Genomic DNA, 72,089 nt, shown 5'->3' on the forward strand with positions numbered 1-72,089 from the left:
CCGTTTTTATTCTGTAGTTAGTCCCCACTTCGGTTTTATCATGTATATCTATTATATAGTCATTTTATAAAATTTACTGTTTGCAAAATTATAAATTATTCTAAATAATAAGGATGTTCTTGTCCCAGGCCGAAAACCCTGGCCGTGTTAGGCGCAACGTTTTGGAAGTTTTGGTCCACGGTGCTCTTCGGCTTTGTACTTGTTTTGGCTTTCAAGCTTTTTTCATCTGAGCGTCACTGGATGGTCTTGTGTGGACGAGACGCACGTCTGGTGTATTGAATTTTAAGCCTAGTACCTTTTGTTAGCTATTATTCGTGTGTTTCTTTGTCCTATATGTTCTCCCATTTATTTGTATTGTGGTCCTGTCATGTGATGTTGTCGTTTTGGTGTTGTGTTTGACGTTGCCATTAAAGCGGGAGGTTTGGCATGCCACAAAACCAGGTTCAACCCACCATTTTTTTCTTAAAATGTCCTGTACCAAGTCAGGAAAATGGCCATTGTTATATTATAGTTCGTTTCTGTGTGTGTTACATTTTTAATGGTGTGTTTTTGTTGTGTCGTTGTTCTCCTCTTATATTTGATGCGTTTCCCTCAGTTTTAGTTTGTAACCCGGATTTGTTTTTATCTCTATCGATTTATGAGTTTCAAACAGCGGTATACTACTGTTGCCTTTATTTACTAATACTTGAGTAACTAGGTATTAGACTATTTGTTGCCTTGTGTAACCAAACATTTTAAAGACTGAAAGTTGAAAAAGTTGTGTTTGCTTTAGTACCAGATTTTACCATTATTTAAAAATATACGTTATAAATTTTCTGTTCCAAAACGCGGAGTTTTAGGTGTTTATCCTGCTCACTTTATGAAGCAAATGTCAGTTTACACTATTACATTTTAAAACATAACTACTATGCTTCCATACCTGACTTTGCATACGTGCAGATTAATATATCTGAATCTCTAGATTTGACATTCATTATATCTTCAATAACGTTCTTCGCTCCTTTTTTCCTAAACGGAATAAACGATGGATACGGAACTCCTTCAAACTCTGACTGAGGAACCTGTTCAAGTGTGGCCCACATTTTCTTCTTCTCCATTTGTTTCAAGTCCATTTTGGTTTACTGCCTGTGTAATCTAAATTGTCAAAGAAAAGAAAGTACGTTGACATAAGACAACTAAATGCTCATAGGAACCTGAATCACTCACATGGCACACATATGCAACATAAAACCTTTATCAATAGCGTCAGCTTTCTATCGGCACTAAGTATAATTTTGACCAGGTTTGATACAGATTCAATCGGAGAACAATTTGAAATAAACAGCAGCACCTGGAACGCATGATGACGACCGGCCTACGCAAATTGGAATTATTGCAAGACTAAAACGGAACTGCTAAAGTCCCACAGCACTGGAATTCCAAATCTGAAAATTTTAAAAATCAAAGGGGAGCTAACTAATTCTAACAAGAGGGTAACGTTTGAAGTAAATTTACCAATGTATAATCGAGCTATTATGCGACATGTAAAAAATTAAAGTCCGAGCATACTCGAGTTAATGCAAGACATGTGAAAAATTGACTTTAATATGACGGTTAAAATCCAATAACCCTTAAATCAAAAATCAAACAAAAATTAAAAGGTAGCCCACTTTTACCGATCCCAACAGTGTGAAAAATTTCAATAAAATTGATTGATGCAAATTCGAGTTAGTGCGCATTTTGTTGGAAATGCGTTAAAATGACGACTGAACATTTCTTAATTGGTAAAATTATAAGTTCATTGACTAATGAGTTTGAAACCCATAACTCTGGAATGAAAAACAAATCATTTTCAAAATAGACAGGAAGCCTCCTTCTTACACTTTAAATATTACAAACAAGTTTCATGAGATTGGAACAAAGTATTCTTTATTTTGGAATATATTTTCGGAATTTTGGGTCCTCAATGCTCTTCAACTTCGTACTTTATTTGACCTTTCTAGCTCACCTGGCATAAAAGGGCTAAGTGAACTTTTCTCATCACCTGGCTTCCGTGTCCGATGACCCCACCTGCCAACCAAGATGGTCGATATGGCTAAAAATAGAACATAGGGGTAAAACACAAGTTTTGTTTAATATCTTGAAAACCACTATAAATAGAGAACATCTGACGGGGCGGAAATGTTCAGAATGATGAGATCAACCTATTGTCTAGGAGTTATTGCGCTTAAATGACGAATTTTACCATTTCTTTTCCAGTTTTGCCCATTATCTTGAAAATTATAATAGATAGAGAGACTTGAGATAGCAAAAATGACCAGCAAGATGAGATATACAAATAAGTCATCTTTGTTAAAATCGTCTGACGACCCCTTATTGGAGTTATTGCCCCTTAATGACAATTTTTCCAATGTTTTGCGTTTTTGCCTTAAATCTGAAAAACTATAATAGATAGATAGAAACTCAAATAAACATAAATTAACAGCAATACAAGATCTACAATTAAGTCAAATGATTAACATCGTCCAACGACCCCTTAATGGAGTGATTGCCCTTTAATGACGATTTTTTTTTTGGCCTAATATCTGAAAAACTATAATAGATAGATAAAAATTTGAAACAACAAAAATGATAAGCAAGACAAGATCTACAGATAAGTCAAACATGGCTGAAATCGTCTGACGACCCCTTATTAGAGTTGCTCTCTTTAATGAAGATTTTTACCATTTTTTTGCGTTTTTGCCTACTATCTGAAAAACTATGATAGATAGATAGAAACTTAAATAAGCAAAAATGATGAGCAAGACAAGATCTTCAAAAAAGTTACATATCTGAAATCGTCTGATGACCCCTTATTGGAGTTGTTCTTTTTAATGACAGTTTTTCAAATTTTTGGCGTTTTTGTCTAATATCTGAAAAATTATAATAGATAGATAGAAACCTAAATTAGCATAAATGATCAGCAAGACAAGATCTACAAATAATCAATATGATAAAATTGTCTGACAACCCCTTATTGGAGTTATTGCCCTTTAATGACGATTTTTTTTTCTATTGTTTTGCGTTTTTGCCTAATATCTGAAAAACTATAATATATAGATAGAAACTTAAATAAGCAAACATGATAAGCAAATCAAGATCTAAAAATAAGTCAACATGGCTGAAATCGCATGACGACCCCTAATTGGAGTTGTTCTCTTTAATGACGATTTTTACCATTTATTTGCGTTTTTGCCTACTATCTGAAAAACTATATTAGATAGATAGAAACTTAAATATGCAAAATTGATCAGCAAGACTAGATCAACAAAGAAGAGATTTTTGTCATCAATTCTATTCTTGTCCAGAAAGATGGAGAGTGTCCATTGTTGAAGATGAACATAGACCTAGGTGAGCGACACAAGATCTTATGAGCCTCTAGTAAATTTTATTGATTCGATCGTCACTGATGAGTCTTTTGTAGACAAAACGCGCGTCTGTCGTACAAAATTTTAATTCTGGTAGATCTATGATGAGTTTATTTCAAAGGACATTTGGACGGACGCGTGGGAAAACTATTTGTTGATAGATTAAATCATATTTTGCCATTTGATAAGGGACTTTCAGTTTTGAATTTTCCTTGGAGTATTGTTGTTATTTGACTTTTTCCCGCAAGACCTAATTTACAGTCATTTTAGAGTTAGTGTGACAAGTCTTTCTAGTAGTCTTATAGAAAGAATACAAACATAACCACTGGATTAATTAAAAACCAATTGTTCAGAGAACAGAAGGTCTTTCCACCCAAAATAGACATATCTAGACAGGAAAATATTCAATTTTGGTTTTAAAATGTCAATTCTGGTGTAATAATAGCTTAATTTATGCTGATTCCAAAAATATATGGTTTTTATATACTTTTGCTAAATTCCGGTTTACAAAATGCTGCTTCCGGTTACATTTGAACCTGACTTCACACTGATTTCAAAAATATAATGTTCTAGTAAAATGTACATGAAAATAAAAGCAAAACTGGCTACTTCCGGTTATACAAAAAAATCACTTCCTGTTGACCTCCTTCAAGGAAACCCAATGTAAAAGACCTTTTGACTTTATCTTGAAGGAATCAGAAGTTAGAGCAAAGGTGAAAATCTAGAACGTCAAATCAAACTTTGACCTTGACCCCAATTTCAAGGTCAGAAAACAAGGACCGCATTCAAAAGACCCTAGGTCTCTACTCTATATCGTTTATTAGTTATATCACCATACAGCTAATTTTGAATAAAAGAGGGGAGAAAACTCCAACTTAAATGTCTACGTACCCTTTCAACCAAAATTTATGTGTAACGAAATGTCGCAACTAACAATTCTGTAAAATATTTGGTCGATATCTTATACGATATCTAAATAAGTGATAACAATCCAAAATCAATACCAGTTTCATCAAAAATAGATTTCACATAATTAATCCACTTAAAAGAATTATTTCCATTTTCAAATAAATTAAACATAAGCTTGTAGAGTTTTCCAGACAGTTTATCAACATTTGTTACAACACGATTACCCTACTAAACACGGATGTACCAAACATATATAACATAACCGAACATCAACACTATCCTAAACATTTTACTTATTTATTTATTAATACAATCTACAGCAAATCCTACTAGTAAAAATCAAATTTGTAGATTTCAATCTTCAAGTTGGAGATGAGACTCAGATGAAGATAGTGTCACTGAAACTAATGAGATGTTGCATGATTGCTAACTAGACAACCAAAGACCAAAACACAACGATGTAAACAATGTTAGTTACATACAAGTCACCGTACGGCTTTCAACAATGATTACAACCCATACAATAAAGAAAGATATAAAACGCCCCGAGTCGCTCACTGTTACGTTCATTTTATACATGAAAACATAGGAAAACACCGCGCATGCGTTTTTCTTGGGTTATAAATATTTATACTTAGTAAGATAATTCAGAGGCAACAAAAAAAAATGAAAAACGGAGATATTCAAATCAGTTATTTTTTATTAATATTAATTTACACGGGAATCTTTATCACAGGACTGGAGGGGGCACTTCGATCTTTTCATGGTAGGGGTGAGCAGCTGAGACATCCAATACCCCACCCTTTTCATATATTTTAAATAACAAAAGAACATACCCTAGCTACATATATGTTTTTACAATAAATACATGTATGCCTATACATATAGCAATAAATGTTACGCTATTTCATGGGGAGATTAATAGCTTTGCCAAATTTCTTTAGCATTTACGACAGTGCTTTTAATTGCATCTGTAAAAAAAATATCGACATCTGATAAGTTTCCGATTCAATCATCAACCTTGTCTTATATTTATCCTAAATTTCTCGATCTCATCAAATATCATGAAGCTTAAAATAGTGGCTCATCCCTTCCATTCATTACATAATAAATGACCCCCCCCCCCCCCCCCCCCACACCAAAATATTTTAGGAAATGGGTTCGGGATTGGTTGGAAGTTGTCTAGCTCTCCCTAGCTCTTCCTATCAAGAAAGCAGACGTTGAAAAATAGAAGACAAAAAAAAATCCAACGAGGGAATATAAGAAGATAAGAAGAATAAAAAGTACTCTCAGACGATAAAAGCAATTATACATGTATGCTTACATATTTTAAGCAATGCTTTACTGCCATGAATGATTTTAAAGGAGATGTGAAGTATACACAATTAATTTTCACAGACATAAGATGACGTATAAACACGTGTCCCTTACCTATCATAAGATCGATTTGAGTTCATGGTTTTGATTATGACACGTATTTATTAATATACTTAAAAGATGAACGCTCCATTATTCTATATTTTAAATGCTTATTTTTTTGTTATCCGATGTTCTTTCTTCTTTCTTTATCTGATTATTTATATTTTTGTGGGGAAAAGATGTTTTAGAAGGACATTTCACTGAAATGTCGAAATCATTGATTTTCAGAATTTTTCTCTTCATAAAAGTTGAAAATTTAGATAGAACAATTCTGTGGTGGAAAGTTATCTTTCCAACTGACAGTTTGATCTTGAAGGATTGTGTGCCTACAGACAGGTTTAACCATGTCACATTCTTTATGTGCCTGTCCCAAGTCAGGAGCCTGTAATTCAGTGGTTGATTTTTGCATGTCGTATTTGTTTTATGTTAAATATTTTCGCGTAAACCAGACAGTTTTTTTTTTGCTTGAATTGTTTTACATTTAGTCATTTGGAGGCCTTTTATGGTTTAGTATGCGGTATGAGTTTTGCTAAACAATTAAAGGTCATGAGGTGACCTATAGTTGCTTACAGCTACGTAGTTTGGTCTGTGGTAGATAGTTATCTTTTTGGAAATAATAAAACCTCTTCAAATTTTTATATCAATCTTGAGCAACACCACCAACCTCTCCATAATCCGAGGGTAATCTCAGGTGATCCGAAAGAATTTTCAGTTACTGCTCCACTAGTGCATTTGTCGTGTAGTTCATGACAAGTAAATGTCCAGTGATGGGCGTATTCGGTAATTTCAAAAACAAGGAACGGATGATTAAGCCTACGAAAAATGAAACATATTCGTTGTAATCTGTGATACAGATATTCTATAACGGTCAATCAAATCATGATATCGCCCAGAACGTCCAAGAAATGAATGCAACTTTGATAAGGGACCTTTGAAATTAAACAACAACACTGACCAAATCAATATTTTAAGCACAGGTCAGTCAATTGCAAAAATACAGTTTCTTTCGATGATAATAAGAGGTGACAAATTTGTAAGTTTTTTTTATGAAATAGGTCAGAGGACCAACGGCAAGTATTTGAATTAAAATACAATAATTAATAGTCAGCGCATCAAACGATAGGAACTCATACAACAACCTACTTGTGATGAGAAAGAAAAAAAAATTTAATTAAAAGCTGTATAGGTAGTGTTCTTCTAGGCACACCTACCTGTTGTCATTATAAATAAAAGAAAAGCCTAGGGGTATATGTTAATGAGAAAGCAAATAAACGACAAAAAAAAGACATCATACTAGAGCGCACAATACAGTTCAATAACAGTCAGGTGTCTACATAGTAGGGTGCCCAATGTCTAAAAAGTCCTCTAGTTAACGAGTTTAAGTTAACGGATAACACACGGCTAATTTTTTGGCAAAGTATAGGAAAATCATTATATTTTACAATCATGATTGTGGTCGTAAGTTCCCATGGTCACGAATTTCTAAATTTCGTGTTTTTCCGGGGTACCCGCAGATACCGTATTGTACGGGAAATCTTTAACATGAAAAATAAAATTATTGCGCTCTTTGTTGGTGGTTAAAATAATACATATGATATAGTTTATACATTAAATATATCATATAACAAAAACGGAAAGTATTTAAGTTATTTTAGTATAATTATTTCAGCATTTTAGTAGGACTAAAATTTTACCCTAAATTTACCACATTTTCATCGAAAGCAAAGTTATTACGTGTATCATCACGATAATTTTAACTCTGATTAAAGCAATAAGACAGGGTTCATTTGTGTGCCAAATTTCATGTGTAAAATAAAAGTAGTTTTGAAGAAATAAGCAATTAAAAACACAAATTAAGTCAACATTCTGGCATTGATTAAACACGGATTATCCCGTGACATAAACATTTTGTTGCTTACACTATTAGGTCATTAACAAGGACAGTGGTCACTCATTACAATTCACATTTGTGCTTGTTGTGTGGTTGATTTATTTGTTTTGAATAGCCAGCTAACTTTGTAAATTATAATTTTCTTCGGAGGAATATGTTTATTGTCTGCTTTTCAATACGTTAAACTTTTTGTTGAATAGATATTTTTGTTATAATTGTAGTATAAGAATAAATTCGGTCGGTTTCGTTTCACATCCGGAATATGGCACGTCAAGACTATGGGATGTTATTGTCTTGTTATGTTTTCGACCTAAATCCCCCTTGGTGTGACAAACAACAAAAAATTATCACCGTTCCTGCTATGAATTATACACCAGCAGAAACAACTGCAATAATTTGAAAGCTGAATTGGCAATAGGTTAGTTCGAGCAAACCACCGAAGCCAAGCTAGCAGCAGATAAAATTTTCCGGTTATAGTTATGGTACAGCATATTTTACTAACTGACTGAATTTTTTATGTCGAAATTCTTAGAGAAAAGGATTGTATACATTCTCGCCGCGTTATATATCAGTGTTGTGCTGATGCAGCGTAAAGCAAGCAATCAATCAACCAATCAATCAACCAACCAATCAATCAATCAATCAATCAATCAATCAATCAATCAATTAATTAATACATTCTGTATATGCCTGTTCCAAGTCTGGATCGAGTCGGTATTTGATGTGGTTGTCGTTGTTCAAGTCTGTCATTTTTGTTGGTATATTGTTTTTTATAAACTAGGCCGTTAGTTTTCTTAAATGAATTGTTTCATTTTTTTATCCCGGCCTTTTAAAGCCGACCATACGGTATGGGTTTTTCTCATTGTTGAAGACCGTGCGGTTGCCTATTACTGTTTACTTCCGCATCTCCTTATTTTTATATTATACAAATATTACATAAAATATGATTATGAATGTTACATACAAACGCCGTAAGGTCAGATGAACTCGGCCACAAAGACATGTACACTTTGCTCCCATCCCATACACCAAATATATTTGACTCACAACTTATAGGACCTGAGATAAGGACTTGACCACTAAAACTTAACATTGTTCACTGATCCATTCTAGGATTCATTAAATGAGGTCTAGGTCAAGTGAACCATGTATCACCGACATGTAGATCTTGTTAGGATACCATATATTAGTAACCAAATATAGTTATCCTAGAACTCATGATAAAAGAGATGCGAAGGATACCAAAGGGAAGTCCCATTCAAACGCACAAGTAAGACATTCACATGGAGAAAAAAATGCTATACAGGTTTTTTGCATTCACTAAACCATGAAAATGAGGTCAAGGAAAATAATTATATGACAGACGGGAACTTCGTAACACAATGGATCTATATATACAAAGTATAATAATCCGATTCCTCTACTCTCTGATATATGAAGATATACAAATAGTTAACGGTGTTGCGGCCTCCACAATCAGATTGTATGCTGTATGCCTCGCATTCTGCGACTTCCTTCGAATCCGATTTATAAAAAAAACAACTGAAATTAGCTCTCTAACCTAAACCTGGTCGGCTGGCTTTCGACTTAACAGAAGACAATGAAACGTGATAGCTACTGTTAGCTTAAGCAATTTTTCCATGTTGTTTCAATCTGATTAAAATCCTTATCTATATTAACTGGCGTGCTCGTATATATAAGCTCATATGAGGATAACGAAATCAGAGATCTATATTTCAATTAGATTGATGTTGTTACAACCCTCTCTTTGTAGATAAACTTTATGTCAGTTGTAATCCAATTTATGCTCAATAAGGCATATAAGTGTATAAGATGGAGTGATTAACCTGTTTTTAATTGTCATTTTGTTTTCATAACTTTGACGGACAACCCTCCCCCTTTTTCACCGTTTACAGTCTTTTGTATTTCTATAAAGCAAAGTTGTACTCAGACCTGCTAATTCAATCCATTATACGTTAATATTTCACCGATTTTGGAACTAAGTACAATTGCATGTGCTTCCATACTCAACAAAAGAAAACTGGATATTTTTCCCAGAAAAACTTTACGAACACCTTTTATCAAAAGACGGAAAAATAACATTTTGGAAGGGACAACTTATAAATGTTAATATCTGAAAAATAATCTCTAGAGATCAATTGTATCGAATCTTACGAAAAAAATCCGAATTTGGAAATTTTAATAGGTCAAGGTCACTGTTGTTTAACAGGTGAATGAAAATTGTATAAGTACAAATGTCAATCTCGAACCATATTTGGCAATATAGATATCAAATTAATCCTTAATATAGAAACTATAGTTATAATTCTTTGAATTAATTGAATTTATTTTTGATATAAACGCATATATGAAGGGGCTACCAGCTGTCTAAACGTGACTCTGCGTTATCCTTGAAATTTGAGCTTTGACCTTTGAATTAAATTTAAGAAAATCGTGACCACTGTGGACAACGACGATATCAATATTTGGATGAGGCTTGTTCTCCCCTTTCCAATGATATCAAATACAGCCATGTGTTATTCCGTTAACCCAAATCGATAAAATTCGTTGACTGGGCACCCTACTAACACAATATGTCGAGCTCTTAATCGTCTCAAAAGTCCATACAAGTTATGAATGCATTTAATTGAAATAATCAACACTCTTTCTCCAATTAACGAAAAACTTTAAGATATGACACTCAACAAGTACTGAAGATGTTCCCCACTTTGAAAAATTGTGGTAGGTTTAAAATCTCAAACCTACTTTTTAATCAGTAGCCTAACATAACATAAATGAAGAAAATACAATAAAAAGCAGATAAATTATACCATAGTAGAATGCTCTCACACTTACTGATAGCAAGCTGCTGATAAGGTAGCCGTCCTACACTTAACATCGCGTGCTGCACTCCAAAGTAGATTTCATACACCAAAGTCATAAACAATACAGGAAGATATAATATTGAACAATGACACCCCCCTCCCCCTCAAAAAAAAAAATTAAAATTCAATGAATTGATATATATTTTCCCCCAAAATGCTAGACGTAATGATTGAATAACTACAGTGTAACCATGACATCTTTGTCGCTATTGATATAGCGAAAGTCTCGGATATACGCCTTACGAAAATTATACAAGAACTTTGCTGTTAAAAAACACCAAAAATCTTTTGTTTTGGAAAACTACTATTATTTCGTTTGTCTGACATATTATCTTTGTTGTGTGTTGATAGTTGTAGGGACAATTGACTTCTAGCCCGTTGTGGTTATACATTTGTTTTGTTTGTTTGTTTTTTTTAACGAAAATGTTCAATACAGGAGTATTATAGATCCACTCTTATGTATCCTATATATTCTTGTTCCTCTATGTTGTTGACAAAAATGTTTGTTTTCGACTAAAATTGAAATAAGTGTGGTTTTTTTCCACAAGAAAAAAAATATCTTGCCAAAAAAAGATGAATGGTCTTTGCAGTTTGTTGCTAAGTCAGATTGGTCGGATTTATAGAGTTTACTGAAGTCGTACCTTGGTTTTCACTAATTGACGAGTTCTAAGTGAAAAAAAACATTAAGTTTCAAGTTTTCGCTTGCCAAACAGCATGACAGGCTGTATCGAGTGCCTTTATGAGAATAACCCACAGCTGTAGGCACATTCAGCTACGATCATACAAACAGGTATAATGTCGGTTCCACATTTCAATTAATCTAGCTGTAAACAACAACAAAAATAGAAAAAAAAATAGTGTTCATTTATCGAATCTTGATGAAATGTGTACCACATAATATAATAAGCGTCATTTGTCTTTTATAAAGACTACCTATATTCACTACCGAAGATTGTGTTGTTTTCTTGCACTTCTGTTTAGTATAATCTATGTATAAGAAGAAGAATTGGTGGATGTGTCTCCGACCGAAGGAATATTTCCGTGTCTAAAATCTACAAGATACCAATCAAACAAACCATAGTGGCCATGATTGTCTCCTTAAAACATTCGAAGAGACGACTATCATGGAAATCTGGACATAAAACAAGTGTTTTAAAATATTGTATTACCATGGAGGTTTATACTCCATACCGAGGTGCTGCTGGAGTGTACAAAAATGAGACTTCCGCATTTAAAAATGGAAGCCATGATCTCTTTTGTCGTAAACTGTGGTTCTCAACCGTCCCTCCATATCGATTTCTACTTTTAAAAAGAATTGAATGCTTCATTTTATAAATTTTTTTGGGATGTAATAGCGTTGACCGAAACACATTTTGTATGAAGCGCTTCCAAAATGTGCGCACGATCAAACCTTTTACAACTATATAGATTATTTTAAAAAGAAGCATTTAATTCTTATACTACAAATTAGTAGTAATTACATCTTTATGCTACAACCATGAAATTAAGAATAATATCAAACTGTCGTTTGTATTTTTTATAGATTATGTTAACACTGTCACGGATAGCACGTGCAGCCATAGCTGTTGTACTTTATACGGAATTAGATATTGGAGTTCCTCGCGATTGTTTTCAGTAATCAACATTACAGAATTCTAATAGAACATACATGTTTTATACATGGAATGAAATTATTAGTAATTAAACCAAGGCATGAAGTGGACATACCTGTATTTATTGTGCCCAATAATATTGAACTTATTGTATCCTTTATTTCAAATTCAATTTGATACTGGATCCAATCAACATAGTATAGCGGAACGTTTAATACGATATTAAAGGGACATTAGCTACGAGATATGTGTTTGTTCAATCATTAATTAATAGAAGTGCGATAATGAAATAATAATTCGCTTTTAGCAGCCAATTTTGTTCAATTTTGTCAAAATAAGCAAAGAAACATCGCTGATGAATTATTCATTTGCAAATGAATAATTCGACCTCATTGAATCCGTATTTATGTGACCTTCAATTTAACCCATTAGCTAGAGATTGGTTATGCATGTATTAGTCGTGTTCAGCCATTAAAAGGAAAAGAGTGTCAACATTGAAAGTGAAACAAAGGTGAATCATTTCATTGACTGATTCGATCCACAAAAAATCATTCTTATACAGGTAAAAACGATGATTAACTTATTTTTTTAACCAATAACATGAAATCAAACAGACCTAGAAAAGTCCAATTGTACGAGGTCGCTATCTATTTATATTGTTGTTTATGTTTATATCGGGTTATGTGACCGTCGGCAGTCTTCGGAGGTCATCTCGATGGTAAACTAGATGGCGTCTAGACTAAAAAACACACGAAAAGCTGATATATATTATCGAGTACATGCATTGTTAACTGTTTATTTCAGACTTATTGTAATTTGGATATACGTTTTAGTATGTTATAAATCAAATATGAGAATTTGAGTCAAATCGGTGAACATGAATTTGACAGTAATGCCCCTTTAAAGAATAATTTGGCTAGAAATAGAGAAAATGTTTAAATTGATAATAACAGATAAATAACGTTGGATGTATGTTTAAGATGTTTTGGGCATCATGTCTTCATGATGTATCTGTATGAAATTATTCAACTGGTTTTAGTAAAAGGAAGCATTCGTTATCATGATAATGTGTTATTTATTTTGATTTTCTGTTAACTTCTATATAATTGTTGTACAGTTAAGTGCTTTTTTCAGTATGCCCGTCCGCCCATCCGTCTGGGGAAAAAGTATGGGTAAGACGCAGATGAAATTTTGTAAAGTTGTTGTGAATAGTCTTCACATGCTTTATATAATTAGATGGTTATCGGTCAGCTTATGTATAGTTTGAAGCAAAAAGCAATAGGATTTTTTGCAAAAACCGTTTGAATCCACAGATATTTTTTACATATCCCTCAATTGTTTCGGTTCTTATACATCCTTGTCAACTATTCGGCATTGGTCGTTCCTGATGAATGTAAATCAAGAAAAGCACTTCGGACGCATGACATTTATAAAGTGTTGTTTTTATTTTTTTTCTCAAGTATTGTCTTTGTGTCTTTATGGAGTTTAGCCATAAACTGTGATTCGTAACAATTAAGATTATCTGTAAAAGATGTCTATAGTTAGTACCTATTGGAATGCAAATCACTTGGCGTGAGGATTTTCAAATGAACAGAAATATTATCTAGGAAACTTATTTGATTATTGCATGTCCAATAAGTATATTTTTTGTTAGTTCTTTTACGTAAATAGCTATTATGAAGGTAATTTTTGAATTTTCGAGTGAGTCAGTATTTATATTAAAAATAAGCAATGCTTCCTTTTAACTGTAAATGAAAAAAATAGTAATTTCGAAAAGATTGAAAAAAATGTCTGTTAGAAGTTATCGGCATTCGCTATATGGTGATTTCGGCAAAGCCTAGATTTAAAATTGACACACAGCAAATTCATAAAAAAATGATAGTCACAAAGTAAAGAATACCGATCGAACCTGATGGTTGGTCTTGCAGTTGCAGGAAGGAAAGAGTTTAAAAAATGATCTCTATGTTGAGGATTTCACTGGGACTGTGAGATGAAGAACAACAAGAAGGGTGTTGTTCCTTTGCCTGTGTTTGTATCATGCACCTGTAGTGATATTGTGACATGAATTGATACACCATAATTTTTTTTTCCATTACATGTTTATGCTGCGTTCACACGTAATTCGAATTCGATTCGCATTGACTAATTCGAATTAGTTTAATTCGCATTCGAAACGTTTTACGTCCAAACGTAAATTCTTATTCGAATTGCACTGCGCGTCAAATTCGCTTTACTGTCCGAGCGACGTTAACTTTTAATTCGTATTATCAAAAACGCATTTCTAATTCGAATTAAAAAAGAAGAGTGTGTGAACGCGATTAGCGAATTCGATTCGCATTCGATTCGAATTCAATTCGAATTAAATGTACGTGTGAACGAGGCATTGTTTTAGTCTTTTTTAATGTCCACATATGTTCCATTTCTAAAATATTACATATCGAAGAGGACGTATGTGTTTTATCGTTAAAGATAAACTACTATTTGAATATTATTAATTCATTGTAATTAATTTTGTTTATAGAAATGTCTCCTTTTATTCACTTGAATTTATTCTGATAGCTAAAGCCATTTCTTATGCCTCAGAAATCCATTAAATAATATGTAGTTAAACTAGCTTTTGACTTATTTTTTAAGAAGTAAGCGTAAACACTAGTGGCTTTGATCAATATTGAGTAAACAAATCTATACTACATGACGTGATTAAAAATTTTGAGAACAAACTCTTGTTTATAAGAAAAAACATCAACCTCGTTAGAACACGTGATTTGAATTCGTTAACAGTTAAATATCATTTGTTGTTTATCTTATTTTCATAGAGAGGAAGTACATATGTATATAGTTCGTTGGACAGATTTATTTTTTCAAGCTGTTATTATGATAACCTTCAAAATTGTCAAACATTTGCAATGCATAAATTGCCTTTCTTAACCACTGCGCAGTTAATTTAAGAGAAACCTTGTAATGGATCGGAAGTTTAGTTGGTCTTACATGGGTTTTTGCTGTATTTTGTCGATTGTCGGAGTATTACCGTCCCTAGGTTCTGAATGCAAAGGTGAAAGTTGTGGAGATGTGATTTCAATGCCGTTGTTGGATGATATGAAAGCTACATTAAAGGCTAATTTAGATGTTACAAATATGAACAATCATTTGAAAGCATACATCGAACAACAGATACAGAAGGGTGTTGAAACAGCTATGAAAGATGTTATGAGACAGTTGATTGATAACAAACTAGAAAAGGTCAATGCTACAATAGAAGCAACAATCCTCGCAGAACTTGAACGTATGTATTTTTATATTACTTCTTTTCTATTTTCATTTTTTGAAGACATGTAGATAGTATTTCGTTTATTAAAATAATATATGTACGTGGGAAATCTTTTGTGTAATTCGTGTAAGATAAAGTAAGAAAATCACTAATGAAAGTTTTTATTATTGCGAACCTGAAACTGTTGCATATTTCTCATTGATAAAAACATCGCTAAAATTTCTGAATTTACAGTATTTGTTTTTTTAAATTTTTGGATCCATTGTATAATGTCGGTGTCGGTGTATCTGAAGTAACTGATAGTAAAGTGATAACGGAAAACAATCATTTAATAATAACTGCTGCTACAGTCAATTATATATTATAGTGACCATATTCGAATGCCAATAATAAGGTATTGAATTTGTATTTCTTTTCTCACATACCTTAGATTTTATCTAATCTGGCGAGACATAGAGATTGTTTTTTTTTTCGGTCAATATATCTGGTACCTCCTGTCATTTTGCAAGTTGGTTCTTATTGAAATCGTCCGTCTTTTTATTGGATATCGAAATTACATAGGTGACCTTACAAATAACGCGCAATTGCTTAGTCTGTCAAATGCCCAACAAAACATTTTTCCAAACTTCTAACTTCTATTTTAGCAGCAATCAAAAAGGACATCAAAGTAACTGGGAAAATATCTAACATTTGGGTGGTATGAATCAGATGAAAAAGAAAGAAAAACAAATATTGTTTTTTAAAGGAAAAATTTTTAGTTTGTAATACAATACAGAATTTTTTTTTTAATATCTCTAAAATCCTAATAATCAGAGTCTTGATTATTGTATTGACAATGTATATGCTACAACTGATCTAGTTGTTATTGAATAGACAGCCGACATTCCTATGGGAAACAACTAAGATCATATTCCTGTCCATTTGCAGATTTCAAGCTGTCAGGAAAAATAAAAAGAAGCTAGAATTATCTTTATATAAAATATATACAGATGATATTCTTTAACTGAATAATTCAAATCTTGGTGACTATGTTGACAACTTCTATTCGCGTGTACTTGATATAAAGGATACCACAGACACGTTGAAGTCTGCATATATCTTGATTTACATCTCTAGAAATTAAAAAGAAAGGTTGGTTGGAATCTTTTAACTTTACGACAAAGAAGATGATTCCGATTTTCACATTGTGCACTTTCCATTTATATACAACATTCCAGCAGCGTCTTTATATTGCGTACGATGTACATATCAAACAGTTGATACGATTTGCCAAGGCTTCCCTTTCATAACACGAGTTCTTTAATATATAGTTGGGTTGTTGCCGACAGAAATCCTCTTAAACCATGGGTTTCTAAAGCTAAAAGTCGTTACTCCGAAAGATTTACTGATAACTCAATATTTAATTGGTTGACAAATAAGGAATAATTATGTCACAGATCTGAAAACACGAATATGTTCATCTTGTCGTAGCTACAATCTCGTCCTCTTTTCTGTATTGGCTTTGAGTATACATTAATTGTAATTAATTATACTACGTATATTTATATTTATGATAATTGTGTTTAATAATTTAACAGGATATGGTATTACCTATGTCAGATGGGGAAGAAAAAATTGTTCTGATGGTGCTGAACTTGTTTATACAGGTAAAGTGTTTATTAAATTCACGGAGTATCCTTAACATTTCTTTAGTTATACTGTTGATTTTTTTCAGCAGACAGCTGTAATCATTGACTTAAAACGTCAATGTACAACGCAATCTTATTATTGTGGTCATCATCATCCACGCAGTTACTTTGTACAAAAAAGTATATACTATGAAACCTTGTGAAAAGAAATTCAAACAATTTGATGATGATGATGATGATGATGATGATGATGATGATGATGTTGTTGTGGGAAAATTTACATAAAACACTACTATCTTTTACAAACATCTGTGAAACAAATTGTCAACCAAAATAACTTATCAATTAGACCACTTGAGTTGGAATATGTGCTTAACTGGATATTCAATGAAGAGGTATATACTATGAAATTAAGAGCTCGGGGTAAGCCCCTCATTCTAAATTTCATAGTATATCTTTTCATAGACTAACTGTTACCTTTACCGACTAGCGGAAGATCTTATGTAAGCAGGATCTCATAGTTCAACGTATGCTCATTCAGAATCATTGCATTTTAATTGCTTTGAACAATACTTTGTTAATTTGAAATGTATGACCAATAATTTCAAAGCTTGTATTTTTTTTTATAAGAGGTGCTCAACTCATTAGATATTTTAGTGAAACATCTTTTTGCATCAGGATTAATGCATTCCTGTATATAAGCTATGATCATTTACGGCTAGAGTGTAACCTTTTCGGATTTGAATATGAAGTTAAAACGAACGGCAAAATGAAGAAATAAATGTGCATTCATTTATATATATAACTGTATAATTGCAAATCAACGTTTCCATTATAAAAAAAAATCACAGCATGAACACTGCTCATATAGACACCCATCTGCAATAACAATTCGGGAACAGGTCATTTAGACGACTTTCTACTGTTGTGGGAAGATATATGTAATGGTAAAAATATGCTAATAACACTCTCGTGCAACTCGGTAACTCGGTTAAGTGTAGATGAGTCATAATCACAAAGAACATGACTGCTTCTACACCCATATGCACAGTTTAAATGTCAATACCATTGACGTAATGATCTTTTAAAAGTGAAAAACTGTTTTATACTGAGGTTGCTTGGTAAACACCACATTACATCCGCACGATATTACATGCATTACTCCTTTCGAAATTGAAATTTATGTAAACATTGCTTTCGAGGATCCTTGTTACGGATTCTCAGTCTAAATTGAAAAGCATATCTTAGATCTATCATCTCGCATATAACTCATAATAAACTTCTCAGAGCTTTTAACATTGACAAAGATGACGTCAAAAAACACTTTCTCTTAAAAATAATCCTGTAACTTTGGTATCTTTGATTTTTTCTTCATCATTTTCTAACATTATAAAATTGAGAATGGAAATGGGGAATGTGTCAAAGAGACAACAACCCGACCATAGAACAGACAACAGCAGAAGGTCACCAACAGGTCTTCAATGCAGCGAGAAATTCCCGCACCCGGAGGCGTCCTTCAGCTGGCCCCTAAACAAATATATATACTAGTTCAGTGATAATGAACGCCATACTAAACTCCAAATTGTACACAAGAAACTAAAATTAAAAATAATACAAGACTAACAAAGGCTAGAGGCTCCTGACTTGGGACAGGCGCAAAAATGTTGCGGGGTTAAACATGTTTATGAGATCTCAACCCTCCCCCTATACCTCAAGCCAATGTAGAAAAGTAAACGCATAACAATACGCACATTAAAATTCAGTTCAAGAGAAGTCCGAGTCTGATGTCAGAAGATGTAACCAAAGAAAATAAACAAAATGACAATAATACATAAATAACAACAGACTTCTAGCAGTTAACTGACATGCCAGCTCCAGACTTCAATTAAACTGATTGAAAGATTATGTCTTCATCATATGAATATCAGGCACAATCCTTCCCGTTAGGGGTTTAGTATCATACCTTCATAACATATATGAGAAGAAGATAACCCGTGTCATGCCAACAACTGGTTTTTAAATAAATGTGTTTAGTGCCGATGCAAAGACCCTATAAGTGAATCAGTATTAACGCCAAAATATGCAATCTTTAATGACCTGACAACAGTATCGTAACTATATCCCTTCTTAATAAGTCTATTTAAAGGTTTTGTTAGCTTCAGAGGTGAAAACTGACATTTTTGTGCTTTATAAAGAATATTTCCATAAAAAATTCAATGTGAAATACCTGAACGTATAAGAAGTCTGCATGTTGAGCTATATTTACGAATGATGTCCTTATACCGATGATAAAATTTAGTAAATGTTTTGCCTAGTTTGTGATATCAAAAACCCTGGTGTAATAATTTTTCAGTAATACATAAATTTCTCTCGTTAAAATCTACAACATTGTTACATACACGTGCGAATGTACAAGTTGAGATATATAAACACCGTAAGATGGTGACAAGAGAACGTCACCATCTAAAAATGGATAATTAACGATAGGAAATGAAAAATCATCTTTTTTATCATATATTTTAGTATTAAGCTTTCCGTTAATGATATAGATATCAAGATCGAGGAAAGGGCAGTGGTCATTGTTAGTATTAGCTTTATTTAAAGTAAGTTCAACAGGATAAATTTCTTTAGTATACATACGGAAGTCGTCATTATTGAGAGCCAAAATATACCTACTTAAATGATCAGCCTGTCTTAACAATCATTAAGGTACAATATTTGGCAATATATCTATGTATGTTCAACAATTGAAAACGAATAATCTGATTGCAACTCCGGCCATCGGGGATTCTTATCTAGACACACCTATCTCTCAGTTTATAACTATTACAGCTTGCTTGTTAGCTGAACCATTAAATCATCATAATCAGCTAAGGTACTTCTTTTCTTTGGGAGGAGTCATTAAGTAAGCAGGGAACCAATCAAAAGTAGGAACAGTATATAAACATTGTGAAACAATTCTATATAACAATGATTTAATCGATTTAAAAAAAAATTATATATATATATATAATAAGGATATCATTATCTTCGATTTTGATGTGTATTTACAGAAGGTTTAAAAATAAACTAAGTCGAGTTTAATCTTTGAGATGTTCTCCTAACCATGCTATTGTAAAAATTGTATTGTATTGACTATTGTTTTGATTAAAATAACATTGACACCAACAACATGCAGGTGAATAAGCTTACAATTAAGGTTGGTGACCATTTCGTAAGGCCTGTGTATTATGAAATTTTCAAAGGGCTACAATATCAAAACAGTAAAAATACAGAATAAAAATGACGTGCCATTTTGTACATATACCAAAGGAAAAGTTGTTCAAAGCAATACTGTTAAATATTTCATTGCATTTGATGTTTGTAAACGGCAGTGTAGAAATTTCATAAGCAAGTACAACATTTCCGCAAGTTGTTCTATTTCAGACAAGTATGATAGGATGGTCACTTATCTGTGTCCACACTTGTTATCTATAGCTCTATACAAACAAAATTTTTTTTAATTTATTGTAAATATGTTCAGATTATTTTAGAATTTCCCTAGCATGTACCTTCTTGTAATTTTTAATATATTGAAGTTAAGAAGTATTATCTAGATGTACTCGTAGATCAAGTGCAATGCAAACCAATGCGTTACATCTTTTTCTCTCTTTTTTTCCAACTCTCCCTTATTTGCAAAATTAATCTCTTTAAACATATCACCCAAGAATTATGGCAAATGATAATAGAAAAAAAAACATATTTACAAATTGTTCCTTACAAATGAAATATATCGAAAGCAGTACATTATTCACTCTATATACAGAAGTAAAATAAATTGATGACCATTATTGTCGAAAAGTATTCTCATGACATAATCTTAATCTTAATCCATAAATATTTCATAGTAATTACTAATAAATGTCTCTAATAAAATTGATTGAAAAAGAGTTTGAAACTCGGATTTCTCCAACAAAATATAATCCCACATATACCTCTACATCATTCAAGAAAGAGCAGATTTTAGAAAATTAAAATTCCATCCTTCTCTCCTTTGGTTCCAACTACCTCAGCTAAAGTTAATTTTGGATTAATTTATCTATACGCTTAAGGTCCATTTTGGTCATAAAGCTCCAACCGGTTCTATGTATTTATACATCCCTGGCTTTTATGTGTTAAGGTATGAACGTTCCTGATGAAGGTAAATCCAGACTAAGTTTTATTTTATTTAACATCAATTCCTCCGCTATTTTTCAAAAAGTCAAATGAATCAATTTTATCCGTGAAATGCCTTAACCTTAGAAAGAGGCGGAAGATACAAAGGTAATATTCGAAACTCATAAGTCGATGAAAAATTGACAGCACTATTGAAAAAAGGAAAGACGACGAAAAGAAAAAAATCCACAAAACACTAGATACAAAACTAAAGCATGTGAGGAACAGGAACAGAATTATTCGTCTGGCAAATAATTATAAGCCTTATCAAAGCTTATCTATGAAATCTCAAACGATTAACTGTCGTTCTTAGATGTTGATGTTATTAAAGGTCAAAGATTTACAACACATGGCATTCTTGACCTTGAAATACATTTTTAGATCTAAAGAAACATATTCGTTTCTCTGCATCGGCATAGCTGTCACTCACATCCTGTTTTTCGAGGATGTATTTAAGGGAAAGCAGTACGAAAGATAAGAAACACAAGTGACCACAAAAATATAAAGGAAAAAGAAAAAATATTCCTTTAGTTTTGATAACTAAATATAACCCACATTTACGAAAAATAAAAATAAAACGTATCATGATACACCAGCATTTATTGCCGTTTGACGAAGAATGTATACACGTGTTCATAGCAATGTTGAATGCATCAATGTTGAACCAACAGCTTCGTATATAAAACATAAAAGTGAAGGAGACATGCTTACTAGATCAAAGTTAAAGACTCTAACATGAAATTGAGTCAGGTACTATCTATTGATGAAGAATTTAAATATGAATATATCAATATATACAAGAATAATATTTATATTTGATTATTTATCTTAAGATGACAATCCCAAGCTTTAACTACCGCAACACTTAAATAGTGGTATCTCCTTTCAAAGCATGAATAGATAGATTTATTTGATCAAATATCAACATAAAACGTTACAAAACTTGTATAAAACAATAGCAAACATTCAGACATTTTAAAATCATAAATTAAATGTTGATACCTGATCTGGATATCCGATGAAAGCCTAACTGCTTATTTCCAATGGGGTCCATTTACGTTGCACTCTTAAAGATATAAAATTACAGTAATAAGAAATATTGACTTTGGCAGGTTTTATACCACTTATTCTGAAATCATAATTGACGATGACATTGACTAGAACATTCAAGCATTCAATAAAATAAAAATTTGCTATCAAACTCGTTGCTCTCCTTGAACAACACATGCAGACTCTATCAACTTAATAATCAATTAATCAATTAACAGACGACAGATTCGATTAGTCTCGATCAAACATCAACTGTCAACTCAAAATAACTTTTACAAATAATCAAAACTCATACGAGCCACAAAACTACTATACTCACTGAAAGTCATTAAGGAGTTTAGTCTTATGTACATTTTGATAATATTTGGTCAAAGTTAATCTTGTATGGAAACAAAAAATAATTATAAATCAACAAAATCACAATAATGACAAAAAACGTGGTTCATTTGTTTTTTATTTGGTATTCCATTGAGGATAACATGCCTCATTAAACAATTTCTTTTCATTGTATCTAAGATTAATGAAACAATCACGTAATTTACATTCAGAAAATATTTGAAAAAATGTTATTGTTGACCTTTGTCTCCATAATGCAAAATTGTGATCACTTCTCAGAATTACGAAAGCATTAGTATGAAGTTTCACTATTTCCTTATTTCAATGGTATACAATTTAGCCGTGTTGTTGTTAGGTACTTTAAATTTTTCTATTTGTCGAGTCTGCGAGTAGCGATCCTACATTCGATCGTCGTCAACATATAGGTTCAGTCTGTGGTTAAAGTTTTTTATACGTCAACAACTTTTTTAAACCTTCGTGGAATTTTATGAAATTTGGACAGAACCTTTTTTCTGACCAAACAACAGTGTCCAGAAAATAGTTTTGTAAACATTTTTTCATTTTGTCCGAAATTTGAAAACATGGTTTCATTTTTCTGAATTTTACTGGTAAATGGTCTTAATTTTGTTTTTTCATTAACATGTCGATGCAGTCTGGTGTAAAAGTTTGTAAGAGGTCAATTTCTTCATAGAATTTTATCAAACTCGGACAGCAATGTTTGGTGATTAGGAAACAAAGTCTGAAGCAAAATGTTTTCCAGTGTTTTTCTGATCGATGGACTTTTTTTCAGATAAAATTTACAGACGGTCAGGGATTTCATTATTTTGACACAATAAATGTGTAAATCTTCATGGATTGTTTTGAAACATGGACAGAAGCAAATCTTCTAGATCAAGAAATAGTAAATACATGTAGTATCTGAAGAAAAAAGTTAGATCAAAACAAAGTCTGTATTTTACTGATTATTGAACTTACTTTTTACAGGAGTCGTGAGCAGGCCACATTTCACTTTTATAAGGAAAGCAACAACCGTAGGCGTGACACAGGGTTCTGTGGAACCTTTCACGAATTTTGTTTCCACCGACGGCTTATAACAAGAAATATAATGTTTTTTTATGTTACCTTTACAATTCTTATATACCAGACGCTCAAATTAAATTTGTATTAAGTCATATCTGTATAATCCATCATAGCGTGCTAACATAATATACTTCAATAACATTTTTGTTTGTTGTAGGTCAAGCTGGTGGTAATCGTTATAGTTATAACGGCGGCGGTGTTAATTATCTTTGTCTTCCAAATGATCCAGAAAATGGAGAACACCAATCATATGACAATCCTCAGCTTTTTGGTGCTGAATATGAGATATATGCAGATCGGAACCCACGCGGAATGTCGGCCAACTTGGGTAACAGAGAGGTACCATGCGCTGTCTGCCACAGGAAGCGGAGGTCTTCAGTAATAACAATCCCTGGTAAATACTTGTCATTTGAGATAAAAATCAAAGGCTTATGAATAAGATATTGGTGTTTATTGTTTAAGTCCAGCCTTCACAGTTATCGCCGCTTTGCGGCAAAAGAGGATCAATAATTATATTATAGAATTTGTTGTTACCCGTGCATGCAAATTCCGGATTGTCATGCTTTTTTTTTTGGCAGTAGTTGGTTGATCAAAGTCTTAGAGTACGAAAATCAGTTCTGTCAAGGACTGATTATAAAATGGAGAAGTAATGTTTAAAGTCAAGGAAAATATATAAACACATATCACCGAGTTAAGCGTTGCTTCTAAACATATCTTTCAGTTGCATGCATTTATCAGAGACACGAGAACTTGCGAAAACATAGCTTTTTTGTTTATTGAAAAAGTTGTGAAAACATGAGATTTTTATTTAATTTTTCTATGTGCGTTCCCGTGCGACAATTTTATTCTTTAACATCGATCTTTTTCCTATGTCTATAATAAGATGAGTATCAAGAATTGCTTCCCGTATACCACGGATTTGACTATTTCATGAATCAAAACTGATTAGGAGTAACTTTCAGTAGCCTAACATTAAGAGAAGATTGTTTGGTGGTCCAAAATTGTGTATGCTAAATTTTCATAAGATAACAGTAAAACAGCTGAAAATCAAGTAAATGTCACCTAATTACGAAATTACAAAAACGTGTATGCCAATACATTGACTGAAATAAGAAACCACGAAACCCACGAAAATTGGTATCCAATGAATAATAATGAATCCACAGTAAGAGACCTTTTAAATGACGGAATACGGAAAAAATCATAATAAAAAATTCCCGTATGAAGCTTTAAAAAGGACATAACGGTAGTACAAACGCCTGCAATGCCAGTTAAATCCACCTGACCGATTTCTGGGAAACATTCATCGGGTGCGATCTGAACTGATCATGCAAAACGCATAACACGTCATGTTTCAGAATCATGATGGGTTAAACAAATATCAGAAGGTAAAACAAAGTCAGTTTGTTGCTGACCTTCAATATACGGAAAACATAATATATAATGGTATACCTTTAAGAATAAATATTCATTAATCAAGTTATATCAAGTTGTCAGGAATTACTCATAATCAAAGCCCTCTAATCATATGTTTATTTACAGGTAGAAAAACCTGCTACAAAGACTGGAACGTTGAATATAATGGATACTTAATGGCATCTCATGTCAACTACAAAAGGACTGATTACGTATGTATCGATGTCAATGCCGAACAATTTGACAATAAATCAGCCACTGATGAAGACGGTGCCCTCTTCTATCCAATCAGAACCAGCTGTGGTAGTTTGAGGTGCCCTCCATACAAAGCAAATGCAGATGTTTTATGTGTGCTATGCACCAAGTGAAATACCCATTATAAGACTAATAACATCAAAAGCAAATATACAAAAATAATAAAAACGAAGCGTTTCCAACCTTTTATATTTTATTAAAATCATATGCATGTTGTATTTTGTTTTTTATTTGGTTCGGCAGTTGATATCATTAGTTCAAATTGAAATGAGCATGAGCGAGCGACGGAGTCTTTTTATAATTGATATGATACAAATCATAATTAAGTATTAACAAAAATACAAAATATACTCCAAGGTAAATTCAAAAAGTTGGAAGTCCATAAACCTGCAATACCATAGCGTTAGACTATATCAACAACGGATCGAACGAATGGGAAACATATGTCATATTCCTGACTTGGTTCAGACATGTTTCGACAAAAATGGGGTTAAACCTTCTTTTATAGATAGCTAAACCTCCCACTTATCTGACACAGTTCTTTGTAGTTACGTTATATTGACAAAATAAGGTGAGTTACACAAATAGACATAATTGGTAATTGTGACAATAACTGGGACCCAAAAATGTGTAAAATACGTCACAAACATACAACAAATAAATCTGACAAAGACGCCAACAAAAAATGTATTTCAGTTGATAGTTCATCGATCTCACAAAGACGCTGACAAACAATGTTTTTATAGTTACTAGTACATACAGTAAATTGCAAAATAATGCCTAACTAGTTTACACTTTCCCTATAAAGTACAAATATAGTAAAATATAAATACAAGGGTAAACAAAATGAAAACAAAACTATAAAAACGCATGCGTCCGAATCATTAGGAACGCAAATATACAAATTCAGCACCTAAAATCTACAACTAAAGACCATCTTGTATTCTTTGTTAAGACTGTTTATTATCTATTAGGTTATGGTACTTTTCGATGAACATGTTTTAACAAAAAGACGAGACGTTCTTCGACAATATCCTGCATTGGGTCATCAATTATTAACTAAACACCGATGCCGTTTTACAAAGGCTGAGTAGCAACTGCAAGCTCTTAAATATAGTATTTAAATATTTCCACCTTATTGTGTAAATTATATTTGTTAGACACAGATCGACGTCCGGTCTCTTATCGACGTCCGTTCCTTAAATCGACGTCCAAATTTGACGTCACGTTCTCAAATCAGTGTCCAATATTTTGACTCTCTAATCGACGTCCAATGTGACTTTTCTGGATTTACCTTCATCAAGAACTAGTAGCTTACCGAAACTATAACTGTTTTCTTTTATTGGTATCAAAATAAAAGGACATATTTAACATCAGAAAATGACAATAAGACGATCACCGACATCATTATTACTTTTACATGTACATGCATAGTAATATTTTGGTGAAAGACGTTCATATTCTCGACCTACGTTGTCGTTTTCTTTTCTTGTTCATATAAACAAATAAATACGGGTATACATTGTACGACAATGAGACTACAACCAAAAGACAAAGATAATCGAAAGACATCTAGAGGACAGTACATCTATAGCCCTATACAATGCTATACAGACTCAAACAATAGAAAGAATAAAAACGTACGGCAAATTGTTGAAAAATATTATAATTTGGTCTTATGTTTTTCAACAACTTTTTAAGTTTTAGGTTCAACCCACCCTTTAATAAAGATGACATTTCACTGGACTTCGATTGGAGAAGCAAAAACATGGACGTCAATTTGAGAACAACAAAAAAGACGTCGATTAGAGGGACATAAAATTGGCCGTCGATTTGGAATATTATTTTATTGTGACGTCAGATTTGGATGTCGATTTGAGGAACGGACGTCGATTAGAGACCGGACGTCTATCTGAGTCTTACATATTTATTCAAAATAAACTAGTTACCCTTTCTGTAATATTGTTCCCATTTTTCAACTTTGTTCCTTGTAATCGATATATTTGAATGAAGCCTTGAAAACTGATTACTAAGCAAACATTGTGTAAGGATGCAGAATGAAAACGAGATTTGAACAAATTGCAATTAATTTTGAAATAACCTCAAATTTAACATGAAGGGAATACAAACGTAAAGTTAAGCTATGACATTACCAAAAAGAAATACACAAACGGGTAAGGCCGAAGGGTCTCCATCTGTTAGCTTTTATTATTCACATTTTTCTCTTAAGAAAAATTGCACAGAATAAAAACAAACTTAACAAATATGTTCCTTAAAATCTCCTTTCCCGGTGTTGTTACTTTGTGCTAATTCGTCCGCAAATATTGCTGTCATTGCCTTTTCAAATTTCTACCTGGCTGCATTTCTGGGAAAAGTTCTCAACAACTGCTGAAATAATTGACAGGAATGTATCTGTAATAGGCTTAAATAAGTGTTTGTTGTTACCAATCGGAAACTCGAAATGGCGGAAGTGAAAGTTGAATCCTACGGGAAATTTATATTATCTTTTCTTCCAAAAGCTGGTACAAAGAAATGAAAACAAACCCCTACATGATCTTTTAAAGGTCATAACCACTTGTTGTCACTATGATCCAAATGATTGATTGATTGATTGTTGGTTGCTTAAAGTCCAGTGCGATCTAGATAATAGGTCAAATATGGCTTCAAAGGACCAAAATGAGATCATATTGGTCAATTTTCAATTATTTTCTTCAGGAGAACTACTGAACCGATTAAAACAATTACGAGATATGTTCCTGTAATGGTCGTTAACCAGTATTGGTACTTTCATGTCGATCGGTAATAAAATATTACCTGGAATAGAGAAGGAAGAAAATCGAAAAAAACATGTGCTTTATAAAGTACTTATACTTATTTTGTTAACTTGGTTCTCATGAAAAATCTATATATCCCACTTGGGCGTAGAGATTAAACGAGACAAATTTGTCATGCACTTTCAATAAAGATATAAATCTTAATGTATGTTTGTTCAATACATTCATTTTCTTATTATGTTCATTCTAAGTCAGTCCGATACACAAGTTCCAATAGCAATTACTACTTAGTATTTAATGTCTTCTAAATTATAATTGCAAAATAAGATATGTTGTTTAATATTTAATGTTAACCCAAACATTTTGAGAATCTGAACCCATTACAGACGTCGAAGAGCTTTTAACCAAAAAGCACCAAAATTAATCAAATTAATGTCACCAGTTACATTTAATTAATTTTTTTACAATTCATTTGTTCAGATTCAGGAGGATTATTCCTTGCTGAAAATATTAAGATTAAGATTAAGATAAATTTTCCTGCGAATAAAAAGATAAAAAAAATTTACAAATGGAGAAGATAGGATAATTATGACCAGCTATAAACAGTTAACAGCGTCGGAAATATGACGAAATTTCCCTTTTCTCAAATATTTGAGGTCTGAAATATGGTTTGGATTTTTTGTCTGTCTATATATTATTATTCTCTTGTTGTTAAATGAAATTAGGAATATTTTATTTTTATAAAAATATCAATTAATATTTTATTTTTACTATGAATGTGTATTATAAATATGGTAACTTCTCACAAATACTTAAAACTATTTTGTGTATACCTGCTTTGACTAATGTTTACGACTATAGATACTTTGAAACTTTAACGCAGTGACTTAGGCAAATACTAAGTAAACAAATCTATAAACATGACATCAGATATAATCATCTGTGCAATTTTGTTTATATTTAAAAAAAAATAAAAAATAAAAAGTGAAACACGATACTTAACACGCAAGAATTGATAAACCGTTCAATATCATATGTTGCTAATTTAGCTTTTTTAAAGAAATCTAATATTTAGTAGTTCGTGGAAAATACTTTTTTTTCAAAACTGTAAATCTGGTTTACTTCAAAGTTGTAAATCATTTGCAATACATTACTTCTTATTGTTGATCACTGCGCAGTAAATTTCACACTTTACTATGGCTAGGAACAGTGGGGTTAACACTGGCTTTAACTGTATTTTACTGGCCGTCGGAGTTTTACGTTCCTTAGCTTCTGAATGCGTTGGTGAAAATTGTAAAAATGTGATTTCCATGCCCTTAATGGATAAAATGAAAGCTACATTAAAGGCTGATTTAGATGTTACAAATATGAACAATCATTTGAAAGCATACATCGAACAACAAACACAGAAAAGTGTTGGAACAGCTATGAAAGATGACATGAAACAGTTGATTGATAACAAACTTAAAGAGATCAATGCTAAAATAGAATCAACAATTCTTGAAGAGCTCAAACGTATGTCATTTATATTTTAATTCTTTTGTATACTGTAAACCAACATATTTTCGCAAGCGATTTATTTTCGCTTATTTCGCGAAAAAAAATCGCCTCGAATAAGTCCCTTAATTTTAATTGGGCATGTACCAAAAAAAAAGTTTACAATTATAGGTCAAAGTACGGCCTTCAACACGGAGCCTTGGCTTATACCGGAAAGCAAGCTATAAAGGGCCCAAATGACTAGTGTAAGACAATTCAAACAGGAAAACCAATGGTCTAATGAACCACACCAACATACGACAACCACTGAACAACAGGCTCCTGACTTAGGACAGGTGCATAAAAATGCAAATTTAAATTCATCAAAATTAATAGGCGGTTTGCGTGCTGCTTTTGTCCCTTTCCATTTTACAAAACCTATTCTCTTAAGAAAAGACTCGTCCCAAGATCTATGAAGAGCAAAATGTCCACCGTACTCTCGTAGCATACTTCTGCACTTATGCTCCAAGATTCCTGTAGCACAGGCTATCAAAATGTGTTTGTTTACAATTGCACCCATTGCAAGAAGTTTCTTCACGTAATTCCCTACTTCTTCGTCGTATTTTCCTAGCAATTTTGGTGACCTACTGGACTTCTGCATAATATTCAACATTTTTTTTTCTCTAGAGTTTTGTTCAGTTCCTGGATATATTGTTTTTTTTCATAGATCTAACAGTACTTTCATTTATAGTTTATCCAACAGTTTAGAAAAATGTTTCGCAGCACTGGTATTCCAATGTTCACAAGCGTATCTTGGTATTTTAGCTCTCTGTTCTGATGAATAATTCGAATATTCGCCGCGTTTTCTTTTTCGGTTAGGAGACTGAAGAACATCTTTAACTGACAAATTTGGAACAGTGACTGTTTCAGCGTCCTTTTCAACATTAGGATCTGGCCGTAAAGAATCCAAAGCATTGTCTAATTCACAACTGGTAGTTTTTTGTTTGCTTGAATATTGCCGTAAATACATCTTTAAACTGACCATCAAATGATACGATTAAACAGAAAGGTGTTGGAACAGCTATGAAAGATGTTATGAGACAGTTGATTCTCAAAAGCTAGCATTATCCTTTATAGCCATCATATACAAATGATATACTATAAATGAATAATTCAATGTATGGTGAAGGTGTCGACAACATCTTTTCGGTTGTACTTGAATCATTTAAGTTTGCATACTTTTATATCTTGACTCACATCTATAAAAGTTAAAAATATAGTTAGTTGAGATCTAAATTTTACGACAAAGAATATGATTTAAATTTTCACATTGTGCACTTTCCATTTATGTCCAACATTTCATCATTTGATACGATATGTCAAGCCTTGCATGTCATTACACAATGTCCTTAATATATGGTTGGGTTGCTGATATATTAAAGTACCTATTAAACTATAGGTTTTTTAAAAGCTACAATTGAAGTCGTTACTTCATAAGATTTATGGATAAAACAAATTTTAATTAGTAGTAACTGTGTTTAATAATTTTTAACAGGAATTGGTGTTACCTATGTCAGATGGGGTCGAAAAGGTTGTCCTGATGGTGCTGAACTTGTTTATACAGGTAATTTGTTTTCAAAAGGGGAATTTTTAACAATTCTGTAGTTTATACTATAGATTTTTCACAGTAGAACCTGTAATCATTGCTTTTAATCGTCTTACTTTCTTCTTCTACCAAGTCTGTAACAATAATTTCTTAAACGTTCAAAAAGGGGGGTGTTTCCCTTCCATCTGTTGAATTTTTTTAATCAGCAATTACACTCGAGTGTTATCAACATATATTGTTTCCTTTTGACCTAAGGTTAGAACAGTGTTACATGTTGTATTAGATTTATCAAATTATACCCCGCTATGAAGGAGGATATGAATTGGTTTACCCCTGTTGAACTGCCCATCCTTCCGTACTAAGAAATATTCTCAAAAACTACAAATCAAAGCTTCCTAAGATTTCGAAAAGAAATTCCTGTTAATAGTATGCTTCACCGTGTGATGTGTTTTAATACTATCAGCAACTGATTTTTTCTTGAATGCTTAAATATTGTTACACATAATTGCCATTGGTGTACCATTTTTCTCAGCATCTACAACATAGAGCTTAAAAAGTGAGTATATATATTGTGTAAAGCATCTTTACATCTATAACTCCCTGTTTACCGAATACTTTTAGTGGAAGATCACTAGTGAGCAGGAGCGCACAGTACAACGTATACTTAATCAGGATATTTTTCATTTTAATTACTTCGAAAAGTACTTTGTTAATTCGAAATGTAAGCCCAATAACTTTAAAGCTTGTAAATCTTTTATAACAGATGTTGAACTCTGTTGAAAAATATGTTTGCATCCGGATTTATGAATTCCTTGATATTTTTACATATTTGAATATGAAGTTGAAACGAACGGAAAATGAATAAACGAAAGTGCATCCATTAGAAATAACTAAATAATAGCAAATCAACGTTTCCATTATCGAAAAAAAAAGAATAGCATTAACAATATTCACAAAGACACCCATCTACGGTAACAATTCGGGAACAGGTCATTTAGATGACTTTGTACTGTTGTGGGAAGACAGATTTAATAGTAAATGTATTCTAATAACACTCTCGTGCAGCTTAGTAAATGTGATTGACATTTAGATTGTGCATTTTTATGCATCTGTCGTAAGTCAGGAGCCTGTTGTTCAGTGGTTGTCGTTTGTTGTTGTGGTTCAAAGGTGTTTCTCGTTTCTCGTTTTTTATATTGATTAGACCGTTGGTTTTCCTGTTTGAATTGTTTTACACTTGTCATTTTGGAGCCCTTAATCGCTTGCTGTTTGTTTTGATGAAAGAACTTTTACCTATAATTGTTAACTTTTTATACATTTTGACTTGGATGGAGAGTTGTCTCATTAAAAAATTACATGCATTTCTCCTTTCGAAATTATATATTATGTAAATATAGTGTTAGAGGATCCCATTCACGGATTCAAAGCCTAAATTGACAAATTTTAGAGCTATCATCTCGCATATAACCCATAAAAAAAACTTCTCAGAGCTTTAAACATTGACAAAGATGACGTGGAAACACACTCTCTCTTGAAATAATCCTGTACTTATAAAGGTTTGGTATCTTTGATTTCAGATTTATCCTCAACATTATCTAAAACTTTCCTTACTTAAATTATGAGCCTGCCTCAACAAGCATTAAGGTACAATATTCGACAATCGAATGGTGCATGTTCAACAATTCTTGATTTTTAACATCTGTCGACTCAATCGACTCAATGTACTAAATAAAACAATTTAAAGACTCGATCGTAACGATAGGTTGGATTGATCACGATTGAACATCAACTGTCAACTTAATGAACGCAAGTGAAAACGATCGATTCGACGAATCGATTCCGATTGAACATTACCTGTCAAATGAATCATCTATAAAAATGTAAAGACTCGATCGTATCGAAATATTATATAGATTACGATTGAACAACACATGTAGACTCTATCAACTTAATAACACATTTTACAGACTCGATCATATGAAGTTTCGCTATTTCTATTTTGCAATATTATTGGTATAAGATTTAGCCGTGTTGTTGCTAGGAACTCTAAATTTTCTATTTGTAGAAGCAAGACCTTCGACAGCGCCAACACATAGCTTTAGTCTTTGGTTAATTTTTTTTTTATATGCATCAATAACTTTGTTAAATCTTCGTGGAATTTTATGAAATTTGGACATTAGCTTTTTTATGACCAAATAACAGTACGTAGATCAAAATTTTGAAAACATTTGTTTTTTAATAGTCAAAAATTTTAAAACATGTTTTAACTTTTCTGAATATTACTGATTATTGGACTAATTTTGTCTTTCAATTAATATGCAGATACAATCTGGTGTAAAAGATTGTTAGACGTCGATTAATTTTTCAAACCCTAATAGAATTGTATTAAACTTTGACACAAGTTCTTTTTTTTTTTGTATTAGGAAACAATATCAGTATTTACTGAAAGGTGGACTTTTGTCGGCTAGCATTACAGACGGTCAGGAATTAAATTATTTTGACACAATAAATATATGAACCTTCATGGATTATTTGTTAAACATGGACAGAAGCTAATCTTCTAGATCAAGATATAATAAATAGTATCTGAAAAAAAGTTAGAATAAAATAAAAATCTATATTTTAATGATAATGGAACTTACTTTTTACAGGCGACATTTCCCATAATAATAAAAAGCAACAACCGTAGGCGTGACAAAGGGTTCTGTTGAACCTTTCTCGAATAATGTTTCTCCCGAAGTCTTATAACCAGATATACAATATTTTTATCATGTTACCTTGATGATTCTTATCAAATTAAATTTGATTTAGAGATATCTGTATAATCCGTCATAGCGTGCATAACATTATATATTACAATTACATTTTTGCTTGTTGTAGGACAAGCTGGTGGTAATCGTTATAATCATAACGGCGGCGGTGTTAATTATCTTTGTCTTCCAAATGATCCAGAAAATGGAGAACACCAATCATTTGTCAATTCTCAGCTTTATGGTGCAGAATATGAGATATTTGCAGATCGGAACCCACGAGGAATGTCGAGCATTTTGGGAAACAGAGAGGTACCATGTGCTGTCTGCCGCAGGAAGCGGAGGTCTTCAGTAATAACGATCCCTGGTAAATATGATACGTAACATTAGAGAAAAAAAGAATCAAAGGCTATGAATAAGACATTGATGTTCATTGTTGAATTGTAGCCTTCACAGTTATCGCCCTTGGCGTCGTAAGAGTAATAATTATACTACAAAATTTGTTGTAACCAGTGCATGCAGATTCCGGATTGTCATGATTTTTCAGCAGTAGTTAGATTACCAAAGTCTTTGAGTATGGACAAACAGTTCTGTCAAGAACTAATTATAAAATGGAGAAGTGATGTTTAAAGTCAAGGAAAATATATAAATACATATCACCGAGTTAAGTGTTGCTTGTAACATTCATAATCCAGTTGGCATGTATTTACCAGAGACAATAAAGTAATTTTGATTTTTTTACAGACACGGCAACTTGCTCAAACATAGCTTAAATGTTAATGAAAAAGTTGTGAAACATGGGGATTTTCTTTAATTTTCCTATGTGCGTTCAGGTGCGACAATTTTATTCTCTAACATCGATGTTTTTCCAATATCTAAAATAAGATGAATATCAAGAGTTGCCTCCCGTACACCAGGAATTTGACTATTTCATGACTCAGAACGTATTGAGAGTAAATTTCAATAGTCTCCCATTAAGAACAGTTTGATTCGTGGTCCAATTTGATTTAAGCTAAGTTAAACAGCCAAAAATCAAGAAAATGTCAAATAATTACGAAATTACAAAACCTTGTATGCAAATACATTGACTGATATTAGAAAAAAAAATGAAAACACGTAATAAGGCTAATAAGTGACCCTTTAAATGACTGAATATGGAAAAATAAACATATAAAAAATTCAGTGTAAAGTTTTAAAAAACATTTCCGCAGTTTTGAAAAACTTCTTATCTTTATTAAAAAAATTTTTTTTTTTAATTTTGTCAACATTATGCAGTTTACTGGTCGAAGTCATATAAGGTTGAGGGTTGAGATCTAAAGTAAACTAGTTGCACCCTGTCATATAAGTATGTGTCTATTCAAAGAATTGTCCTCGTCAGTTTGCTGTCTTGTTCTTATATTTTGGTTTTTTTAACGGAAGGCGGTATTTGAAGAATATTAGTCTCTGCAACATGTTTTAACTGTTGTAAACTATGAAAGACAAAAGATTTTGCTAATCTAGTGTTGTAGATTTTATGATGCTCATATTTAAAGAAATTTTCAAACAAAAAGCATGTTTACTAAGTGATTCTTTATGTGAGGAAAGCCCTACAAACATCTCGAAGAAAGAAATAGTGGGTCATAAATTGCAAATTTGATTGTTTGTCTTCTTTAAAAGTTTTTCATTTGAATCCTGACAAAGCACTTTATAACCATGACTTCAAATAATTTGAATAAAATATTTTGAAAATGCTGAAAAAATAAAATTAATTTGTCTTTGCCCTTGTTACCTGTGAAGGAGGACACAATGTTAACTACAGTAAAATGTATTATATATATACTTATTTTTACAATTTACAAATTATGACATAAAAAAAAAGAAGATCAATATCACTTACAATTAATCCGAATTTTTTTTTTTCGATACCCTACATTTAAGAGATAACTATATTGTATTTGAAGCTCTGCGGACGCCCATCGGCAGTTTTACTGTCGCAAATTGAGTTTATCTGGCGATGCGTAGCGGAGAGTAGTAAACGAGTAAATGCGACAGTAAAACTGCCGATGGAATTTTATGCGACTGTCATACAAATGAGAGGTTTAGCTAGCTATAAAACCAGGTTTAATCCACTATTTTCTACATAAGGAAATGTCTATACCAATTCAGGAATATGACAGTTGTTTTCCATTCGTTTGATGTGTTTGAGCTTTTGATTTTGCCATTTGAAAAGGGACATTCCGATTCGGAGTTCGGTAGTTTAGTTATTTTACCTTCTTTTTTTTATAAATAACCATTTACCAATTTGAAAAAAAAAATCCCAGCATATTCTTAATTCTGTTGAAAAAGTAACGTAAATACGGAAACGTTTCCGATGTTGGTCCTGTTGTTAGGGATTCAAGGTAGCAAAACACAGTTAGGAAAAAAACTTTAAATTGACACCGATAATTTTGAACCATGCTCCCTCTTTCCCTTACTTTCAAATAAAGCTTAATGTTTGTGTCATGTTTGTTCATTGTTATGAAAACAGCATCTTCCATATTTTCGATTTCCAATAGTAAGAATAGTGAAAAATAATCTCTTTTTTGTGCATTTATTTGAAACAAAATACTGCAAAAAATGGGGGTAAAATGTCACAAGTGTCCCCAAAATGTGTTCCAAGGTAAAATTTTAATCAATTTCGGTAATACCTTTTCTGAAACCATTAACATTTATCTATCATGAGATCAAATTAAAATCTTATGAATTTCACCTAGTTTTTCCACAAAATTGAATCAAAAAGTCCGGGCGAAAAAGATTTGTTGGAAAATTTTCTGGACCTATGGCCGGTACGGATGTGGAAATACGGAATGTCAAACAGAAAATGGCCTATAAACATGCAAAAAAGAACCAATCTTGATGTTCATGTAAAACCACTCAGAAGGCTATAATTTTTTTCAGCTATTTGAAAATTTATTTTATTGCGCAATTGTTTTCATATTTGAAATATATACCGGGTCCAAAATGGGAAACCACACTCTTAACTGTATTGCTATCTTAGTTATGATGTTTTTTTTCAATGTCAACAAAGAAACGCTGTCTTTAGGTAACGGCTTTTTTTATTATTAAAGTATTATTTAGATACAAATATTTTGATTTATACCTTAAAACGACGAAGATACAAAGTCGGCTTATTATTCAAAGAGAGGTGAAATTTCCAAAGGAACATTCAAACTCATACGTCGAAAATATACTGACAACGATATGGCAAAAAAACAAAAAAGACTAAAAGACAAACAACAGTATACAAAACACAACATAAAAAACTAAAGACTGATCAACACGCAATATTCATGTATCAGATTTAACAATCTACATGATTGATCAGGTGAGTTTTCCCAGTGAACTTATTTTATTTGCTATAAGATAGTATGCTGAACATGCTGAATAAGCATTAGACCCATTTAAAATGATGCGGAATTAATTTTCATTGTTTAACTGTCAATATTCTTTTGGAATTCAGCTGTCAGAAATTTTCGAGAAATCATATAATGCTCCTTCTTTATATTTTACGCAACGTCCCGAGACAGTTTTTGGATTCATTAATATATTGATTTTTGTTTTTGTTGATTTTTACTACTTTTCATAATATTTCCCCATATGATTAATGTCCACTGAGCATTGGCATTGAAATACAAACACATACAATGACAGTTAAATCCACAAAAAACGGGTTTTTGGGGAAAATTCATCATGTGCGATCTGAATTTATCAAGCTTAACGCATAAAACGTTATGTTTCAGCCTTAATATGGGTTAAACAAATATCTACTAGATCAAAAAAGTCAGTTTGTTGAGGACCTTCACCATACGGAAAACATATTATTCAATGGTATACCTTTAAGAATAAATATTCTTTATCAAGTTATGTCAAATTATCAGGAATTATTCATGTTCGAAACCCTCTCAACATATATATACATGTATTTATTTACAGGTAGAAAAACATGCTACAAAGACTGGAACGCTGAATATAATGGATACTTAATGGCATCTCATAACAATTACAAAAGGACTGATTACGCATGTATCGATGTCAATGCCGAACAATTCGACAATAAATCAGCCTATAATGAAGATGGTGCCCTCTTCTATCCAATCAGAACCAGCTGTGGTAGTTTGAGGTGCCCTCCATACAGAAAAGATGCAGACGTTTTATGTGTGTTATGCACCAAGTGAAATACCCATTATCAGACTAGTAAAACCAAATATGCAAATATATAAAAAAAAAAAAATAATAAAAAAGATACATTTCATACCTTTTATATTGTATCAACATTATGTGCTGTTTGTTTTTCATATGAAAGTACTCCGAGGTAAATTCAACAAGACGCTCCCAAGATTCTGAATCCGCTCATCTTGCAAAAAAAGCCATTTTGATACTATTTTTTCTTTATTGCAATCAGTTCTGTTTACTTATTTGTAGCATATTTGTATGTCTTGTATTGATTATCACATTAATTTTTACATTTTATACTTATCTATATAAGTTTTTGAAATTAAAAAAAAAGTCATTAAATAGCAAAAAGTAAAATAACAAAATTACCGAACTCCAAGGAAAATTCAAAACGGAAAGTCCCTTATTAAATGGAAAAATCAAAAGCTCAAACATATCAAACGAATGGAAAAAAACTGTCATATTCCTGACTTGGTAAAGGCATTTCCCTATGTAGAAAATGGTGGATTAAACCTGGTTTTATAGCTAGCCAAACCTCTTATTTGTATGAAAGTCGCATAGAATTCCATTATATTGAAAACAATGTGTGAGCAAAACAAACAGACATAATCGGTAAACATAATCTTAATCACTATAAAAACAAACAACTATGTCAACAAAGAAAAACAAAATGGCATATAGACACTCTATAGACAAAGCACATAAGCAAAATGAAAGACAAAAATACAAAAAAATCACCAGAGCACAATAACACAATGGCCGGGATGTATAAATATCGAGTCACGCCAAAAGGTTATTACCAAAAATGCACTTAACAGTAAAGGTCAGAAATATATAAAGACAAATAAAAAGAATACTAAAACACGTAATTAAGATAATAAAAAACGTCAGTACCTAGAATCTATACTTCAAGACCATCATGTATTATGTGTGAAGTTAACACGGAATATTTATCAACAAGGTTTGGGTATCTTCCGATGAACTTTTTAGAAAACGTACGAGACGTTCTTTAACATAACTCTGGTTTGTCAAACTTTCTGCTTAGACACTGGTCACGTTTTATAAAGTCTGAATAGCAGCTGCAAGCTCTTGAAAACCGAATGAGTTGGAGATGTATATCCCATATGCAGGTGAAGTTAGTATATTGCTACTAAGGTGGGGGAATATATAATTTCAAAATTAAAATCGTCTGTTTTGTCATAGATTCTGGTACTTAGATGACCGCTTATACCAAATTCGAGATATAAGTCTAAAAAAGAGGCGGCAGGAGCCGTGTCTGTTGTTTCTTAAATTTTAAGTTCTGGAGGATATATTAATTGAACCCAATCAGAAAATTTTGGAATGTTAATGGAAAGAACATCATCAATATATCTGAATGTGAAATTAAATGATCTGGCTTCTTTGATCTTCTTGTTTTTAACAAGTGTCTTATGAAAATTAACTATGAAATTAAAAAAAAATGTGCCGTATGGTAATCCAAAGCAATATAATCGTATGCTCCAATTTTTATATTCAAAAGCATTATGGATTATTTCTTGTAGACGATTTTTCTATTTGACATGGGGAATGGGAGTATAAAGGGTTAACAAATCAAAGGTTTTGATAGAATTAATTTCAGAGAAAGATCGAGATTTAAACTTATCCAATTCTTTCGAGTTTTTTAGAATCCACATATGGTTAATACCACTACGCAAGTAAACAGTTTCACAGTATTTCTGAAGACCTTCTTAAAGTAATTAATCCTGTAACTAGTTTGATAATTTGGTCATGTTGACTTTCTTTCAGATCTTATTTTGCTGATCTTTTCTGCTTTTTTAAGTTTCTCTCTTACTCCAGACCTATATTTTGGACAACAAATGTGCTTAACATTTTTACTTTATTCTGTTGCTCTCAATCTATCTTTGTTGTAGCAAAAATATCCATAAAATGGGTTAAAAAGTCTTTCAGAGACAGTAACTCCTAAAATGAGTCAGTTGACAATTTCGGCAATGTTGACTTATTTGTCGATCTTATTTTACTGAACATCTGTTTTAGTTTCTGCAAATACGCAAATATGAGTAAAGTTAGTCTTTCAAGGGCAATAACCCCTAGAAGAGGTATCGGTAAACTGACAATTCATCTATGTTGACTTTTTGAAGATCATATTTTGTTGGACAATTTTACTAACAAATTATTCTCTCAATTTCCTAAGGCAAAAAGGGTAAAAATCGCCACAAAAGATAATTATTCTTGTAAGAGGCAATTTGACGATTTCCACTAAGTTGACTTATTGGTAGATCTTATTGATCTGGTCATTTTTATTCTTAAAATTCTCACTCTCTGTTATATTTTTTCCAAATAATTACCAAAAACTGTGAATTTTTCTACAAATTGACATATTAGAGGCATTAATTCCAAAAAGGGAAAATATCTCAGGAGATTGCCCTTGGCCTGCTGATAATTTTAACAGGGTCAGATTTGTTCTTGCTAATTTATTTTTTTGAGATATGTCAAAAACTACATTTTACCTATTATCCTCTATTTTTAGCTACATGCATGGCATCATGTTTCTTGATGGACAAGAATAAAAAACACTAGTTTAGTACTAGATACCTTAAGGATCATTCAGGCCAAGTTTAGCTGAAATTGGTCCAGTGGTGTCAGGGTAAGAAATCTTTGAAAAAGGTTACACCGGACTACCGACGGACATACGGACACAGAGGGATTGTAAGCGCTCTCGTGGCCTTTCAGGTTTTCTTCGACTTATGAGTTTTGGATGGCCCTTTGATATCTTTCGTCTCTTTTAACAGGTTCCCATATGTAAGTTATTACATGGTTCATGGATAGTGAATATATTTATTTCGCCTTGTTTTTAGCTATTATTTTGATACCACAGCATGAATGATTTTGTTTTAGTAAATAACATCTTCTTTTTTGCTATATTTTATCATAACATTTTGCTAATAATATAATACTAGGAAAACATTGAATGATGACAGGGATAGTAACACAGAGAAAATCCAAACCAATTCAAATGTTGGAATCTTGTCAATCTTGTTACTTTAAATTTTTTCGATTTAACTAAAAATGAAAACTACGATATCATTTTCTTAGATACTAGAAATATGGTTTCTTTCTTATAAACATGAAAGTATCGTATGATGACATCAACGTAAGTTTTGCATCAACTCTGCGTCGGTCACTTGAAAGTGACTATTAAATAAATGGTATTGTGTTTGAATCTATCGATCCTATATCTGTCTGTCATGTTACAAACAAGAACCACAAAATAGACATACATCACAAGAGCTTTCAAAAACCTGCCCAAAAAAGTAACGACATGCAGATGTATCGTACGGTAATGATCATCGCATTACAATACAATCTGTTGGTAAAGTGTAAGTTCGTTATGTAAATTTTTTGTATATGGCAATTTCCCTTTGATCATTAACAAGCTGTACAAATCTAGTAATATAATACTGTGGATTCATTTATTTTCGTGGATTAAGGATTGTATTTCAGTTGATTTTTAATTTCGTGGTTTGCAAACAAGCCTTTATAATATTATGACATTGTTGTCTACTCATACCCACGAAATCCTTGAAAATTGGTATCCCATGAATAATAATGAACCTACAGTAGACATTTGTATTTAATAAAAAGACAAAGAAAGAACTATGATTTGTAATATTGTTTAAAACAATTACATGATCGATTTAAATATATGCAATTAACATAATAAACCTTGATAAATAAGTATCGGTCTCCAATCGACAATAAGTATTATAGCTATGTTTATTATTCTGTTTAATTTTTAGGCTGAAATCTATAAAATTGCAATTGCTTCTTATAACATACAGTTAATCAGCTCACTGTTCAGGTTTTGCCTTCCATCATTTATGAATCGAGCGTTACTGATGGTTATGAAGTCGACGATACGCGTGTCTGGCGTAGAAAATTATAAGCCTGGTATCTTTGATTAGTTTTCATCATATACTTAGCATTAATATGATAGCTTTTGCATATGTGTAATGAACGGAAGTACACAAGCCATAATTTCCCACCCGGGCTGATAACCCATATCAGGGGCGTCTCGTGCAAAAAACCCATAACAGTGCCTCTCGTGCAAGTTACTTCCGGTATTTCCGGTATCGTATGTTTACTTTTCAATTGTGGCGTCAGATAATTTTTATTATGACGTCAAAATTTCAAAAAAAATCAACCCTTTATCCAGGAAATCATGATACGAAACTCGAGCTCTGAATATCGTATCATCGGGGAGATATATACTCTGTGTGCAAATGCTGCTCGAATGAAAAAAATAAAAAGTCAATAAACGAATAGACGGAACATTCTGGCATGTTTTTCTGGAATATTTATTCTAGACACTGGATTATCGAAAACCAATTTCTCCTTTACGTATATTATTTAGTTCTGTTTATACTGGTCAGAGGTATAAGAGCCGTACAGTGCTTAAACAACTTTGGAGATCCAATATGATGCGCTAGTTTAAGTTCCTTCCATTCTTTTTATTTCTTCAAACCATCGTTTCACGACGGGAGAAAGGAGGGTTTTACTGATTTGTTGATTATTTGTTGTATTGACTATATTATAGTATCCATAGTGTTGTTTAATTGTAGTTTTATAAACATACCCTTCTAAAATAACTGTACAGTTGTTCTATCGCTTTCCTTTTCTATTAGTGTTTGAAGGGTGTGTGGTTTTTATAGTTTTTTTTATGTTTTTGTTATGTTTTTTTTTTAATGTTTTACTAGAAAGAAAAAAAATTCACATCGGCTTAATTATTTCATGTGTCTGTTTTGAATTGCTTCGATTTCAATCGATCTGATGATTGTTGTGCGAATTCCAAAAGATAGGGAAACGGAATGGGCTTGTGTTATAAGCTGCAAATGAGTCTTTCTGTCGCTTTTTATAAATCTTCAAAAAAATTTCTAAGAAAATTGTTATCTCAAATTATTCCGATCTGTTAACGAACATTGAAATCAATACAATTTTATAATGTCATGACAGTTTATATGTTACTATACGGTATGGGCTTTGTTAATGATCGTACAGTGCCCTATTATTGTCTAAGTCCTTGTCCTTTGCCCAGTTGTATCATTGGTAATTATATCACATCTCCGTGTTGTTATATGTTATCATTTCAAATAACAAAAATCAGGTGACAGGGCGCATTTGGGGATTTCAAACACGAATTAGGAGAACAAATGTATGCCTCGATAAATAGAACATATCATCGGTCATCTGTCACACTGCTACATGTATTCCATAAGTGTCAATCAAATCATAATGGAGAAAAGATGAGGAAAAATAAAAGTTAAATTAATTGCTTTTGTTAAAATTGAAAATAAACAATAACTCTGACAAAAACTATACCAAGTTAATAAACAGCTGTTGCATACATATAATTGTTGTTGATGTTATCATCCGTGGTACGCGACACATCATATTTAGGTGCTGCACTTGTGTATCAAACATTAAAAGACTTTGTCAAGGGAGAGAAAAGGTGTTCTTCGGACAAGAAAATATAAGAAAATCAAGTATTTTGACCATGAGGTCAAAGGTCAAGGTTATTTCACGGTCTTGATATATATGACATACACTGCTTTAGTGTACTACAGCTGCATGCCAAATATCATACGCCAGTGTCATAAGATAAATCAGTTTTCATGAATAAATACACGGATCTTTTTAGCAAGTATCCAAAAATGCCAAAAATGCCCTTTTTAGACCGGTAAGCCCCAAAATATAGCCATACTCAAGTTAGAAATGTAACATTTTGTCAAATTTCGAAGGAAGAATGATGTTTGTTATAAAACTCAATTCAAATACCTATCTAGCATATTCAGAGTAACAAAAATGAGACATTTTAGTCGAAATTTTTTGGAAATTAAGCCTTTTCCAGAAGATGGTTCTGCAAATTCTATAAAAAGCATACAATCAAATTTTAAAGTTAGATTTTTTTTTCTCTTGACTGTCATAACATATGTGCAAAATTTCATTACATTTGGTTGACATGACATGTGGACCCACTTATAAGCCTTTTGCATGGTTCTATCAAAGACTGGGTGTTAAGTCATCAATGTAAATTACGAAGTTCCAATTTTAAATCGAGCTGTAAAAACTGTATTAAAAACTCGCGTTTGTTGACAAACCAAAAGCACAAACTGCCAGAAAGATGCTTTGAATATTTATGCAAATAGCATCAAACAACAGCTGATTAACGTATTGCCCATGGAAAAGTGGAAAGACCTATTGATTTTGTTCTGATTGTTTTTTTGTTTGTTTTTTTTTTTTCCGCCTAGATTTTTTAAATCTTGCGCAGTATTGTTGTTTCACAAGATGTCGCTTAGATATTTGGTATATGATATCGAACAGTTCATACGCTTTTGAAACTGACCCTATTTAACCGAACACTTTTTCTTGTAACTATTTCTCCCTAAATACTGTTTTCTTGTATCCACTACTCATTCGCAACCGTAAAAGAAACCGACAAATTTATTCTACCAAATTGCTCGTTATATCTTCATGATATGGAGAACTATTTTGACCGAATGGATCCGGAGACTCCATATAAGAGTTATTTCCCCTTATGTATTTAAAATAAGTGATATGCATTTGTTACTGGTAAACCATAAGTGATAGAGACCTAGGGTCTTTTGATTTGAGGTACTTGGTCCACCAAGATGAAAATTAGGTCACGGTCAAAGGTCAAACTCATGTTCTTAATTTTGATTTTGGTTCAAAGAGTACGTTGACGTTTTATGGGTGTTTTTTCCCTCTTATATTTAAAAATTAGCTGTATGTTGATATAACTCATTAACCATATACAGTAGAGACCTTGTATATTTTGATTTGATGTCCTTGAATTATGACCTCAAAATTGAGGTCAAGGTAAAAGTTTAATTTGACGTTCTAGATTTGGACCTTTGCTGTAACTTATTATTGGTACATGATGAAGTTAAAGGGTCGTTCAAATTGGTCTGCAGTCTTATAAACTTGAAAGAGTTTAACCGGAAGTGACCTTTTGTAAACCAAAAGTTGCCAATTTTGCATTATTTTTATGTAACAGTTTCTAGAACGATGTATTTTTGGAATCAGTGTGAATTAAGGTTTCAAAGAAAACAGATGTGAAATTTTGTAAACCGAAAGTATCCACTTATTTCCCTTCTATTTAGCAAAAATAAATAGAAACCATATTTTTTTAGAATCAGCGTAAATTAAGCTATTTTCTGACACCAGATTTGACATTTTGATACCGAAAGAGAATATTTTTCTATCAAAATATGTGCATTCGCGGTGGAAAGACCTTCAATTGTTCTCTGAACAATTGTTTTCAATTGTTATATTTTTTGTTTTAAAAATTGTTTTAAAATTGCAATCTTAATAATTTGCTTACTGTACCGTTTTTTTTTTATCTGTGAGTTAGTTGCGCGTTTTGATCATGATAATGTGCCATTTGATGGCAAAACAAACATTAAAGGAACATCCTAATTATCTTGTCTATTTTTGTTGTCGTTTTACCTTGAATGTACTTAAAGTTAGCATTTAATTCTTATGGATATTTGTAATATATTAAGTGCAATATCCCTTCACGCCATGACATGAGCAACAGAACTGAAATGTATCATTTTAAAGGTCTGCTTTACAACAAAGGTTTACGTTACGAATATTGAAGAATATCATTCATCCTTCGTAGAATTTTATGTTTGCGACATTAAGGCTATTAGTCCTTAAAAAAGATTGAGAAAAAATCCAAGATCATGTTCATCTTCAGATCATATGTGAATCTTGTAGATCAAAAAGAATTAAACGCATTTTTAACCATCAGATCCGAATAAAATGTTAAGATAAAAAAAACCTTTACTCAGACTTCCTATCGTGGTTTTCAAAATATGCATTATATAAGAATTATAGCTGGCCTTGCATCAATTTATATTATACCTTGATGTTTTAAGATAGAATTAAGACTGCCATGCCATGGATAAAAAATTATAATTAAAATTGTTTTCTCTTTCTCCTTAGTGTGAAAGATTGAAATGGCAAACACAGCAAAACATCACGTTCATTTCATTTTTTATTTATCAGAATTGACATGTCATGGCATTAATTATTTATCAAACAGACGTATAATGTGATGTCACTCTTTTATATCAATATTACCAAGTTTGTTTTTTGTAAAAAAATATAATATTGCCAGGTAAGTTCATTCTTAGCAGCAAATTAAACATTTGCTCTGTTACATGTTTGTTTTTCGTTCATTATCATGTACATAAATTAGGCCGTTAGTTTTTTCGTTTGAATTGTTTCACATTTCTCATTTTGGGGCCTTTTATAGCTGACTATGCGGTATGGGCTTTGTTCATTGTTGAAGGCCGTACGGTGACCTATAGTTGTTAATTTCTGTGTCATTTGGTCTCTTGTGGAGAGTTGTCTCATTGGCAATCATACCACATCTTTTTTATAATAACCAATCTCTCACTAAGGGGTTAAATTGCAGGTCACATGAATATGAATTCGATGAGGTTAAATAATTAGCTTGCAAGTCAATAATACATTAGTAATGTTTAAAAATTTGGGCCCAACTGACTGCTAATAACGAAATGTTATTTCAAAATTCCGCTTTTATCAATACTTGAAACAAAAAGAAGGACACTATCTTAGATTTTGATAGTATCAGTTAGTTTCAACAATTTAGCATTTCAAATTATTGTAACTATGACAATTCACTCTCAGTAGTCGATTCGTTTCATACGACCTATGATTGTCCTAGTTGATGATTGTTTGCGCATGTGCTCATCATGTTTATTTATTGAAAATAGTAATTTGAAATGAAAATATATTAAAAATGCTTTATCTGACTTTTACATTTATAAAGGGGTTATAAGCAGAATGTCGACGGGCACTAATAAAGCACCCAATCCCACAAAACAAACGGCATTTTGATACTTTATAACGTTTCATACATTATTTATTGTTTTCTATGGAACTTTTGTAATTCTGGTATAGGTTTTTGAATGTAATAAATCAAATTTGAGATTTTGATTAAATTAGGTTGGCATGAATTTAGCAACAAAAATTGGAAAAGTAAGAGAACCCGGAGAAGTTCCTCTATGGATACAAAGTTATTATTAAATTTTGCGACAATTTTTCAATGACAATTTAAAGTACTTTGTTCAATGTCTACCATTTGAACGTACTTTGAATAGTCAATACGCGCAACGAGAAGTACAAGAATATGAAACAAACTTTTCGAATCAAACACACCATGAAGACAACGAACGGTACAGTATTGAAATTCGAATATCAGTCTTTAATCATCGATAACTTGAATATAACAAAGACTTTCGCCTGTCTTTGCATAATAAGCCGACGTAGTAGCTATATTAATTCATCAGGGCCCGGTTGTTCAACTTGTCGTTAACTTAACGTAAGCGTTAAATTTAACGTGTCGTTAAATACTCTAACGTGTCGTTACTTAACCCATGGTTAAAATGGTGTTGTTCAACTTGGTTTAACGCCGTCGTTAGTTAACGATGACGTTAAATATTTTAACCCCTCGTTAAATATTTAACTAAAGTTTAGAGATTATTTTTGTTACCCACAATGCATTGGTTTGTTAATATTTATTTCAACATGGCTGACATTTCTTCTGCTAAAAAACAAAGGGACAGAAAACCTAACTTCACATAAGAAGAAGTAAATGTTATACAAGATCAAGTACAAAAAAATTACAAAGTGTTAAATGAAAAGTTTGGGGATGGAGTTACCAATTCTAGAAAGACTGCTGTCTGGAGCAGGATTTCTATCTTGGTCAGTGCTCTGGGTGTTGCCAACAGGTCTACCAAAGACTGTAAAGACAAGTGGGCTAACACCAAGAAGGAGGCTAAAAAGGTGTTTGGCCAACTGAACAAAGAGCAGAGGGCTACTGGTGGTGGTCCACAGCCAAAAAGATTGAGTCTGGCCATAGAAAGGACAATAGACCTTTGCAAAGACTCGGCTTCTTTCAAAGGTCTTGAAGGAGTTGAAAGTGTACTTGGTATGTATCAGAAACTAATTCATACTCTTTTGTGAATATATAAAAATAATGAATCTTAAAATGCTATTCGTTATTCAGTTATTCTCTCCGATTTCATGTAACTTATTGCTGATTAAAAAAATCGCCGATTATTTATACCATGTCATCCAAAATTGACAGGTATTTAACTGATGTATTGATCCTTAATCATGTGTAAGCTTAGTATTTAATTGGCTTTCGGCTATGTTCAGTTTTACTCAGTGAATAATAAGTTATTTTAATTCATTTAGTCAATTATTTATGTCGTCTGCATTCACATATTTACGTCCTAAATATTAACCTTGAAAGACGCTCAGCATGCTAATGAACATATTAGGTTTTGAACCTTATTACCTCATGACACACCTTCTTCTAACGATGGTTGATTTTAAATATTGCCATTTGACAATGTTGTAATGATGGTTTGGGACAATACATGTTCAGTTCAAATTTTCGTTTATCCATGGAAGAAATTTCCCTTTGATTTGTAGCCGACAGGACGATGTCTCTCGGACCCTGGCTAACCCCGGACCCTGGCTAACCCGTACCTTAAATTCGATCGTGGAATACGCTCGTAAAGGCCTAGACTAAAACAATTTTATTAATCATCTTTTGATGATCGTTCAAGATTTTGAAAATTAATATATATAGATGGTGTTAAACTTGGTGAATAGAGTGAAAAAGTTATGTTGATAAAAAGGGGGAGGGGGTCCTACAGAAAGGTATACATAGAAGTGCCACTGGAATAGGTCCTTTTTATTTTGTCAAATATACCAAGGGGATGTAATTTCAACATCTACAATTAAGTGTAAAATGTAGATGGGCCAGTAATTTTCATTTTACAATTAGCAATATATATATAGCCAGTGAGTGACATTGTGAGTTTAAATCCAGCACGGGGCAGGTGCACTCCAATCCAATGATAATTGACTAAGGATTGGAAATTTCCCTACCTAATGTCGGTTGTTTACGCCAGCTTCATCCACCAATATAAACTGACTTCCACGAAATAGCATGGAGTGTTGAAAGTGGCGTTAAACACCAATCCATTAATCCATCAAAACCAATAGATTTACTAGAAAATTATTTTAAATGGTGCAATACTGCTTTATAATTGGACAGAAGTTTGTCTTCTGATATAGTTCTGTTACTAGCCATCTCATTTTGGTTGTCATTGATGCATATGGTTTGTCAGGCTAGGTCAATGAAAGCAAAGAAAGACTGGCTAAACAAAAAACCTCTTTAAGTAAGAAAATTTAACAATAGACACACATGACTTCCATTCATGATAATTTATAACAACCACCTTATTATATTTTCTAGTTGACAACTCAGCTGCATTGCCAGAGGAGAGTGCAACAAATTCCCAGGACCTGTTTGATACCCCTCCAAGCCATCCACTGTCCCTATCTGGATCTGATTCCATTCATCAGCCAGTACCAATTCTACCAGCTGTAAATATCCAGGTGCCATGCCCAGCAGCTGCAGTAGTTGAGTTGGGGACTCTAACAACACAGAAAGCAGTAAATCCAAAGAAGAGGAAAGCAACTGCTGATGATGTTTATGAGCTACAGGTAAAATTTCACAATTGCATTTATTTTAGAAATAATTCAGAATAATTTAGAAACGATTGACATACCATTGTCTTATAATGAATGACTCGGTGGTAGGTTCAAGACTGTCATAACTCGGAAAAATGAAAAGGTAAAATTTATCAACACTAAGAAAAATTGACCTTTTGGGTCCCCATCGATTGGTTTGTATCTATAGACAATGATGTGAGACCGTGAATCGATCTTAAATTACACTTAATCAACATTTCATTTTCAGATGTTGCAATCTTCATCTTTATGAAAATCTTCCAATATAATTAATTTAAATTTATGGGCTTCCAGCCTCTGGACAAAGCATATGTCCAACAGATCATACACTATATCTGGAACTCGCAATTTCATGCAAAACTTCTGTAAATTCCACAAGAGTTGTAAGGTATACAGACACATATAAAGATATACCGGTATGTTAAAAATATATAGATTTACATGTATCATTTTCATTTCAGATACTGTATTTGAAGGGAGAAATGGCAAAGCAGAGTAAAGAGATGAGGAAATTAGATCTTCAGATAGAGTTGCTGGAAGAAATGAAACGAGACAAAGAGAATACTCCACTAACATTTTCTCAACTTTTAATGAATTAAATTATTTATTTTTCTTATCAATCAACAATTATTTTCCCAAAAAAATGCATGTGTACGGTACCAAGTCACAAATGATGTTTAGGACTCAATTTCTTCGTTCAATAATATTTTGCTTTTTTTTTTATTTTGATTTGATATATATACCACTTTTGAGTCTCGTGTTATTTTTTGGTGTATTCGAGACAACTGAATTTTACAATTTGTATGTTATGTTGTTTTTTTTTTAATTCTGTCTATGCATTTTTGCGCCTGTCCCAAGTCAGGAGCCTCTGGCCTTTGTTAGTCTTGTATGTTTTTTAATTTTAGTTCATTTATATGTTTTGGAGTTTAGTGTGACGTCCATTTTCACTGAACTAGTACACAATTTTATTTAGGGGCCAGCTGAGGACCACCTCCGGGTGCAGGATTTTCTCGCTGCGTTGAAGACCCATTGGTGGCCTTCGGCTGTTGTCTGCTCTTTGGTCGGGTTGTTGTCTCTTTGACATATTCCCCATTTCCATTCTAAATTTTATTGGAAATGTTTATATTTTGGCACTGTGTTCTGACTTTGGATTTGATCACTCTATTTTTATAAGGGCCATTCATTTTGATCGTTTGCTTTACATCCAGTGGCAAATATTTCATGCATGTTCATGATGAGAACAAATTAACAAAGAGTACAATAGGTATGATCAGACCCCTCACAAGTTTTTGTAAGGGCTCTTATAATATCATAGCGTTACACTATTTCCACACAATGCAATCAGATTTTACATCCCCTTTCTAACCGGATGTGCCCGCGTATTTACACATCCAACAGTCTATGGAAGACCCACTTTGCGGCAAGGGTTTTACTGATTGGACGAACAAAGTCCAAAGGATGACCTTAAATCTATACCTTAATCCTTAGGGTAAGATATCATTCAGAGTAGAATTAACAAGGAGATGATGTGTAAAAAAGATGTTGACGACGGACACCTAGTAGTGCCAATATCTCACATTACCGTAAATGTAATATGATCTCATAATTTGCTTTCAATTCAACATGTCAAATGCATGTGTTTTGAGAAAACATAACTTGTATTATTTATCACAATTTTATATTGGATGAAAAATAAAGACTCTTTTGTGTTCAAAACATGTATTTTAGTTGAAGAAAACTCTTGCGATATGCTCTCTAATGTGTCTACCATCCTGTTCTCCTTCAAAATGCGGAACTTCCACTGGCTGGTCTTGCTGAACATGTACACCAAAAACATCATCCAAAGGTTCATTCCTTGTTAAAGCTATGTTATGTAGAACAGCACAAGCACCAAAGACTCGACAGACTTTTTCTGGTTTCATTCTGACCTGAAATTTAAAAACATAATTATGGGCATGAAGAGTTAATTTTTAATTCGGATATCTTTCACTTGGAAAAAAATACTGTTTCGGAAGTGTATTCTCTTCTACAATTGTCTCCATGTTAATGACTTTTATTCATTGCATTCTAAAATAAAATGCTCCGCTGGGCGCAGCTTGATACGACCGCAGAGGTCGAACCCTGAACAGTTGGGCCAAGTATGGACACAACATTCAAGCTTGATACAGCACTGAATTTGGATTGTGATTAAATATTTGACACAGCATAGGTTTCTGACACAGAATGAATGTGGTCTAAGAACTTAAAAATTTTTAATTTACCTATTCAAACCATATCATTATTATTTGCTTTTATATATAAATCAGAAATAACCAATTTAAAATGGAAAATTTCAAAGAAAAAAAAAGGAAAAAAAGGAAAAAAGAATCCCTCCCCCAAATTTTTTGAACCCCCTTATGATTCATCATCCCCAAACTCAATCCCAGCCTTCACTTTGTGGTATGGTACCCTGCAGTACAATTTCAGAGAGATCCATACACTTGAACACAAGTTATTGTCTGGAAACTAGAAAAATACTTATTTTTGGCCCCTTTTTGGCCCTTTATTCCAAAACGTTTTGGGCAATTACCCCCAAACTTAATTCCAGCTTTCCCTTTGTGATATGGAACCTTGTAGTACAATTTCAGAAAGATCCATACACTAACACACAAGTTATTGTCATGAACTAGTAAAATGCTTGTTTTTGGCCCCTAATTCCTAAAATTTTGAGGCAGTTACCCCCAAAATCAATCCCAGCATTCCCTTTGTGATATGGAACCTTGTGGTACAATGTCAGAGAGATCCATACACTAACACACAAGTTATGTCTGGAAGTTACAAAAATGCTTATTTTTGGCCCCTTTTTGGCCCCTAATTCCTTAACTGTTGGTACCATAACCCCCAAAATCAATCCCAACCTTCCTTTTGTGGTATTGAACCTTATGGTAAAATTTCATAGAGATCAATTCATTTAAACTAAAGTTAGAGTGCGAAAATCAATGTGTCTTCGGACGACGACGACGACGCCAACGTCATACCAATATACGACCGCAAAAACAATGGTTACTTTAATAGCAGGTTCACTATTGACAATCTTTAATTCATATGAACTGTGCGCCTTTCTGCAACAATTGTCTCTAGTTTTAGGGAGCTATCATTTGATTTTTTTGGGGGGAGGGGGGCTTGTATGAAATTTAAAAAAAAAGGCAGGACAGGAGTTTTGAGAAAAAAAAAGGCAGAATGACAATTTATGTAAAAATAAGTGTGAAAAATAAAAAGGCAGGACAGAGATCACAACTAAAAGAAAAAGACAGGACAATTTTTTTTCATCCTAGCCTCCCCCCCCCCCCCCCCTAAAAATTAAATGGTAGCTCCCTTAGTGTCTACTTGTCCTTTTCATAATAAGTTTCTTTTTTGTGTCCCTTTTTTCTCTATATATTTTCTTTCTCCTCGATTGAAGTTTTTTTGCATTTGTTGTACGAAACTGCTGAGGTTATTTAACTGTTATAGCTCTGCATCATAAGGGGTGTTTTTAAAGATGATTCGTATATATATTATTTGTACATAAATCTGGAAGTTACTTATCTCGTTTGAATTGTTTAATATTTGTCATTTCTGGGCCTTTTACAGCTTACTATGTGGCGTGGATTATCTCATTGTTGAAGGCCGTACGGTTACCTATAGATGTTAACTTCTATGTAATTTGGTCTCTGGTTTTGAGTATTCTCATTGGCAATCATACCACATATTTTTATTCCAATATATTTTAAGTATTCTATAATTATTCTTACCTCGGAGTGCAAAACATGAAATCTTCTCTTTAAGATTCCAAAAGCCCTTTCAATAATGGATCTTGTGCTGGAGTGTGCTCTATTAAATCTTTGCTGGTGTCTTTCTCTGGGATTTGGATAGGGTGTCATGAGAAAAGGGCGACATGCTATCTCCGAGGATCAAACCGTCTGCAAGTCCTCTGTTGTTTGTCTCCAGGTAATGACACAGGTTTGAGGTGTTGAAGATGTGGGAATCATGGGTTGACCCTGGCCAGTTAGCAGATATATTGGTAAACTTCCCTGAAAATATATTAAACTACTTTAATTTTATGAGGAGTACTAATTTAATGTTACAGTTAACTGCAGCTTGAATAAAGGTCAGTCTATTGTTACTTGTGACAAATAGCGAAGGAAACGTACGTATTTTTTTTTCCTGAAAACAATTTTGAACATACATAAATTATAAAATTATTGAATATACTGATAGGTTCAATCAGAGACATATAATATATGTCTCTGGTTCAATCAAATCATCATGGAATAAAAGTTAAACGTACAAAAAAATTACAACAGTAATATGCTTTCATTTATAAACATTGTATAGATTAGAAATAGTACATATGATTTAAGTGGCACATGAAACAGTGTTTTGGGTCCCCTCACAGGTGCGCGTTCTAATTGAAAAAGATAACATACAATGCCCCCACCCCAACCCCAAAGCCCAACTATGATTTATAAATTGTATAAGCACTAAGGCCCCATTTGTTAATATTACTCAAAAACTTTTCAACGTACAAATGTATTTATACATATTTTTTCTGCTGATGAGGGTATAGTTTAACAAAAGAGCTTTGAACGTACAAATTAAAAAAAAATCCGTTATTTTTATTTATTGAGGGGTGTTCCACGGGTCCCTGATTCACACTTCCTTATCCCCTTACTCCTGGACAAAAATCGATCGAAATTTTTTCCCATGTTCCCTCACCCTGTCCCCCCCCCCCCCCCCCCCCCCCCCCCCCCCCCCCCATCTGTATTAGCCTCAGATTCCGATATCTGCATCGCCTTTGAATGCAAAATATGCAGATGAACATTTGGGGTGAGGGTCGTCATTTTACAACTCCATTTAAGGAATAAGCGTTCTAAATTTAGTTATCGTGGTCATCGTCGATCGATCACTGGTAATATTTGGGTCGTATAACATCGAGGGCCGAGTTGATCGTTTACTGACGAGAAAGATTAAGGGAGATAATAATAAAGGTAAACAAATAAACAGACGAAGCGGAGATCAGAGATACACTAGATTACTAAATAAATAAGTATCTTCGTAATCACACACAGCCTGCACGTTCACACTATGGTACCCCTTCCTGTTGACAAAAGCTGCCTCGTCCTCTGATGGTCCTTGTATCTTGACGTGCGTGCAATCAATGCATCCCAAAACATTTGGAAAGTTCATTTGTCTGTGGAAACCACACTTCATTCTGTTTATAGAATTAATGTCTTTTGGCCACTGGATAAAGTTGTCTTTAACATCGAGCAAAGCATTAGTTACATCATTTACTGCTCTAGATACAGTTGCTTTATCGTACCCCATCGTATCTCCAATCACGGTAACAAGACATTTCGGCACCCAGACAAATCGGCACCCAAGTCCGAAGACATTTCGGCATCCATTTTGGACAGTTCGGGATCCGGACATTTCGGGACCAAGACAATTCGGCACCTCATTTTTTTAAATATATATATTAGGAAAAATAAAAGAATTGTTACCGTAATATTATAATCCGTTGATAAAATATGAAATAACAAAATTTGAAATCATCATTTAATTAAATCCTAAATGATTGTGTATGAATAGTAAAACATCATTTAATTAAATCATAATTGATTGTTAGATATGACGGTGTTTGAATAAACATCATTTAATTAAATCATAATTAATTGTAGTTCTGCATTAATCAGTATTTTATGTATAAATCTGATAATTTCTCAATAGAGACAAATGAGAGATCAAAAGTGTTTAGCTTGTGTTTCAGCTTGTGTTCTCGTTTGATCCTTACATCTGTAAAGACAACACAATACCTGAAAACTATATTTTATTGTTTTAATATTAAAACCCATAAACATAAAAGCGCGTGCAAGCCATAATGAGTAAAAACCCAGAAACATATGTAACACTCCCAAACGTCTCACGTCTTTAAGCGCCAATACATGTATGTCCTAAATAAAATCAATAACGTTTACGGCAATTCTATGATGGGGAAACAGTTGATGAGGTAGTAATTTATTAGCATTAGTTTGTTCAATGCCGGTTGTTAATGATTATCATAATTGCAAATTTAATATGTAACATATGAATTAACTTTTGCCTTAGTTTGCTTATTGTCCAGTTGCAAGTATTTCATGCTCATTAAGAGCGAACATACATATAATTCTAGTGCAGTATAATTAATCGTTTACTTTGTAAATTATGTGTTGCTAATAAACTTCGATGATGCCTTTTATATTAATCCGAAGGCGGGCTTTCAGCAGAAATGACTTCCCTTTTTTTCAACAGTTCTGATATTTTAAAAGCTCTTCAAATCTAAAACTGGTTTTCCGGGTTTCTAATAAATTTTAGGTTTCGAGCATCACAAAAGACACACGAACAAGAGAAATAACATCCAGTGATAAATATTTCATGCATTATTTGAACGAAATCATGTTAACAATAAATACTGTATATAGGTTCTATTATCATACCGGGAATTTAGGATTGGGCCTAAATTTTTACGGTTATTCGGGATTAACACTAGTTGGGATTATAATCTAAAAAAATAAGAGCGTGTGAAGACCGATTTTTTTATGACTTCAGTTAGAAACTACTGCAATCTCCGTTATGTAATAGAGGCCGTTTTAAATAAAAGTTGCGGAAATTTAAAAAAAATGTTGCCTTCCAAAATACAACTGATGGCACCATGAAAGAGTGAATTGCTACATTCTCCCTACACGAGGTATCTGATTTAATATCTACAATTAACTGAGCATGGCTGCTTACATTTACATTGTTGAAGGCCGTACGGTTTATAATTGCTTACATCCACTTTATTTGAACTTTGGTGGATAGTTGTCTCATTGGCAATCATACCTCATCTCCTGATTTTTATAAGGATAAAAATGATAAGCATGTTAAGATTTATCTGCCACGGAATTTTTCAAACCAATTGGACAACCCTATTTGCAGTTATTGCATCTGGAATTATAAATTTTACGAAATATCTCTGTTTTTTTTATTATTATCTTAAATGCTGATAAAGAGAAATTTTGAACAGCAAAAATGGCCAGCAAGTTTAGATCTACAACTAAGTTAACTAAATTAACTGACCGAAATTGTAAATTTATCCCTTATAGGAGTTATTGGCTTGAAAGGCATTTTTTTTTTAATTGAATTTTCAAGTTTTTTTTAAGAAAGTATAATAGATGAAGGGAAACTTTAAGTGACAAAAATGTTCAACAAAATTAGATCTACGAATAAGTTGACAAGACAGCTATCCAAATGACTAAGCTGCAATACAGTCTTCACAAATAAAAACAAGAGTGCACACGCTGAAATGTCTCGCCTTCTTTACTAATCATTGATATTATGTTGATAGTCCTAAATATAAAGCTTTATTACAACTGTCACATAAACTTAACATTAACCAAGTAAACTAAACATTGACCAATGAACCATGAAAATGAGGTCAAGGTCAGATGAACCATGCTGGGCAGGCATGTACAGCTAACAATTCATCCATACAACAAATATAGTTGACCTATTGCTTATAGTTTAAGAAAAACAGACTAAAACACAAAAACTTAACTATAACCACTGAACCATGAAAATGAGGTCAAGGTCAGATGACACCTGCCAGTTGGACATGTACATCTTACAGTCCTTCCATACACCGAATATACTAGCCCTATTGCTTATAGTATCTGAGATATGGACTTGACCACCAAAACTTAACCTTGTTCACTGATCTATGAAATGAGGTCGAGGTCAAGTGAAAACTGTCTGACGGGCATGAGGACCTTGCAAGGTACGCACATACCAAATATAGTTACCCTATTACTTATAATAAGAGAGAATCTAACATTACAAAAAATCTTAACTTTTTTTTCAAGTAGTCACTGAACCATGAAAATGAGGTCAAGGACATTGGACATGTGACTGACGGAAACTTCGTAACATGAGGCATCCATATACAAAGTATGAAGCATCCAGACCTTCCACCTTCTAAAATATAAAGCTTTTAAGAAGTTAGCTAACGCCGCCGCCGCCGTAGCCGCCGCCGCCGCCGGATCACTATCCCTATGTCGAGCTTTCTGCGACAAAAGTCGCAGGCTCGACAAAAACCAAAAAGAATAAGATACTTCTTCGAAGATACCATATACACTATTGACAATAATGTCATAAATAGTGCAGGAATTAAATTGGTAATTTGTAAAAACAGTCAAACATAATCGCTTTATTAACACTAAACTTGTAAATTGAGTTCATACCCACATACATATATCATTGCCAGGTAACTTTAATGTTTGGTTCACTATATTTTGATCAAGGATAAAATAATTGATTTTATTTTTATAAGGTGCCGATTTGTCTATGTTAGATGCCGATTTGTCTAGGTGCCGAAGTGTCTTTCTCGGGTGCCGATTTGTCCGGATGCCGATTTGTCTGGGTACCGAACTGTCTAGAATTCTCCAATCACTTGTAAGAATGACCCAGAGGCATAAAACCTTAAGGCTATGCATACTTGTTGTTCCACTGTTAAAGCAGTTTCCTTTGTTGTGGATCTCCTCAATTTATCTCCCACAATATTACATATGTAGGCTATAGAGTCTCTTCCAAACCTATATCTTGTCCTCATTTCAGTATCTGTCAAATTATTTAGATGAGAAACCATTCCTCTGAAGATTCTCTCTTTTCTTTGCCTAGGTACCATCAACAGAGCAGCCATTTTATAAATTATAACCCTTCGTTAAGTATTTAACGAAGGTCTATAGCAGCGTTAGATTTGATAGAAGTTAACGACAGTTTAACGTTGCGTTAAATTTAACGTAAAGATGAACAACAGGTTTAACCATGCGTTAAATTTTAACGATGCATTAGCATATTTTAACGACAGCGTTAGACTTAACGACAAGTTGAACAACCGGCCCTTGGTGTATAAATTACGGAAAAACATTAAGAAAACTCAAACTAAGTACAAAATAAACTTGGTTAAACAATATATACATAGTAGACGTACTAGAAAGCTTAATTGATATGACCATGTGCCTAAAACAACTTAGGAAGTCTATGCCTAATAGTAGAAAAAACATAAGTGCTTAGAATAATTCAACATTTGATAAACATTTACAGAAAATGAACACACCAATTTAAAGACAGTATTTTCAAACACCCGTCACATTTAGCAGACAACCAAATGTAATGCAGACATAAATATTTTAGGTAAAGACCATTTATTCTATTTTGGGGAAGGGTATTTTCTGGACACACGACTTTAAACTTTAGTTAATAAAAATGTTTGACAAGCAAGTATCTCATTTAAATGGGCATCCCACCTTTGCACACACAGAATAAGAATGATCGCCGCGTTCGAAGGATAAGTCCACTTTACATTTTCTAATTTTGAAAACAAATAAATGTTCAAAAGAAAATATAACTGCATTACCTGTTCTCAGAGACACTCTAAATGTTAGAGCGTTTAAATACAATATTGTTATGAGTAAGTAAATGTATGCATGAAGCATGCTGATTAATCGATTTCAGTTATGACAGCTGTGTCATAAAATTAAACATTGAAAATAAGTACATAATATGTTACAAAAGTCAAAAGAGGTTTATCGACATGTTGTATGTATTCCTTTGGGCACTTATTGTGCCCCTTGAATAGTAACCTTATTCCTATACTGTTATGAATCACAGTTTAGGGCCAAACTCAGAAAAGAACCGTCTTTATTCCATTTAACTGACAAATTCAACAACACTTATCGTTATCTTGGTGATATTTTTTCGTTAAATAATCAAGAATTCTCTAAAAGTAATGCTGAAATTTACCCAAAGGAACTTAAATAAATGAAATATTAACAGCAATAACTGTCATTTCCTAGATTAAGACATTTCAGTATTACACCAGAAACTCTACACAAAAATTTATGACAGAAGAGTTGATTTTTCTTACCTTATTGTTAATTTTCCTTTTTTGGACGGTGAAGTTCTTTAGGGACCGTCTTACGGTATTTATATATCCCAAATCGTTCGCTATGCTCGTGTCTGTAGTGACGTTTTGGATTTCAATGAGCGTAATCTATGTAGTACTTGTAAATTATTAAGTCAGGTATTTCGTTACCACTAATTACTTAAAATCTTTACTAAATTTTTCCAAAGATACAAAGATTTGGTTTGCAAGTTTGGCTGTAACTTATTTCAAACGGAATAGCACATCCTATACTTTACGGTGATGTTGTTAACCGAGCCCGGAAATTTAGATACGATCAGGGTAAACTTATCAATCCTTTAAATAAACTTATTCGAAAAGGTTACCTATTCTGTAATTAAATCTTTGAATATTGGTTGTTTTTGGTATAAATATTGATTTTGTTATCAGTTAATTAAAACCATACTAAATATTACACATATGTACTTTCACGATACTACAATCTGTCGATACCTATATTTTGGCATTGCACAAGGTCATGTTTTTCTCTGTTTGTTATTGACGTCTTTTCACTAAATCCATTTTATGTTGGATTTGTACTGATTGATATTTTAGTCTAGATACATGATTTATTTTATTAGTTGTTATTGGCTTTGAACTAGCTGTCAGTAATTGCAAGTACTCTCAGATCTGTACTTAGTGGTTTTTTGTTTGTTTCATGAGAGATGGATGTATACCCTGCCACGTCCTGTGTGTGTTTTTGTTTGATTTTTGTCTTTGTATTGATCTAATGAGTTAAGCCTTTTTCAACTGTTTATAGTTTGTTCTTCTGTTGTGCTGATACACCACTGTCCCAGGTTAGATGGAGGGTTGAGAGCACACAAACCTGTTTAATCCCGCCACATTCTTAATGTGCCTGTCCCAAGTCAGGTGCTGTCAATTGAATTGTTTCACATTTTTTCATGTCGGGGCCTTTTATAGCGGCTTATACGGTATGGTTTTTTCTCATTGTTGAAGGCCGCACGGTTGCCTATAATTGCTTACATTTACTTCAATTGAACTTTGGTGGATAGTTGTCTCATTGGTAATCATACCAATATCCTTATTTTTATATGTCTTTCTACACGTTTAAAACCAGTGTTTATTTATAGAATATTCTTCTGTCAAAGATAAACCTAAAATGAAGTGCTTGTGATCGTTAGTCGTTGGAAGAAATTTCAACAATTGCCTTTTTACTCAAAAAAAATTGGGAAATAATTCACATTAAACTAAAAACAACAATATATGCCTGTAAACTTTTAGACTGCACTTTCAGATAATAATGCAGAGAGATATTTTCTGTATTGAAAAATGTCAATCTGTATATTTTCTGATACCTCAATCCAAAAATAGATTAACATGTATCTGAAAGACTACAATTAGATAAAACACATCATACAGAGACAGATTTTAGAAGGAACATTTAAATGAAATTGTGTATACTGAAAGTGTAAATGCTCTTTTGTTCCGACGTTGGAAAGTTCCGGGCGGAAAAAACTAACTAGCCGAAAAGTTCCGGAGGAACTTATTAACTAGTTACTTTGTTCCTCCTCTGGTTGAAAAGTTCCACCGGAACAAAGTGACTAGTTGAAAAGTTCCAACGGAACATATCAACTAGTTACAAAGTTCCTTTTTGCCAAATTACTCAAAACCGGAACTAACAAACTAGCCCAAAAGTTCCAACGGAACTTATCAACCAGTCACAAAGTTCCATTTGGAGAATTGATGCAAAGTAAATGCGCAACATATTATCTTTGAACCTTTTCAAAGGGGAACATAGATACAAGCCACAAAAGTCAAACGGAACTTATCAACTAGTCACAAAGTTCCTCTTTGTCAAATAAATCAATAACGGAACTAACAAACAAGTCAAAATTACCAACGGAAAATATCAAATAGTCAGACATCTACATTCAGAGAATTATCTAAAAAAGGGAAGAACATATCATCATTGAACTTTTAAAAAACGGAACCAAGTGACTACAAGACACTTGCCACAAATGCAAAACGGAACTTATCAAATAGCTACATAGTTCCTCCTTCATCGGCGAATTATCCCAAACTGGAAATAGCAAACTAGCTTAAAAGTTCAAACGGAACTTATCAACTAGTCACACAGTTCCGTTTATATTGTTGTTGTTCCAAGCAATAACAAAACTAAAATACCATAACCTGATTATCATAACTTATGTTTTATAATAATGTTGAATCAGAATCTCATTTTTAGATAGTAATTTATAACGGAATTTTTCAACTAGTCAGAAATTTCCCCACAATTTTGAAAAAAAACCTTGAACAATGTTACAACATTAAAAATGAAAGTGAATAAATATTTTTTTTATATTATTTTTTTCATATTATTACAATAAAAAAAAGTTAGATGCTAAATACTGTTAGTTATATATATAAACATGATTACGGTTCAAAATGCATGATTGGTATTTAAACTGACATTTCACTGGAATGCAGGTTTCATGGTTCAGCACACGTGAGTACATTTCAGAAACAACAAATGCATATATAAGATGAGTGTTATAGTCAGTAAAATCACAGAAATGGAAGTTTCAGATTACGAGAAGCTCGTTCTGTACTTGTCGGAGAAAAAATATGACGAAGCTGCAACAGAAAGTGAGAAGAGAAGAATACGGAAACGGTCGAAGTTATTTCAAGTTGACAGAAACAAAAGTTTGATGTATATCAACAACCAGGAGGGTCAAGAGACTATGAGAACTGTCATCACCAGAGAAAGAAGAAAGAGTGTAATCAAGCTAATGCACACAGGACACCTTGGCAGGGATAAGACTTATGAAAAATGCAATTCAAGGTAAGATTATTTTAATCCATACGGTAATAATAACATAATGACATAAGCATTTTCTTACATTCATGTATTAAACGATTAAAAAACGTTTGTAGTACAAATGGATAATTTCTAACAAAAATGATGAAAATTATTGCCAGTGTTTTTGTACACGCTACATGGAAAGTCACAAGAAATATCTCGCTGATCGTTTTCATTATTGTTTGGCGAACGGCCTACGGCCATATGAAATTTCAAACTCAAAATTAACGAAAAGGGGATTGGGGATAGAAAATGGACCCAAAACTCCAAAAACAAGCAAAATGATAGCACTGCATTTTAGAGTCTATGGTACTTCAAATCGAATTGCCTGAAATATGGTGTTAAGTATAGACCTCAACAATGGTAAAATATGAAATCGAATCTCCAGAAATTGGAAAATGTACATAAGAAATCCCGGCTATATTTACAAATTCCTGATCCGGACGTAGTGCCGCCCATCCACAACGTAGTATATAAATTAACCCTCCCCCATGTTCAGCCCGTGGGATGGGGTAATTTGTGTTGCGGTTTATAATACATTTGTTTTAATCTACTTTTTTTTTTTAAATGATGGCTTTACATAATATTCATTTAACAGTGCATGTTATTTATGACAATAATGAGGATATCTTTACTTTAAATTGAGATATATAAAAAAATGTTTATTATTTTTTCAGATTTTATTGGAAAGGAATGAAGCAAGATGTTGCAAAATTCATAAAACACTGCCCAGAATGTCAGTCTCAGAACAAAAAAACAAAATCACATGTCCAAGAGATGGTTCCAGTTTCGTTCCCACCAAGAGTATGGGGAAAGGTTGGAATAGATCTTATAGGACCATTTATGAAAGCAGATAAAAAGAAGCCAATTTGTAAAAGGGGATACCGGTATGTATTTTTATTTTTATGTCCCAATCAAGCATATGAAAGGGGCATATAGTTTTACCCTTGTCCGCATGTCTGTCCATATGTCCGTCTGTACGTTCGTTTGTTTCTTAAGTTCTGCATTTAGGTCTGTTTCTTAGATACCCGACATGTTATAGCATTGATACATGTTCAGTGGATAGGTCTTTGGAAATACTACAGGATTCACTAATCATGAGGTCACTTTGACCTACATTTCACGCATGATTGACTCCGGTTAAATGTTGCGTTTAGGTCTGTTTCTTATATACCCGACATGGTAGAGCATTGCTACATGTTTAGTGGATAGGTCTTTGGAAATACTACAGGGTTCACTGATCATTAGGTCACTTGGATCTACATTTTACACAACAATGATTCAGGTCAAATTTTGCTTTTTAAACCATTTATCAGATGTAGCATTGTTTTTTGGTCAGTGCACAGGTCTTGGGTAAAAAATATTTTTTTATTAATAAGGTCACGTTGACCTACATTTTAAATATAGATGTTTGTATGATTTAGTTTTTATAAGCCCGTCAAATTTTTGACGGGACGTATTATGGTATACAAATGTCCGGCGTCCGTCCGTCTGTCTGTCCGTCTGTCTGTCCGTCTGTCCGTCTGTCTGTCCGGCGTAAACATGTCGCACCGTAACTTGAGAATGACTTATCCAAATTTCATGAAACGTAACATAGTTGTTCCTTATGATCTGTATACTTTTTGGTGAAAATAAGATTAAAACTTTTTGAGTTACGGGACTTAGTAACTAAAACAGGTGTGTGTTTTTTTTCACATGTCGCGCCGTATCTCAAAAACGATTTATGATTATTGCTTAAAACTTTACACACTTCTTAGTTATATTAATATTAAGATCTGTATACTTTTTGGTGATGATTCAAAATTTTATTTTAGAGATGAGTATTTTGTTAAAAAAGGGGGAGGGGTTTTTCACATGTCGCGCCGTATCTCAAAAACGATTTATGATTATTGCTTAAAACTTTACACACTTCTTAGTTATATTAATATTAAGATCTGTATACTTTTTGGTGATGATTCAAAATTTTATTTTAGAGATAATGAGTATTTTGTTAAAAAAGGGGGAGGGGTTTTTCACATGTCGCGCCTTATCTCAAAAACAGTTTATGATTATTGCTTAAAACTTTACACACTTCTTAGTTATATCAACCTCAAGATCTGTATACTTTTTGGTGATGATTCAAAATTTTATTTTTGAGTTATTGAGTATTTTGTAAAAAAAAGGGGGAGGGGTTTTTCACATGTCGCGCCGTATCTCAAAAACGATTTATGATTATTGCTTAAAACTTTACACACTTCTTAGTTATATTAATCTAAAGATCTGTATACTTTTTGGTTTTGATTCAAAATTTTATTTTTGAGATATTGATTTTTTTTTAAAGGGGGGTTTTCACATGTCGCGCCGTATCTCAAAAACGATTTATGATTATTGCTTAAAATTTTACACACTTCTTAGTTATATTAATCTAAAGATCTGTATACTTTTTGGTTTTGATTCAAAATTTTATTTTAGAGATATTGAGTTTTTTGTTAAAAAAAAGGGGGTTTTCGCATGTCACGCCGTATGTCAGAAACTATTTATGCTTATTGCATCAAAATTCGCACACAAGACGACGGGCGTATCATGCGCTCATGGCGCATCTGTTTATTAAATCATTATGATAAACGTTAAATGATAATGTGACTATGCGAATTTCAAGATTCCCTATAAATTTTGCATGGGCCATTTGGCAAGGGGGGATTCAACAGCAATTACATTTTTACCCTAAATTAAAACATATTTTTAGTTAAAAATGATATTTATTGCCAACATGTTGTTTCTTTATGATATATATCATAAATTTTAATATTTAAAAAAGCTTTTTTTTTTTTTATCTCTAGAGGACTTTTATTATTTTTTAATTGGAAAATGGCACTTTTTTGCATTGAAAAGTGAAATATCGGTGACCTATGTTATTTATTCTGTTTTTTTATGTCCCGACCACGAATGTACCACCATTTTTCCCAATCTATTTGAAAGACTTACTTTAAAGTATGGAATATCTAAAAATCATCAATTTATGTAGGTAGCTTCTAAACATTATAATACCCCCCAGTCACCTTAAGAAGCTGTTTTTAAAATTTGGTATCGATTTCACTGTTTTAGGCTGAAATTGAAAATATGCCCTGGAAAAAAGGCTCCCCACACATCAAATAGACTCCGGTTAATGTTACCTAAATTTTGCAGTTTAGGTGGCGCGCCTGTATGACATAGGATTATAGGAGGTAGGTCGACAGGAACCCTTCATGTTGAATTATTTATTGTATCTTTTTTTTTTGCAATTTAAAAAAAAATCTAAATTTAAACTTATTTATGTATGCAAATAAATAATTTCTTCAATTCTCATTTTGCAGATACGTTCTTACAGTGATGGATTACTTCAGTAAGTGGCCCGAAGCCTTTCCATTAAAGTCAAAAACAGCAAGTGAGGTTGCCAGTAAACTTCATTCTACCATATGCAGATTTGGAGTTATGGAAGAGATCGTCTCCGACCAAGGTGGAGAATTTAATAGTAAAATAACGAAGAACTTTACTAAAAGTTACGGTATTAAGCATGTTACGACTTCTCCCTACCATCCACAGTCAAATGGAATGGTTGAGCGGTTTAATCAAACTTTGAAAAACATGCTGAATAAAATGATTGATAAAAATGGAGAAGATTGGGATTTGTATTTAGAAGAGGCCCTTTTTCATTACAGAACTTCGAAGCACCACTCTACCCAATACTCACCCTTCTATGTCATGTTCATGAGACAACCAGTCTTACCAAATGAATCTGAATTTAAAAACACACAATCTAATCACGATGAACAAGACATAGAAGGTGCAGTTAATCAGATGATTACAATTAAGGACAAAATAAGCAAAGATGTGGTAAAGAACGTAAAAAAGGCTCAACAAAAGCAAAAGGAAAGTTATGACGTAAGACACAAAGTTGAGAATAAACTGTACCTTGTAGGGGACAAAGTGTTATTAAAAAACTTTAGGAGAAAGGCAGGTATGGCTACCGTACAACAACTGAGATATAAAGGACCATACGAGGTTACCAAGTACAATGGTAAAGGTAACTATTCTATGTTCGATGACGAAAAGGGTGTTACGATTGGACCATACAATCAGAGAAATCTAAAAAAGTGGTACGATGAAGATATTAGTACATGTAGCGAAGGTGAGGAAATCGCGCACGAAAGAGACAACGAAAAGGACGACGACAATGAGAATTGCGATATTGACGTTGATTCTGATGCAAACGTTGATGACGATGATGAAAACGTTGTTGATGATGATGATGGGGATGATGATGATGATGACGACGACGACGATGAGGATGATGATAATGACGATAAGGATGATGTTGAGGATGATGATGATCATGTGGATGCACATGACGAAGATGAGGAAGAGAGTGTATTCAAAACTCAGGACACGTTTCAATTCCAAGAAGATGATGAAAGTCAAACAGATATAGAATTGAACGAAGTTGCGCAATTTTTGCTGGAGTCGCAACCTGGTCCATCTAGACCAAAAAGAAAAAGAAATGTTAGAAAGAACAGCATGTATGAATATTTCTGAAAATGATTTGACTTGTTTACTAGTGTTGAATCTGATATTAAATATGATATTTCCCTTGCATTTATTCAATATCTTTAATACAATGTGTTATTAAAGCAAAGTGGGCACACGTTTATTTTTCAGTAACACATTTTAGTTTTCATTTGATATACATAACTATGAAGTACATATTGTCCAACTTATTGTTTGTTACAGTGGAACTTTCCAACTAGTTGGTTTATACCGAGTGTAGTGAAAAGTTATTATGATTTGCTTTAATAAATTGACTAGCTGATTTGTTCCGGAACGATGTAACTAGTTGTTTTGTTCCGCCAGAACTATTCAACTAGCTACATTGTTCCGGAACATTTCAACTAGATACTTTTTTCCGGAACTTTTCAACTGCACTCGGAATAAAACAACTAGTTGGAAAGTTCCGTCGGAACGAAATAACTAGTTGAAAAGTTCCGCCGGAACAAAGTAACTGCCGGAACATAGTGACTGTTACAAAAGTACTGTAGTAATGATTCTTTTTTAATTAAAGAGAAAGAAAAGTCACCTTAGTTCAGCACAAGTTTGTTTGCAACATACTAATAATTTTGGATCTTGTAAATACATATGCTCAAAATATATTGACATGTGTTTTTGATTTGTGGTTACTTCTCATCAAGTTAAACAATATATAAAGTTTTGGAGAAGGAGTGTATCTACAACTGTATATATTTACCTGGATATCATATTTCTCCTCCATTATATAGACTTTCTGAATTACACAAGAATCCACTGATCAGTAAGTGGATGTTCGTTGTAGCTTTGATAGTCTTATTATATTTACTAATTTTGTATTCTCCAAAGATTGACAAGTGAATTTCAACTCCCTCAGGCAAAGTTGACCTTAGATAAATTTGGCTAATTTTTTAGGTACTTTTTGGTCGTATAGCTTTTCAACTGTTTCAGTTCTTACACATCATAGGCTTTCAAATATTTGGCTTTGAGCGTTCCGGATGAAGGTAAATCAAGAAAAACGATTCGGACGCATGAAATTAATAATGTGTTGTTTTCATTTTTTTAACCTGAATTTATTGTGTTCCTACAATCGTAATGAAATATACCATCAAATATTTTAACATCGCTTGATGTAAAACCTTTATCTACTAAGGCCGAAGTATTCAGATAATATTTTAATTCTTTGATATTGATAGCTAAGTTCCTTTGGGTCAGTTTTTCTCGGTTTTGCAGCTAAGACTTTTCTGGGTTTTTTTTACTACTTCATCATAGAATTTAACCAATCTTTTATATTATTGAAATTTTTTAAATGGGAAAAAATACCAAGAATGAAATTTATTTAAAATCATTAGTCGGAGCAAGTCATGAAAATTATTGAAAAAAAATAAAAAAAAAACAAACATGACAAAAACAATCCTCAAAACATTTCATACATGTAGAAGCTGAAGATTGAGCATCACGAACCACATTAATTGTAAGGGTGATCTTATGACCTTCAGAATTTCAGAAGTCCCCGCTCCTGCCATTTCGTCCGTCGTGTCGCAGTTTGCTCCATCTAGTCAATTTGGTCAAGTCATAAATTAAGAAAAGGGGAATGTGATTGTTGGGACAAGTGAAATAAAATCAGATGTTTTTGAAATGTTTCTAAATAAGAGAAATTCACAATGAGAAAATAAGTTGTATCCTTGATACGGCATCATTAAGTTTTCATCCAAAATTCACTGTAATTTTCTAGTTGTTAGTCAGATATTAAGCAGAAAATGTCGTATCCTTTATTTCAAGTGATAATTGCAAATAGCAAAGTAACCTAAGGCCAACATCTTTTAATTATCTGTATTACCAACTCGCCGACCGTATTTTCCCGAAAATTGAAATAAAATTTTTTTATAAATCATGGTTTCCGATATCTTTCTCTTTTGTATGTTTCTCGCGTGGTGGGCCGGTTACCAGTGGAATACATGTAAACCAGCATGGCTACTGATGCTGAAAATGAAATAAACTGGTACCTGTTGTGTTCACTTATCCCTAGACTAATAACCGTCGGAGTGGAGCTAAGATGGAATGTCGGACCAGTTTAAAATGGAAGGCCCAAGTGGTTTCTTTTTAAATTAAAATGTGTCATAGATGGGATGGGGAAACCACAAAGATTTTAAACGGCAAAACTAAATCGTACTGTTGGGGATTTATGCTCCGAATTAGCAGACGAATCGAAAACAACAATTTCTGTAGCAAAGTTTCATGCCGATGAGGCGGAAACGGCAACGAAACACCTCTGTTGGTACTTTTAGAGATCGAGTAAGAAATATATGAGTCTAACCTATTTATTTGTTGATTGACAAGTCACATGGCCTTCCATGTCTAATCTCCAACATGGAACAACACACGTTGAACGGCAATCTTTTATCGTCCCTTACTAAAAATTCAAGGCAATTTTGTATGAAACCACCTCTTATCAAACTTGCATGTTTCAAAGCGCCTAAAATTAGAATTACCGGGATATTGAAATATCAAGAGAAATTCATCATGTACTGGGTAAAATTTACAAGGAGCAGTTTTTATACATTGCATAAGTTTGCCGAGCCAGCCAGGATTTCACGTTAAAAGGCAAAATAATAAAGTTGAAAGATGGTAAATGTTGAACTTTCAACTTCATATTTCCTGCTTTCATACCGATCCGGCCCCAAGTCGATCGCGCCCAGATTGATACGTCCGAAGTCGTTACAGCCAAAGTCGATTCGGTCAATACCTAAAGTCGATACGGCCCCAATAGTCCAGCGGATATAAGATAATTGATCACTTTATGGTAAAATCATGAAACTTGGCATAGTAAAAGATAAAGGGGTAGAAACAAAATTCAAATATGGAGCCACGAAAAAAAAAATCCAATATGGCCGCCAAATTAGATACTGGGAGTACAGCATCATACATTTGATGAAGTCGACTAATATGCAAGAGTTCAGCAGATATCACAAATTTAAGATAATACATTTAAGATATGCCAATAACTATTTTTTTATCTTTATAAATACATAATTAATCAAAATGGCGTCCAAATTCAAAATGGCACCGTCAAAAATGTCAGAGTTTGGCGGTATTAATATATATATACACTATCAATGTGGTATAGAAAGTTAAAATTTATAAAACTGATCATGTGATGTAGACAAAGACCTATAATGTATAATCTATACCATTGGACATAGACTAGGTTTTCAAAAAGGCGGCAAAATTCAAAATGGCGCCGTAAAATGTCAAAATTTGGCCTTTTTTGTAATAATGTGATATAAAATGATACAAAATAATCAAATATCTATTTGAATATAAATGCAAACCAACATATAATTTTTTGTAAGGGGTGGCATAAACTATTAAAAAGAAATGACCGTTACATGGTATAAATTTACACAGTTATATAACATATAAGCGGGAGGTTTGGCTAGCCATAAAACCAGTTTCAACCCACCATTGTTTCTTAAAATGTCCTGTACCAAGCCAGGAATATGGCAGTTGTTATCAAATAGTCCGTTTCTATGTATGTTGGCGTGTGTTTCTGTTATTCCGTTGTTTTCCTCTTATAGTTGATGTGTTTCCCTCGGTTTTAGTTTGTAACCCAGATTTGTTTTCTCTCAATCGATTTATGACTTTTGAACAGCGGTATACTATTGTTGCCTTTATTTAAAGTAAATGTTTACTTGACTTCAGAAAATCTTTCAATTTACCAGCAATGAAAAATATGTATGAAAACCTACAGAGACAAGTATTTCTTTTTTTCAAAATGTGAGCAAAAAAAATGGCACTTCAAAAGTAACTATTTGGAACAACAACTTCCTAGAAAATATTCAAGTTATTGATAATTGAAAGAAGATCCATATGCAGGACATTCAAAATTTAGCACAGTCTCAATCAGTTTCTCACAGTCCGGTGAGCATCGAATAATAAATGCTTTGCATTTCAATGCTGCTTTCAAGCATTTACAAGCCCTTTGGCATCCTTTCGTGCATCCACAGTGGATGAGCTCTTGACATGACATTGCAGCTTCTGTAAGCCCTGACAAGAATGGTACCCATGTACCATCAAGTTTTTGCAAACCAAAAAAATCTGGTGATGGCATACCAGGATTTGCGACTAAACAATTACCCCAAAGAACACTACCTTGGTAAGCTACATGTTTCGAATGTTGAAGTAGTGGATCTCGTGTCGGAGGATTATTGTCAAATATTCTTGTCTTCTGTGTGAATAGATGTTTTCTTAATCCATTCACTATATTAGATAAACTAGATCGATCATACAGAATCACAACATAAAGTTCTATGACTTTTATGGCTTATAATATTGCCACTTCATTTGGATTTTCAATAATAGGCACACATGCATCTGACAGTTCCTCAAATACGGACTATGTGTCCCAAGCTGATTTCTTACCCTTCCCAGAAAAACCTGATACTGTGGCACAACCGGTGAAGGCATAGACTTTCGATTTCAATGATTTCAATGAAATGATCGGAAGTACTTTCCAGTGACAAAACCTATCCTCAACTGTTCAATCTGCAGTCTGTTGAAACAAGATACAGACAATACAGCATCTGTATCAACTGTTCTGATCAATATTCTGTTGTGACTTTTTCTGTGAAGCATCTAAGGGAAGCACAACATTCTGGTATCTGCATCCTCATGTGAACATGAGCTCAATGATGCATAGCTCTGTTCTGCAGTATTTCCAATGGCGTTGTTCTTGTCAGTTACTACGACCTCATTTTCAATGCCAGCTTTGATTATTTTATCAGCGAGAAAAATGAACGAACTCAAGTTTATTACTTCTAGACGCAAGAATTCTTGCCAGTTTCCTGGAACATTCGATTCGTCTTAAAATCGCCTTCTTATATCTTTACCACGTTTTCCACAAACACAATATCATTTTTTGTCCATCTTTTCCAATATTCAATATATACAGATCCA

At 32.9% G+C, this 72,089-nt stretch overlaps 2 protein-coding genes across 5 annotated transcripts; both read left to right on the forward strand.

Annotated features, from left to right (window-relative positions):
- The first annotated feature begins 14,929 nt into the window (after window positions 1-14,929).
- LOC127705331 (short-chain collagen C4-like) lies at window positions 14,930-38,228 on the forward strand. Of its 4 annotated transcripts, none has more exons than XM_052209643.1 (4): window positions 14,930-15,386; window positions 16,949-17,017; window positions 34,064-34,300; window positions 37,885-38,228. In XM_052209643.1, exons 1-4 carry the CDS (start codon window positions 15,065-15,067, stop codon window positions 38,124-38,126), a joined length of 870 nt encoding a protein of 289 aa, XP_052065603.1. In that variant the 5' UTR covers window positions 14,930-15,064; the 3' UTR covers window positions 38,127-38,228. The 4 variants fall into 4 exon arrangements, with proteins under 4 accessions (XP_052065603.1, XP_052065604.1, XP_052065605.1 ...); XM_052209644.1 differs by lacking the exons at window positions 34,064-34,300; window positions 37,885-38,228 and adding exons at window positions 23,817-24,053; window positions 25,202-25,546; XM_052209645.1 differs by lacking the exons at window positions 14,930-15,386; window positions 16,949-17,017 and adding exons at window positions 29,222-29,619; window positions 31,136-31,204.
- A 9,164-nt stretch (window positions 38,229-47,392) lies between these two features.
- LOC127706713 (uncharacterized) lies at window positions 47,393-50,503 on the forward strand. Its single transcript, XM_052211370.1, has 4 exons — window positions 47,393-47,408; window positions 47,819-48,163; window positions 49,505-49,755; window positions 50,244-50,503. Exons 1-4 carry the CDS (start codon window positions 47,393-47,395, stop codon window positions 50,379-50,381), a joined length of 750 nt encoding a protein of 249 aa, XP_052067330.1. The 3' UTR covers window positions 50,382-50,503.
- The last annotated feature ends 21,586 nt before the right edge of the window (window positions 50,504-72,089 follow it).

Source organism: Mytilus californianus, unplaced genomic scaffold, assembly GCF_021869535.1.
Source record: "Mytilus californianus isolate M0D057914Y unplaced genomic scaffold, xbMytCali1.0.p SCAF_6, whole genome shotgun sequence".
Lineage (NCBI taxonomy): Eukaryota > Metazoa > Mollusca > Bivalvia > Mytilida > Mytilidae > Mytilus > Mytilus californianus.

What these genes read in the sequence shown, in the direction of transcription:
- LOC127706713 (XM_052211370.1), top strand. An exon ending in AGGAGTTGAAAGTGTACTTG is followed by an intron (nt 48,164 to 49,504) that starts GTATGTATCAGA and finishes TATATTTTCTAG; the next exon opens with TTGACAACTCAGCTGCATTG. An exon ending in ATGATGTTTATGAGCTACAG is followed by an intron (nt 49,756 to 50,243) that starts GTAAAATTTCAC and finishes TTTTCATTTCAG; the next exon opens with ATACTGTATTTGAAGGGAGA.
- LOC127705331 (XM_052209643.1), top strand. Translation starts at nt 15,065, where the DNA reads ATGGATCGGAAGTTTAGTTGGTCTTACATGGGTTTTTGCTGTATTTTG. An exon ending in AATCCTCGCAGAACTTGAAC is followed by an intron (nt 15,387 to 16,948) that starts GTATGTATTTTT and finishes ATAATTTAACAG; the next exon opens with GATATGGTATTACCTATGTC. An exon ending in TTCAGTAATAACGATCCCTG is followed by an intron (nt 34,301 to 37,884) that starts GTAAATATGATA and finishes ATTTATTTACAG; the next exon opens with GTAGAAAAACATGCTACAAA.